The sequence below is a fragment of the Pseudophryne corroboree genome, chromosome 2, assembly GCF_028390025.1.
Source record: "Pseudophryne corroboree isolate aPseCor3 chromosome 2, aPseCor3.hap2, whole genome shotgun sequence".
Lineage (NCBI taxonomy): Eukaryota > Metazoa > Chordata > Amphibia > Anura > Myobatrachidae > Pseudophryne > Pseudophryne corroboree.
The window spans coordinates 757863236-757935324 of record NC_086445.1 but is presented as its reverse complement, the minus strand read 5'-3'; positions in this window follow the sequence as shown (position 1 = coordinate 757935324).

Here is a 72089-nt window from a genome sequence, read left to right as displayed (position 1 = left end):
CCAGATCCAAACACAAAACACAAAAAGTGCCCGCTGCACATCTCTACTTCAAGAGTGCATAATTTCAGCCTTTTAGATTTTAGAGATGAGAGTTATTCAACCACTGGCTATTTGAGATAAACATTGCATACAAGTCACAGGCAGCCTGTATGACACCAACAATGGTACACAAGCTTTGGATTTATCATGTTATAGACAGAACTTGAACTCAATCTGGTTCTCACAGGATACATTATTCATATCTATGAAGCTTCAGTTGTTCTGCAAGTAGAAAGCAAAGTATATAATCTATAAAGACTTTTAGCATATATTATTTATTTTCAATTTTCATCTTTTTTCAACACCACTGCTCAGTTTCCCTTTCTTACACTGATTGAAGTGTACATATAAAAGTGCTCTTCAAAATAGACATAAACAGTGCACAAAATACAGTAGGATCTTATAATTGAAAAAAGCAGTTTCTATTGTCATAAAACTCAATTTATGTTTGGTTTCAAATAGAGATGAGCGAGTTCGGATCTCAGAGATCCAAACCCCACCCCAGAACTCCACGATCCAAGCCGGTAACCGAGTCCTGCTCAGGACTTCACGCTAAACTTGGATCCCAAAACAAGGCAAACATCATCATCCCGCTGTCGGATTCTCGCGGGTTTTGGATTCCATATATGGAGCCGCACATCACTGCCATTTTCACTCCGGACTTGGAGAGTGAGGGAGACAGACCTCTGTCTCTCTGTGGGTGGTGGCGTCGAGTGGGGTTAGTGTTTGGTCTCTGGGGGTATGTTCCAGTGTGCTGTCAGGGGTGCTGTCCTGTGGTGTCCTGTGCAGTTAGGGGTGCTGAACATGGGTGTTGCTGTCCTGTCACTGTGCTGTACAAGGGCACTGTCCTGTATGCTATAAAAAAATAGGGGTGTTGTTAGAATACAAGGGTGCCGGTCCTGTCCTTTATGCTATAAATACAGGGGTGTTGTTAAACTAAAGGTACACTGGCCCTGTCCTGTATGCTGTCAAAATACATGGGTGCTGTGAAATACCGGGGGGCTGTTTCTGTCCTGTATGTTGTAAAAAATAGAGGGATGTTGTATAAATAAAGGTACACTGTCCATGTCTTGTATGCTGTAAAATTACAGGGATTTTGATAAAATACAGGGGTGCTGGCCCTGTCCTGTATGCTGTAAAAATACAGGCGTGTTGTTGTTGTTGTTAAAATACAGGGCTACTGGTCCTTTCCTGTATGCTTTAAATACTAGGGTGTTGTTAAAATAAAGGTACACAGGCTCTGTCCTGTATGCTGTGAAAATACATTGGTGCTGTGAAAATACAGGGGTGCTGGTTCTGTCATGTATGCTGTAAAAAATACAGGGTTGTTGTGTAAATAAAGGAACACTGGCCCTGTCCGGTATGCTGTAAAAATAAAGGGGTGTTGTATAAATAACGGTACACTGGCCTTGTCTTGTATGCAGAAAAAAATACAGGGGTGCTGGCCCTATCCTGTATGCTGTAAAAATAGAGGGGTGCTGGTTTTGTCCTTTATACTGTAAAAATACAGGGGTGATGTTGATAAAATACAAGGATGCTTGCCCTGTCCTGTATGCTATAATTACAGGTGTGTTGCTAAAATAAAGCTACTCTGGCCCTGTCCTGTTTGCTGTAAAAATACAGGGGTGTTCTCAAAATACAGTGGTGCTGGTCCTGTCCTGTATGCTATGAATACAGGGGTGTTGTTAAAATAAAGGTACATTGGCCATGTTCTGTATGCTGTAAAAATACAGGGGTGTTGTTGTTAAAATACAGTGGTTCTGGTCCTGCCTGTATGCTATAAATACAGGGGTGTTGTTAAAATAAAAGGTATACTGGCCCTGCCCTGTATGCTGTAAAGATACAGGGGTACTGTTAATATAATGGGGCACTGTTCTGTTTGCGGTAAAAATAAAGTGGTACTGTCCTATTGAAAAAAGGGGAACAAAAATTTAGAGGAAAAGATAGTGAAAGATCAGGAACCACTTCTAGTTCCTAGTAGTAGTGCTGAAGCTGCTGTTGCCACCAGTCATGACATTAACTATGCAATTCCGTCAACGTCGTCTACTAAGGCTGATGCTCAATGTCATAGAGGGCATGTAAAATCCAAGAAGCCAAAATTAATTACCAAAAAAAAAAGAATTTATCTGATGAGAAACGTGAAATTGGCATTATGCCATTCACAACACAAAGTGGCAAGGAAAGGCTAAGGCCTTGGCCTATGTTCATGACTGGTGGTTCAGCTTCTCATGAAGATGGAAGCCCTCTTCAGTCTCGAAATATTAAAAAATAAAGCTTGTTAAAGCAGAGGAAAATACAACTGTGCATTCAGACCCAGAGATATCACAAATCCCCAAGGAGAGTCCAAGTGTGTCCGTGGTTGTGATTTCTAGGCCTGACCTTCCCAAGACTGTATGGGAAGGGGAGGCTCCTACCACCATTTGCATGCCCTCTGCAAGTGCTAGGAGGAGCACCGCCAGTCCAGTTGCTAATATTGAGATTGAGGATGTCATTGTAGAAGTACACCAGGATGAGGAGGATATTGGTCTAGCTGGCACTGAGGAGGATATTGACAATGAGAATTCTGATGGTGATGTGGTTTGTTTGAATAAGGCACCAGTGGAGACAGTTGTTGTCCATGGGATGAAAAAGCCCTTTGTCATGTCTGATCAAAATGCCAAAAAAAGCCACCGCTTCGCTGTGGAATTATTTCTCCACAAATCCAGACAACAGATGTCAAGCCATTAGTTGCCTTTGTCAATCCATAATAAGTAGGGGTAAAGATGTTAACCACCTAGGAACATCTTCCCTTATATGTCACCTGCAGCGCATTCATCATAAGTCATTGTCAAGTTCAGAAATTTTGGGTAATAGTGTAAGCAGTCCACTGGCACCTAAATCCCTTTTTCCTGTTGTATCCAAGCTCCTGCAATCCACACCACCAACTCCCTCAACATCAATTTCCTCCTCAGTCAGGAACAGAAGAAGTCCTGCAGGCCATGTCACTGGCATGACTGACGAATCCTTTACTATCCGGGATTCCTCTGGAGGATCCTTGAGTGGCAGGTATACTGCTGCCGCTGCTGCTGTTGCTCCTGGGAGTCGCTTGTCATCCCAGAGAGAAAGTTGGAAGACCACTTGTACTACTCTAAGTAAGCAATTGACTGTCCAACAGTTCTTTGCGAGGAAGATGAAATTTGATAGCAATCACCCTGTTACAAAGTGGATTACTGAGACAAAAACAACTATGCTGGTATTAGATGTGCATCCGGTATCTGCCATTAGTGCAGTGGGATTTAGACAGTTGATGGACGTACTGTGTCCCCGGTACCAAATCCCATCTAGATTCCACTTCACTATGCAAGCAATTCCGGGACTATACAGGGACATTAAGAAATGTGTCCTCAGTGTCCTCAAAAATGCGGTTGTACCCAGTGTTCACTTAACCACGGACATGTGGACAAGTGGAGCAGGGCAAACTAAGGACTACATGACTGTGACAGCCCAATGGGTATACAACATAAGGGTAGATGGGAGGGCACAAGTACAGTTTCATCTTGCACATCTTTTTTTCTTTGTATTATGTGCTCTTTGGGGCCTAGTTTTAAAACTGCCATCCTGTCTGCCACTGCAGTGCCACTCCTAGATGGGCCACATGTTTGTGCCGTGCACTTGTGTCGCTTAGCTTAGTCATCCAGTTACCTCGGTGCAACCTTTTGGGCTAAAAACAATATTGTGAGGTGTGAGGTGTACAGAATAGAATGGAATTGAGTATAAATTAATGTTATTGAGGTTAATAATACTGGAAGAACAAAAAAACAACAACAAATTTTTTGATTTTACCTGTTTTTATGTTGTTGTTTTTTAAATAATCCAGATCCAAAACCAAAATCAAAACCCGAAAAGGTGGTTTTGGCAAAACTAATCCAGATCCAAAACACAAATGGAGATCCAGATCCAAAACCCAATCACAAAACCCGAAAAGTGGCCAGAGCACATCTCTAGTTTTAAATAGAGGGGGGTGGCTTCAGTTCTCTGAGAACAGGACCCACCCGAACTTCCAGATCCGATTCTGGATCTCTGGGTTTCCCGCCAGGCTCTGATCCTAAAATGAGGCAAAGTTTCATCATCCCACTGTCAGATTCTCACAGGGTTTTGGATTGAGAGTGCACTGAACGGACATGTCCATCTCAGTGCTGGGTTGTGCGGCATGAGGCGAGGGGCTAGTGGCTGCTGTAGTGCTAGTGTATCAGTCCAGGGGTGCTCTGTCTGTCATCTGGTGTATCTGACAAGGGGTGCGCTGTCCATCTAGGGGTGATCTGTCCATGTATCCAGGGACTCTGCCCTAGTGTTATCTAAAACCCTGTATACTGTGTATACATAGTGGGGCTCGTGTGTACTATCAGTATCAGTCCAGGTGTGCTCTGCCTGTCATCTGGTCTATCTGACAATGGGTGCTCTTTACACCTAAGGGTAATCTATCAATCCGTCCAGGGGCTCCCCCCCCCCTCACTGTAAAATTAAAATAATAAAAGCTAAAAAGCCTAAAATATAATTATAAATATTTTTTTGTTTTTGTTTGTGCTGTACCCTAGTCAAACAATCTTTATTTCATTTTCATATGTACTGAGACACTGTTGGTCAGACCGTAGTGTATTATTATTTCATACTCATACACTTATTGTGCTACACTGTGGGTTATGGTGGTACCACGGTAATATATTTTCATACTTACTGTATACACATATTGGGGGTCATTCCGAGTTAATCGCCAGCTGCCATTACTCACTGCGTAGCGATCAGTGAAAAAAATGGCTAATATGGGCATACGTATGCACCGCAATGCACACGCACGATTTACGGGTACGAAGTCCATTGTGGTTTTGCACTGGTTCTAGCGACGATTCCAATCGCACAGTTTTTAAATCTGCCATCCTGTCTGACACTTCAGTGCCACTCCTAGATGGGCCAGTTGTTTGTGCCGCACACTTGTGTTGCTTAGCTTAGCCATCCAGCTACCCCATTGCACCTCTTTTTCTCTTTTCATGATGTGCTGTTTGGGGCCTAGTTTTTAAAACTACCATCCTGTCTGACACTGCAGTGCCACTCCTAGATGGGCCAGGTGTTTGTGGCGCACACTGGTGTCGCTTAGATTAGCCATCCAGCTACCTCATAGCACCTCTATTTCTTGTTTGCATGATGTGCTGTTTGGGGCCTAATTTTTAAAAATGCCATCCTGTCTGCCACTGCAGTGCCACTCCTAGATGGGCCAGGTGTTTGTGCCACACACTTGCGTTGCTTAGCAAAGTCATCCAGCCAACTTGGTCCAACCTTTTGTCCTAAAAACAATATTGTGAGGTGTGAGGTGTTCAGAATATACTGGAAATTAGTGAAAATGAATGTTATTGAGGTTAATAATACCCAGGGCTGGATCCAGGCCTACTAGCACCCTGAATGAGAAAATGTCAAAGCGCCTCCCCCCCTCCATGTGCGTGCCAAAGGCGCGCAAGCTCCTGAATTAGTGGGTTTGGCCTCACAATTTCATATTATCAAACTATAAATAAACATATTTTCACACCCCCTCTACGCATACAATTAGCAGCCTTACACATAACAGCTGAGATATAAAGGAGAAGAAATCCCCAGTGGTATGCTGATCCCACTCTCCCGGCGCTGTTCAATATATTGTTAGTATAGAAATATTTTTGTTATTTATTTCATGTAAGCAAACAGCAGCGTCTGTTTTGAGACTTGGTTAGGGTCTCTAGCATAAACAAAGTGATATAGATTTGGAAAACATCGCGCTATTAATAGAATAAAATATAATAATATTGATTTTTGTGATATTATTTATCAGGCTGTAAAAGTTGTCAGAAATGAGGTCGGGAGACTTTATATGAATAAAAAAATATATGTATACTTTTTATTTTATACCAAATACTACACCATAAACATAAAACATATATATAAAAAGATTCTATTCTATGCAAGCATCAGATATTTAATAGTCATAGCATAATTCGGGACCTATAAATGAATTAAACTATAATAACAACTCAAGTGAGTGTATTATAAAGTAGATACCACGTGTCCTTTATAGACAATATGTGTCAGATTGTATTTCTTTGCAAGATCCACACGGGTTTAATAGATGGTTCTATAAGCCGGCGTCCCGGCTGTGATGATTAGTTCAGAATACAGTGAAGGTAAGATAGTTACCGCCTGTGGCTGTCAAAGTTATACCTTATAGCGTCCTTCCTTTCCCGGTGGTGAGGCTATCACCGCCCCGGGCGTGTTGTATCGGGTGTCCGTGATATAATAGGAGACAGATTACTCACAGGTGGTTCCTGCCGAAGCAGCCTAACAAATAACAGCCACAGTAGTGTTCCTTACACATAATGTTTCCAGTATAGTGCCACATAATGTCTACAGTAGTGCGATGCCAGATAAACATGACATGCCCCCAGCAGTGCCAGCTGCACATGATATGCCTCCTAGCAGTGCCATTTACACATGATAGGCCCCCCAACAGTGCCAGATAGACATGACATGCCCCCCAGCAGTGCCAGCTACACATGATATGCCACCAGCAGTGCCATCTACACATGATATGCCCCCAGCAGTGCCAGCTACACATGATATGCCCCCCCAGCAGTGCCAGCTGCACATGATTTGCCCCCCTTGCAGTGCTAGATACATTAATGCCCCCACAGTGCCAGATACATATATGCCCCCACAGTGCCAGATACATATATGCCCCCAGAGTGCAAGATACATAAATGCCCCCACAGTGCCAGATACATATATGCCCCCACAGTGCCAGATAAATAAATGCCCCCACAGTGCCAGGTACATAAATGCCCCCACAGTGCCAGATATGCCCTACAGTACCTGCTGTGCCGGCGGTGGTGAGACGGCGACAAGGGAGGGGGAGTGCTGTGGGCCATGGGTGGACTTAAGCTAAACTATTCAGTGCATGCTATGCGCGCTGTGCGCTGGCATCGGCGCTGCTCAGCGCGCACAGAGCAGTTTAGGCTGGCTCCAGGCTCCAATATGGCGGCACCAGTGTGCGGCGCCCATTATGAGTTGCACCCTGTGCAGCCACTCTATTCGAACATGCATGGAGCCAGTCCTGATAATACCGTAGGATCAAAATGAACCCAAATTCTGTGATTTTAGCTGTTTTTTTAGTTTTTTTCAAAAAGCATCCAGATCCAAAACCTAAACCCGAAAGGGTGGTTTTGGCAAAGCCAATCCAGATCCAAAACACTAGCGAGGATCCAGATCCAAAACCAAAACACAAAACACAAAAAGTGCCCGCCGCACATCTCTACTTCAAGAGTGCATAATTTCAGCCTTTTAGATTTCAGAGATGAGAGTTATTCAACCACTGGCTATTTGAGATAAACATTGCATACAAGTCACAGGCAGCTGGTATGACACCAACAATGGTACACAAGCTTTGGATTTATCATGTTATAGACAGAACTTGAACTCAATCTGGTTCTCACAGAATACATTATTCATATCTATGAAGCTTCAGTTGTTCTGCAAGTAGAAAGCAAAGTATATAATCTATAAAGACTTTTAGCATATATTATTTCTTTTAAATGTTCATCTTTTTTCAACACCACTGCTCAGTTTACCTTTATTACACTGATTGAAGTGTACATATAAAAATGTTCTTCAAAATAGACATAAACAGTGCACAAAATACAGTAGGATCTTATCATTGAGAAAAGCAGTTTCTATTGTCATAAAACTCAATTTATGTTTGGTTTTAAATAGAGATGAGCGAGTTCGGATCTCAGAGATCCAAACCCCACCCCGGAACTCCACGATCCAAGCCGGGAACCGAGTCCTGCTCAGGACTTCACGCTAGACTCGGATCCCAGAACAAGGCAAAACGTCATCATCCCGCTGTCGGATTCTCGCGGGTTTTGGATTCCATATATGGAGCCGCACATTGCTGCCATTTTCACTCCGGACTTGGAGAGTGAGGGAGACAGACCTTTGTCTCTCTGTGGGTGGTGGCGTCAGGTGGGGTTAGTGTTTGGTCTTTAGGGGTACGTTCCAGTGTGCTGTTAGGGGTGCTGTCCTGTGGTGTCCTGTGCTGTTAGGGGTGCTGAACATGGGTGTTGCTGTCCTGGCACTGTGCTGTACAAGGGCACTGTCCTGTATGCTGTAAAAAAAAACCAGGGGTGTTGTTAGAATACATGGGTGCTGGTCCTGTCCTTTATGCTATAAATACAGGGGTGTTGTTAAAATAAAGGTACACTGGCCCTGTCCTGTATGCTGTAAAAATACATGGGTGCTTTGAAAATACAGAGGTGGTGGTTCTGTCCTGTATGTTGTAAAAAATAGAGGGATGTTGTAGAAATAAAGGTACACTGTCCATATCTTGTATGCTGTAAAATTACAGGGATTGTGATAAAATGCAGGGGTGCTGGCCCTGTCCTGTATGCTGTAAAAATACAGGAGTGTTGTTTTTAAAATACAGGGGTGCTGGTCCTGTCCTGTATACTTTAAATACAAGGCAGTTTTTAAAATAAAGGTACACTGGGTCTGTCCTGTATGGTGTGAAAATACATTGGTGCTGTGAAAATACAGGGCTGCTGGTTCTTTCCTGTATGCTGTAAAAAATACAAATTTGTTGTGTAAATTAAGGTACACTGGCCTTGTCTTGTATGCAGAAAAAAATACAGGGGTGTTGTTAAAATACAGGGGTGCTGGCCCTATCCTGCATGCTGTAAAAATACTAGTGATGAGCGGGTTCGGTTTCCGAGAAACCGAACCCACCCGAGCTTTACCTTTTTTTACACGGGTCCGAGCAGACTCGGATCCTCCCGCCTTGCTCGGCTAACCAGAGCGCGCCCGAACGTCATCATCCCGCTGTCGGATTCTCGCGAGATTCGGATACTATATAAGCAGCCGCGCGTCGCCGCCATTTTCACACATGCATTGAGATTGATAGGGAGAGGACGTGGCTGGCGTCCTCTCCGTTTATAATTGTAGAAGAGACAGTTGATTGCTTGTTTTATTACTAATTGTGGGGAGGATTGGGGAGCAGCTGTTAGGACTCGGAGTAGAGTGCAGAGTTTTGCTGAGAGTGACCACCAGTTTTTTTTTATCCGTTCTCTGCCTGAAAAAAACGCTCCATACCATATCTGTGCTCAGTGTGCTGCATGATATATCTGTGCTGAGTGCTCACACTGCTTAATTGTGGGGACTGGGGAGCAGCGATAGCAGGAGTACAGTGCACAGTTTTGCTGACAGTGACCACCAGTATACGTTTGTCTGCCTGAAAAACACTCCTGTGGTGGCTTTTTTTTATACTAGTTTAGCAGTCTGCTGACAGTGTCCACCAGGTCCATTATACTGTATATAGCAGTACGGTAGGCCACTGCTGTACCTACCTCTGTGTCGTCAGTCACTCGTCATCCATTAATAATAATAAGTATACTATCCATCCATCTACATTGTATACCTGTGGTGGCTTTTTTTCTTTATACTAGTTTAGCAGTTTGCTGACAGTGTCCACCAGGTCCATTTATTATACTGTATATAGCAGTACGGTAGGCCACTGCTGTACCTACCTCTGTGTCGTCACTCGTCGTCCATAAGTATACTATCCATCCATCTACATTGTATACCTGTGGTGGCTTTTTTTTTATACTAGTAGTACTAGTTTAGCAGTCTGCTGACAGTGTCCACCAGGTCCATTATACTGTATATAGCAGTACGGTAGGCCACTGCTGTACCTACCTCTGTGTCGTCACTCGTCGTCCATAAGTATACTACCATCCATCTACATTGTATACCTGTGGTGGCTTTTTTTTTTATACTAGTAGTACTAGTTTAGCAGTCTGCTGACAGTGTCCACCAGGTCCATTATACTGTATATAGCAGTACGGTAGGCCACTGCTGTACCTACCTCTGTGTCGTCACTCGTTGTTCATAAGTATACTACCATCCATCTACATTGTATACCTGTGGTGGCTTTTTTTTTTATACTAGTAGTACTAGTTTAGCAGTCTGCTGACAGTGTCCACCAGGTCCATTATACTGTATATAGCAGTACGGTAGGCCACTGCTGTACCTACCTCTGTGTCGTCAGTCACTCGTCCATAAGTATACTATCCATCCATCTACATTGTATACCTGTGGTGGCTTTTTTTTATACTAGTAGTACTAGTTTAGCAGTCTGCTGACAGTGTCCACCAGGTCCATTATACTGTATATAGCAGTACGGTAGGCCACTGCTGTACCTACCTCTGTGTCGTCACTCGTCGTCCATAAGTATACTATCCATCCATCTACATTGTATACCTGTGGTGGCTTTTTTTCTTTATACTAGTTTAGCAGTTTGCAGACAGTGTCCACCAGGTCCATTTATTATACTGTATATAGCAGTACGGTAGGCCACTGCTGTACCTACCTCTGTGTCGTCACTCGTCGTCCATAAGTATACTATCCATCCATCTACATTATATACCTGTGGTGGCTTTTTTTCTTTATATTAGTTTAGCAGTTTGCTGACAGTGTCCACCAGGTCCATTTATTATACTGTATATAGCAGTACGGTAGGCCACTGCTGTACCTACCTCTGTGTCGTCAGTCACTCGTCATCCATTAATAATAATAAGTATACTATTATCCATCCATCTACATTGTATACCTGTGGTGCCTTTTAGTTGTGCGCATTAAAATATGGAGAACAAAAATGCGGAGGTTGAAAAAATAGGGAAAGATCAAGATCCACTTCCACCTCGTGCTGAAGCCGCTGCCACTAGTCATGGCCGACATGATGAAATGCCATCAACGTCGTCTGCCAAGGCCGATGCCCAGTGTCATAGTACAGAGCATGTAAAATCCAAAACACAAAAGATCAGTAAAATGACCCAAAAATCAAAATTAAAAGCGTCTGAGGAGAAGCGTAAACTTGCCAATATGCCATTTACGACACGGAGTGGCAAGGATCGGCTGAGGCCCTGGCCTATGTTCATAGCTAGTGGTTCAGCTTCACATGAGGATGGAAGCACTCATACTCTCGCTAGAAAAAAGAAAAGACTTAAGCTGGCAAAAGCACAGCAAAGAACTGTGCGTACTTCGAAATCACAAATCCCCAAGGAGAGTCCAATTGTGTCGGTTGCGATGCCTGACCTTCCCAACACTGGACGGGAAGAGCTTGAGCCTTCCACCATTTGCACGCCCCCTGCAAGTGCTGGAAGGAGCACCCGCAGTCCAGTTCCTGATAGTCAAATTGAAGATGTCAGTGTTGAAGTACACCAGGATGAGGATATGGGTGTTGCTGGCACTGGGGAGGAAATTGACGAGGAGGATTCTGATGGTGAGGTGGTTTGTTTAAGTCAGGCACCCGGGGAGACGCCTGTTGTCCGTGGGAGGAATATGGCCATTGACATGCCTGGTCAAAATACAAAAAAAAATCAGCTCTTCGGTGTGGAATTATTTAAACACAAATGCAGACAACAGGTGTCAAGCCGTGTGTTGTCTTTGTCAAGCTGTAATAAGTAGGGGTAAGGACATTAACCACCTCGGAACATCCTCCCTTATACGTCACCTGCAGCGCATTCATCATAAGTCAGTGACAAGTTCAAAAACTTTGGGCGACAGCGGAAGCAGTCCACTGACCAGTAAATCCCTTCCTCTTGTAACCAAGCTCCTGCAAACCACACCACCAACTCCCTCAGTGTCAATTTCCTCCTTACCCAGGAAAGCCAATAGTCCTGCAGGCCATGTCACTGGCAAGTCTGACGAGTCCTCTCCTGCCTGGGATTCCTCCGATGCATCCTTGAGTGTAACGCCTACTGCTGCTGGCGCTGCTGTTGTTGCTGCTGGGAGTCGATCGTCATCCCAGAGGGGAAGTCGGAAGACCACTTGTACTACTTCCAGTAAGCAATTGACTGTCCAACAGTCCTTTGCGAGGAAGATGAAATATCACAGCAGTCATCCTGCTGCAAAGAGGATAACTGAGGCCTTGGCAGCCTGGGTGGTGAGAAACGTGGTTCCGGTATCCATCGTTTATTCAGAGCCAACTATAGACTTGATTGAGGTACTGTGTCCCCGGTACCAAATACCATCTAGGTTCCATTTCTCTAGGCAGGCGATACCGAAAATGTACACAGACCTCAGAAAAAGACTCACCAGTGTCCTAAAAAATGCAGTTGTACCCAATGTCTACTTAACCACGGACATGTGGACAAGTGGAGCAGGGCAGACTCAGGACTATATGACTGTGACAGCCCACTGGGTAGATGTATTGCCTCCCGCTGCAAGAACAGCAGCGGCGGCACCAGTAGCAGCATCTCGCAAACGCCAAATCGTTCCTAGGCAGGCTACGCTTTGTATCACCGCTTTCCAGAATACGCACACAGCTGAAAACCTCTTACGGCAACTGAGGAAGATCATCGCAGAATTGCTTACCCCAATTGGACTCTCCTGGGGATTTGTGACATCGGACAACGCCAGCAATATTGTGCGTGCATTACATCTGGGCAAATTCCTGCACGTCCCATGTTTTGCACATACCTTGAATTTGGTGGTGCAGAATTATTTAAAAAATGACAGAGGCGTGCAAGAGATGCTGTCGGTGGCCCGAAGAATTGCTGGCCACTTTCGGCATTCAGGCACCGCGTACAGAAGACTGGAGCACCACCAAAAATACCTGAACCTGCCCTGCCATCATCTGAAGCAGGAGGTGGTAACGAGGTGGAATTCAACCCTCTATATGCTTCAGAGGATGGAGGAGCAGCAAAAGGCCATTCAAGCCTATACATCTGGCCACGATATAGGCAAAGGAGGTGGAATGCACCTGTCTCAAGCGCAGTGGAGAATGATTTCAATGTTGTGCAAGGTTCTGCAACCCTTTGAACTTGACACACGTGAAGTCAGTTCAGACACTGCCAGTCTGAGTCAGGTCATTCCCCTCATCAGGCTTTTGTAGAAGAAGCTGGAGACATTGAAGGAGGAGCTAAAACAGAGCGATTCCGCTAGGCATGTGGCACTTGTGGATGGAGCCCTTCATTCGCTTAACCAGGATTCACGGGTGGTCAATCTGTTGAAATCAGAGCACTACATTTTGGCCACCGTGCTCGATCCTAGATTTAAAACCTACGTTGTATCTCTCTTTCCGGCAGACACAAGTCTGCAGGGGTTCAAAGACCTGCTGGTGAGAAAATTGTGAAGTCAAGCGGAACGTGACCCGTCAACAGCTCCTCCTTTACATTCTCCCGCAACTGGGGGTGCGAGAAAAAGGCTAAGAATTCCGAGCCCACCTGTTGGCGGTGATGCAGGGCAGTCTGGAGCGAGTGCTGACATCTGGTCCGGACTGAAGGACCTGCCAACGATTACTGACATGTCGTCTACTGTCACTGCATATGATTCTCTCACCATTGAAAGAATGGTGGAGGATTATATGAGTGACCGCATCCAAGTAGGCACGTCAGACAGTCCGTACGTATACTGGCAGGAAAAAGAGGCAATTTGGAGGCCCTTGCAGAAACTGGCTTTATTCTACCTAAGTTGCCCTCCCTCCAGTGTGTACTCTGAAAGAGTGTTTAGTGCAGCCGCTCACCTTGTCAGCAATCGGCGTACGAGGTTACTTCCAGAAAATGTGGAGAAGATGATGTTCATTAAAATGAATTATAATCAATTCCTCCGTGGAGACATTCACCAGCAGCAATTGCCTCCAGAAAGTACACGGGGACCTGAGATGGTGGATTCCAGTGGGGACGAATTAATAATCTGTGAGGAGGGGGATGTACACAGTGAAAGGGGTGATGAATCGGACGATGAGGAGGAGGTGGACATCTTGCCTCTGTAGAGCCAGTTTGTGCAAGGAGAGATTGATTGCTTCTTTTTTGGTGGGGGCCCAAACCAACCAGTCATTTCAGTCACAGTCGTGTGGCAGACCCTGTCACTGAAATGATGGGTTCGTTAAAGTGTGCATGTCCTGTTTATACAACATAAGGGTGGGTGGGAGGGCCCAAGGACAATTCCATCTTGCACCTCTTTTTTCTTTCATTTTTCTTTGCATCATGTGCTGTTTGGGGAGTATTTTTTTGATGGGCCATCCTGCGTGACACTGCAGTGCCACTCCTGGATGGGCCAGGTGTTTGTGTCGGCCACTTGTGTCGCTTAGCTTAGTCACACAGCGACCTTGGTGCGCCTCTTTTTTTCTTTGCATCATGTGCTGTTTGGGGAGTATTTTTTTGAAGTGCCATCCTGTCTGACACTGCAGTGCCACTCCTAGATGGGCCAGGTGTTTGTGTCGGCCACTTGGGTCGCTTAGCTTAGTCATACGGCTACCTCATTGCGCCTCTTTTTTTCTTTGCATCATGTGCTGTTTGGGGAGTATTTTTTTGAAGGGCCATCCTGCGTGACACTGCAGTGCCACTCCTAGATTGGCCAGGTGTTTGTGTCGGCCACTTGTGTTGCTTAGCTTAGTCACACAGCGACCTTGGTGCGCCTCTTTTTTTCTTTGCATCATGTGCTGTTTGGGGAGTATTTTTTTGAAGGGCCATCCTGCGTGACACTGCAGTGCCACTCCTAGATGGGCCAGGTGTTTGTGTCGGCCACTAGGGTCGCTTAGCTTAGTCACACAGCTACCTCATTGCGCCTCTTTTTTTCTTTGCATCATGTGCTGTTTGGGGAGTATTTTTTTGAAGGGCCAACCTGCGTGACACTGCAGTGCCACTCCTAGATGGGCCAGATGTTTGTGTCTGCCACTTGGGTCGCTTATCTTAGTCACACAGCTACCTCATTGCGCCTCTTTTTTTCTTTGCATCATGTGCTGTTTGGGGAGTATTTTTTTGAAGGGCCATCCTGCGTGACACTGCAGTGCCACTCCTAGATGGGCCAGGTGTTTGTGTCGGCCACTTGTGTCGCTTAGCTTAGTCACACAGCGACCTTGGTGCGCCTCTTTTTTTCTTTGCATCATGTGCTGTTTGGGGAGTATTTTTTTGAAGGGCCAACCTGCGTGACACTGCAGTGCCACTCCTAGATGGGCCAGATGTTTGTGTCGGCCACTTGGGTCGCTTATCTTAGTCACACAGCTACCTCATTGCGCCTCTTTTTTTCTTTGCATCATGTGCTGTTTGGGGAGTATTTTTTTGAAGTGCCATCCTGTCTGACACTGCAGTGCCACTCCTAGATGGGCCAGGTGTTTGTGTCGGCCACTTGGGTCGCTTAGCTTAGTCACACAGCTACCTCATTGTGCCTCTTTTTTTCTTTGCATCATGTGCTGTTTGGGGACAATTTTTTTGAAGGGCCATCCTGTTTGACACTGCAGTGCCACTCCTAGATGGGCCAGGTGTTTGTGTCGGCCACTTGGGTCGCTTAGCTTAGTCACACAGCTACCTCATTGCGCCCCTTTTTTTCTTTGCATCATGTGCTGTTTGGGGACAATTTTTTTGAAGGGCCATCCTGTCTGACACTGCAGTGCCACTTCTAGATGGGCCAGGTGTTTGTGTCGGCCACTTGGGTCGCTTAGCTTAGCCATCCAGCGACCTTGGTGCAAATTTTAGGACTAAAAATAATATTGTGAGATGTGAGGTGTTCAGAATAGACTGAAAATGAGTGGAAATTATGGTTATTGAGGTTAATAATACTATGGGATCAAAATGACCCCCAAATTCTATGATTTAAGCTGTTTTTTAGGGTTTTTTGAAAAAAACACCCGAATCCAAAACACACCCGAATCCGACAAAAACATTTCGGTGAGGTTTTGCCAAAACGCGTCCGAACCCAAAACACGGCCGCGGAACCGAACCCAAAACCAAAACACAAAACCCGAAAAATTTCCGGTGCACATCACTAAAAAATACAGGGGTGATGTTGATAAAATGCAAGGGTGCTTGTCCTGTCCTGTATGCTATAAATACAGGGGTGTTGTTAAAATAAAGCTACACTGGCCCCATCCTCTTTGCTGTAAAAATACAGGGGTGTTGTTAAAATACAGGGGTGCTGGTTCTGTCCTTTATGCTGTAAAAAATACAGTGGTGTTGTATAAATAAAGGTACACTGGCCCTCTCTTGAATGCAGTACAATTAAAGGGATGTTCTTAAAAAACAGGAGTGCTGGCCCTGTCCTGTATGCTGTAAAAATACAGGGGGGTTGCTGTTAAAATACAGTGGTGCTGGTCCTTTCCTGTAAGCTATGAATACAGGGGTGTTGTTAAAATAAAAGTACACTGGCCATGTCCAGTATGCTGTAAAAATACAGGGGTACTGTAAATATAAAGGGGCACTGTTCTGTTTGTGGTAAAAATAAAGTGGCACTGTCCTATTGAAAAAAGGGGAACAAAAATTTAGAGGAAAAGATAGTGAAAGATCAGGAAACACTTCTAGTTCCTAGTAGTAGTGCTGAAGCTACTGGATTAGTGGTTGTGACCTCACAATTTCATTTTATTAAACTATAAAAAAACATATTTTCACACCCCCTCTATGCATACAATTAGCAGCCTAACAAATAACAGCCACAGTAGTGTTCCTTACACATAATGTCTCCAGTATAGTGCCAGATACACATAATGTCTACAGTAGTGCAGTGTCAGATAAACATGACATGCCCCCAGCAGTGCCAGCTGCACATGATAGGCCCCCTAGCAGTGCCAGCTACACATGATATGCCCCCCAACAGTGCCAGGTATACATGACATGCCTCCAGCAGTGTCAGATAGACATGATATGCCTCCCAGCAGTGCCAGCTACACATGATATGACCCCCAGCAGTGCCTGCTGCACATGATATGCTCCCCAGCAGTGCCAGATACATAAATGCCCCAGCAGTGCCAGGTACATATATGCCCCCACAGTGCCAGATACATATATGCCCCCACAGTGCCAGATACATATATGCCCCCAGAGTGCCAGATACATAACTGCCCCCACAGTGCCAGATACATATATGCCCCCACAGTGCCAGATACATAAATGCCCCCACAGTGCCAGGCACATAAATGCCCCCACAGTGTCAGATATGCCCCACAGTACCTGCTGTGCCGGCGGTGGCGAGTCGGCGACAAGGGAGGGGGAGTGCTGTGCCACAGGCAGACCAAAGCTAAACTATTCAGTGCATGCTATGTGCGCTGTGCGCTGGCATCGGCGCTGCGCAGCACGCACAGAGCAGTTTAGGCTGGCTCTAGGCTCTAATATGGCGGCGCCAGAGTGCGGCGCCCATTAAGGGTGGCACCCTGTGCAGCCACTCTATTCGAACATGCATGGAGCCGGTCCTGATAATACCGTAGGATCAAAATTAACCCAAATTCTGTGATTTTAGCTGTTTTTTTAGTTTTTTTCAAAAAGCATCCAGATCCAAAACCTAAACCCGAAAGGGTGGTTTTGGCAAAATCAATCCAGATCCAAAACACTAGCGAGGATCCAGATCCAAAACCAAAACACAAAACACAAAAAGTGCCCGCCGCACATCTCTGCTTCAAGAGTGCATAATTTCAGCCTTTTAGATTTTAGAGATGAGAGTTATTCAACCACTGGCTATTTGAGATAAACATTGCATACAAGTCACAGGCAGCTGGTATGACACCAACAATGGTACACAAGCTTTTGATTTATCATGTTATAGACATAACTTGAACTCAATCTGGTTCTCACAGGATACATTATGAATATCTATGAAGCTTCAGTTGTTCTGCAAGTAGAAAGCAAAGTATATAATCTATAAAGACTTTTAGCATATATTATTTCTTTTCAATTTTCATCTTTTTTCAACACCACTGCTCAGTTTACCTTTATTACACTGATTGAAGTGTACATATAAAAATGTTCTTCAAAATAGACATAAACAAACAGTGCACAAAATACAGTAGGATCTTATCATTGAGAAAAGCAGTTTCTATTGTCATAAAACTCAATTTATGTTTGGTTTTAAATAGAGATGAGCGAGTTCGGATCTCAGAGATCCAAACCCCACCCCGGAACTCCACGATCCAAGCCGGGAACCGAGTCCTGCTCAGGACTTCACGCTAGACTCGGATCCCAGAACAAGGCAAAATATCATCATCCCGCTATCGGATTCTCGTGGGTTTTGGATTCCATATATGGAGCCGCATATTCCTGCCATTTTCACTCCGAACTTGGAGAGTGAGGGAGACAGACCTCTGTCTCTCTGTGGGTGGTGGCGTCGGGTGCAGTTAGTGTTTGGTCTTTAAGGGTACGTTCCAGTGTGCTGTTAGGGGTGCTGTCCTGTGGTGTCCTGTGCTGTTAGGGGTGCTGAACATGGGCGTTGCTGTCCTGGCACTGTGCTGTACAAGGGCATTGTCCTGTATGCTGTAAATAAAAACAGGGGTGTTGTTAGAATACATGGGTGCTGGTCCTGTCCTGTATGCTATAAATACAGGGGTGTTGTTAAAATAAAGGTACACTGGCCCTGTCCTGTATGCTGTAAAAATTCAGGGGTGGTGTTTCTGTCCTTGTATGTTGTAAAAAAAAAAAAAGGGATGTTGTATAAATAAATGTACACTGTCCATGTCTTGTATGCTGTAAATTTAAAGGGATTGTGAAAAAATATTGGGGTGCTGGCCCTGTCCTGTATGCTGTAAAAATACAGGAGTGTTGTTAAAATACAGGGGTGCTGGTCCTGTCCTGTATGCCTTAAATACAATGGTGTTGTTAAAATAAAGGTACACTGGGTCTGTCCTGTATGCTGTGAAAATACATTGGTGCTGTGAAAATACAGGGGTGCTGGTTCTTTCCTGTATGCTGTAAAAAATACAGGGCTGTTGTATAAATAAAGGATACTGGCCCAGGCCTGTATGCTGTAAATAAAAAGGGGTTTTGTATAAATAAAGGTACACTGGCCTTGTCTTGTATGCAGAAAAAAATAAAGGGTGTTGTTAAAATACAGGAGTGCTGGCCCTATCCTGTATGCTGTAAAAATACAGGGGTGATGTTGGTAATATACAAGTGTGCTCGTCCTGTCCTGTATGCAATAAATACAGAGATGTTGTTAAAATGTAGCTACACTGGTCCTGTCCTGTTTGCATTACAATAAAAGGGATGTTCTTAAAAAACAGGGGTGCTGGCCCTGTCCTGTATGCTGTAAAAATACAGGGGTGTTGTTGTTAAAATACAGTTGTGCTGGTCCTGTCCTGTATGCTATGAATACAGGGGTGTTGGTAAAATAAAGGTACACTGGTCATGTCCTGTATGCTGTAAAAATACAGGGGTGTTGTTTTTAAAATACGGTAGTGCTGGTCCTGTCCGGTATGCTGTAAATACAGGGGTGTTATTGTTAAAATACAGTGGTGTTGGTCCTGTCCTGTATGCTATGAATACAGGGGTGTTGTTAAAATAAAAGGTATACTGGCCCTGCCCTGTAAGCTGTAAAAATACAGGGGTACTGTAAATATAAAGGGGCATTGTCCTGTTTGCATTAAAAATCAAGTGGCACTGTCCTGTTGAAAAAAGGGGAACAAAAATTTAGAGGAAAAGATCGTGAAAGATGAGGAACCACTTCTAGTTCCTAGTAGTAGTGCTGAAGCTGCTGTTGCCACCATTCATGACATTGACGATGCAATTCCGTCAACGTCGTCTGCTGAGGCTGATGCTCAATGTCATAGAGGGCATTTAAAATCCAAGAAGCCAAAATTAATTACCAAAAAAAAAGAATTTATCTGATGAGAAACGTGAAAGTGACATTATGCCATTCACAACACAAAGTGGCAAGGAAAGGCTAAGGCCTTGGCCTATGTTCATGACTGGTGGTTCAACTTCTCATGAAGATGGAAGCCCTCCTCCCTCTTGAAAAATTAAAAAAATAAAGCTTGTTAAAGCAGAGGAAAATACAACTGTGCATTCAGACTCAGAGATATCACAAATCCCCAAGAAGAGTCCAAGTGTGTCTGTGGTTGTGATTTCTAGGCCTGACCTTCCCAAGATTGTATGGGAAGAGGAGGCTCCTACCACCATTTGCATGCCCTCTGCAAGTGCTAGGAGGAGCACCACCAGTCCAGTTGCTAATATTGAGATTGAGGATGTCATTGCAGAAGTACACCAGGATGAGGAGGATATTGGTCTAGCTGGCACTGAGGTGGATATTGACAATGAGGATTCTGATGGTGATGTGGTTTGTTTGAATAAGGCACCAGTGTAGACAGTTGTTGTCCATGGGATTAAAAAGCCCATTGTCATGTCTGAGCAGAATGCCAAAAAAAGCCACCGCTTCGGTGTGGAATTATTTCTCCACAAATCCGGACAACAGATGTCAAACCATGTGTTACCTTTGTCAATCCATAATAAGTAGGGGTAAAGATGTTAACCACCTAGGAACATCTTCCCTTACATGTCACCTGCAGCGCATTCATCATGAGTCATTGTCAAGTTCAGAAACTTTGGGTAATAGTGTAAGCAGTCCACTGGCACCTAAATCCCTTTTTCCTGTTGTATCCAAGCTCCTGCAATCCACACCACCAACTCCCTCAACGTCAATTTCCTCCTCAGTCAGGAACAGAAGTAGTCCTGCAGGCCATGTCACTGGCATGACTGACGAATCCTTCCCTAGCCGGGATTCGCCTGGAGGATCCTTGAGTGGCAGGTATACTGCTGCCGCTGCTGCTGTTGCTCCTGGGAGTCGATCGTCATCCCAGAGAGAAAGCCGTAAGACCACTTGTACTACTCTAACTAAACAATTGACTGTCCAACAGTTCTTTGCGAGGAAGATGATATATGATAGCAATCACCCTCTTGCAAAGTGGATTACTGAAACAAAAACAACTATGCTGGTATTAGATGTGCATCCGGTATCCACCATTAGTGCAGTGGGATTTAGACAGTTGATGGACGTACTGTGTCCCCGGTACCAAATCCCATCTAGATTCCACTTCACTAGGCAAGCAATTCCGGGACTGTACAGGGACATTAAGAAATGTGTCCTCAGTGTCCTCAAAAATGCAGTTGTACCCAGTGTTCACTTAACCACGGACATGTGGACAAGTGGAGCAGGGCAAACTAAGAACTACATGACTGTGACAGTCAAACCACTGGGTATACAACATAAGGGTAGATGGGAGGGCACAAGTACAATTCCATCTTGCACATCTTTTTTTCTTTGCATTATGTTCTCTTTGGGGCTTAGTTTTTAAAACTGCCATCCTGTCTGCCACTGCAATGCCACTCCTAGATGGGCCACATGTTTGTGCCGCGCACTTGTCTCGCTTAGCTTAGTCATCCAGTTACCTCAGTGCAACCTTTTGGTCTAAAAACAATATTGTGAGGTGTGAGGTGTCCAGAATAGAATGGAATTGAGTATAAATTAATGTTATTAAGATTAATAACAGTGTAAGAACAAAAAACAACACCATTTTTTTGATTTGACCTGTTTTTATGTTTAAAAAAAATCCAGATCCAAAACCAAAATCAAAACCCGAAAAGGTGGTTTAAGCAAAACTAATCCAGATCCAAAACACGAATGGAGATCCAGATCCAAAACCAAAACACAAACCCCCAAAAAGTGGCCAGAGCACATCTCTAGTTTTAAATAGTTCTCTGAGAACTGGACCCACCCGAACTTCCAGATCCGATTCTGGATCTCTGGGTTTCCCGCCAGGCTCTGATCCTAAAACGAGGCAAAATGTCGTCATCCCACTGTCAGATTCTCACAGGTGTCCATCTCAGTGCTAGGTTGTGCGGCATGAGGCGAGGGGCTAGTGGCTGCTGTAGTGCTATTGTATCAGTCCAGGGGTGCTCTGTCTGTCATCTGGTGTATCTGACAAGGGGTGCTCTGTCCATCTAGGGGTGATCTGTCCATGCATCCAGGCACTCTGCCCTAGTGTTATCTAAAGCCCTGTATACTGTGTATACATAGTGGGGCTCGTGTGTACTATCAGTATCAGTCCAGGTGTGCTCTGTCTGTCATCTGGTCTATCTGACAATGGGTGCTCTTTAAACCTAAGGGTAATCTATCTATCCGTCCAGGGGCTCCCCCCCCACTGTAAAATTAAAATAATGAAAGCTAAAATGCCTAAAATATAATTATAATTTTTTTGTTTTTTGTTTGTGCTGTACCCTAGTCAAACAATCTTTATTTCATTTTCATACATACTGTGAATGCTGATTATTTTACAGGACAAAAGCAATACCTTAATACACTTAAATTCGAGCCGCAGCGGCAGCTGTAAGTAATCCTTACCCTACGTACTTTTTACACAGTTAGCGTACAAGATCCTGTACTGTGTATGCACTTTGGGGGTAATTCCAAGTTGATCGCAGCAGAATTTTTTTTAGCAGTTGGGCAAAACCATGTGCACTGCAGGTGAGGCAGATATAACATTTGCAGAGAGAGTTAGATTTGGGTGTGGTATGTTCAATCTGCAATCTAATTTGCAGTGTAAAAATAAAGCAGCCAGTATTTACCCTGCACAGAAACAAAATAACCCACCCAAATCTAACTCCATCTGCACATGTTATATCTGCCTCCCCTGCAGTGCACATGGTTTTGCCAAACTGCTAAAAAAAATCCTGCTGCGATCAACTTGGAATTACCCCCTTTATGTACACACACCGCAACGGACATACAAAGTACACGCAGTGCATACACACACACAGACAAGCTGATAGCACAATGCAGATACACGTGTGATAGAAATACACCTTAAACCTTTAGCAGATAATGGGACACGGCACCAATTGTATTTCAAAACTATGTTGGGGTCCAACCCACCAACGGTAATTTTACTTAGCAGGGGTTTACAATAATAACACAATACAATAAAAGAAAAAGGCTTCAGTCAATGGTACATACGTTTGTTCGCCTGCGCTTCTCGGTCCGGTCCTCAGTCATCAAGGTAGATGACCTTCAGAGATTGTGTGTGACCGGGCCTGCAGCTAGCTTTTTATACATTTGTCCAAAACCTAACACAATGGAAACTGTAATCTCTTTGTCTATTGGTCACTGGGATGGTTATTTACAGTACAGGAGAGGTCATAGGTCAGTTTGAATAGGTGGGCGATGTCTGGTCCAGGTGCACTTGCAGTTGGTCTCCACTGGGTTCCCGCCGAATATCAGAAGTACAGTAAATACAGTTGATATTAATATTCTACTCCTGTGCATAACTATTTGCAGGAGCGTGTGATCTTCCGCAAACCAACACCGGAATATTGCTCTAAAAATACCCTACAGCTGGATACCAAACACCACCTCCTAACATAATTCTGTCCCCTCCTATCCTGTAAAGGTGAATCCCTTTGTTCTTATACCCTTTAAGCAAGTGTAACTCACTGGTGTGGTACATGTAGACTATGTGTACATTGTGCCCTATGTGGATTAAATATGTAATGTGTTTTTATGGCTTTTCCATGCGATCACAAATACTACCGTAATTACTCATACCATGCGCTAATATGCAGGACTGTGGGAGCGGTCATACGCAACTTGCGAATATGTGCACAGCAGAACAAGTACGCGCACGGAGGCCATCTGTGTGTAGTTTGTACGTGATGTGTGTACTGAAATATTTTCGACTTAGACAGTCCACCCTTTGGCAGTCATAAATAACTGCCACACTTGACTACTAAACAGAAAATATTATCTATACAATATATACAAGTTTGGATGATCGGGGGAGAGTTGTAGGTGGGAAATGTATGGCCTAGTGGGATAGTAGAAAGCATGTATGTATGAATCGATGTCTGAGGGGCATGTATTATCGTGCCATATATGTAGTAAGCTTCGAGGTATTGCGAAGTATACATTAAATCCTTCTCATCCCATATTAAGGGTCTGTAAATGGGCGAACAAACACTACCTAGCTCTTTTCGGCTTCTTATTCCAACAAATGGGGAGCACATTTAGTTGATGATACATGGAGGGGGAACATATGTGAATGCTACTATATGTGGATAACACCTGTCGACTATGTGTGCCGTTAACTGGAGGTTGCAGAGATGAAGAGAAGACACATATATAAAAATACATTCACATAAACATTGGGTAGGGCTGACGTCTTTTCCGGTTGGATGTTTCTGGGTAAAGGGGGAAACAGAGAAAAATGGTGAAAGAAACAGGCCATGAAATTCATTTGCAATCCTTATCATAAATATGTCTCTATGGATGGATCATAAATCAAATCTGCTGCTGTAACAACGCCCTCGCTCCTTAGACTCATCAAATTTGTGCTGTGCTCGCGCCGCGTCAGAATTCGAACACTTAAATATCAAGCCAAAAATTATGATGACACCCAGAATACAAAGGAGAAACTTTCCTACTCTCCTAATCCAGAAAACCATTTGAGTGGGTTTAACCACGAGACCCAGCCGGTCAATTCATTACCCACAGCCGTCAAGGTAAGATTGTGTCTCCTCCAGAACTCCCCCTTCAACTGCAAGATCTCGTCCATCCTTTGATCGATGATCTCTGTGGGGTCGTCAGTGCTGTTCGTAATGTACGTACAGCACTTCACCCCATATTGAGTTGCCAAAGTGACACAATATCCACCCGTCACTGCCGTGACATAATTCAGGACCATCCTGTGCTGGACCAACTCTGTCTTGTAGGCTTGTAACTCCCTGCCCGTGTACCTAAAGGTGTCATCATACATCTCAGTGATATTATCTATCAAGTTCGCAAGCGCATGGATGTACCTAAAATTTATAATTCCTCTGGCATTACGGGTGATGTCTAATGCAAGAACAATTTGAATCCCAGTGGATTCATGGATCAAATCAGAGGCTGAGTGCTCTGTCCTATCTATTATGTGTCTCTTGATGATGTGTTCATAGTGGATATGAGTATAAGGAGTCTGAGCGTTGTGGTGAATGTCTTTAATTTTATCGTGCTCTAAGGTCATGACCTCTGGTAGTACCCTTCCAATGTAACACAATCCCTCAGAGCTCGGATTAAGCCACTTGTACGCTTTCCTCCCACATATGAAATAGGCATCATCTGGGAGAACATAGGGGACAAAATGTAACATCACCATATTGCAAACCTTCCAGGTAAAGAAACCAATCCCTAGTTCTCTCATTTGCTCAGTACAAGTATCGGGCTGGATGATATGGGCACAATACCCCTGCGATACCTTTCCAACCCACATGGTTTTGCTTCCACGTGTATACCGGTACCGAAAATACTTTTCACTGTTGGCTATCTTGCGTACAAGTTCAGAGTCTATAGGAATCCTATCAGCTCTGTGTGAAAAGGTCATTGTCTGGTTATTCCAAGTCACTTCCCAATTTCCTGGTTTTCGGAAATTGGAAATATTAAAACACAACAGGGACCTATCTATGTTGTACTGGTGGAGCTTCAAGCTAGAGGGCTTAGATATATTTAATTTCTTGTCCACCAGTCTCCCATCCCATAATTTGAGTACCTCATCTATTGCTAAAGGGTATGGTACTAATCCTGGCTTACTCTGTCCTGGAGGTACCTGTGAGTACACCCAACATTCTGTCTGGTTTAAGACCTTACCAACTAATGAGTGGTAATCACTCAACGGATGTCGGTCCATGTCGATATTAATATTGGACTGACATCTCTGGATGCACCCATCTTCGACTATGTTCTCGCAATATCTACAAATACAATATTCATCAGACAATAACCCCTCACATTGTCTCCGATCTCCATGACTACCAAAGCGCTTACTGATACCAGCCTTTACTCAAGTGTTGTGCAGCTCCTGAGATCCTACAAATTCGTACTCTCCATCAGAACCCATTCCAGATCCTTGCTTGACCTCTCTGGGACCCTCACCAAAACAAATTGTCCTGAGCAAAAACAGTATTACTAGCAGAACCCGAAACGCAGTCTCTTGTGATAGATCCATTTCGTTAGGGGAAAGGAGGAAAATAAGGAGGAGAAAAGAAAGCAAAATGCAGTGGGGGATGAAAAAAAGAAAATGGTGCGACAACCGTCCTTGATCTTGTTGCTCTCCGCGCTCAGGTGCCGTTCAACAGTTCTGCCTCTCAGCTTTCCCAGAATAGACTTTCTAGTGATAAGAGGTTCTCTTCACCTTGCTCTTTGAAAACACAGTTCTCCGGGTCAGCGACCTTCTTGCAGTGGGACGAGTAGACCCAAGTCTCTCTTTCGGCGACCTTTAATGCTGTTGTGCTGGTTAACAAGACTTGGTACAGTCCTTCCCACCTGTCTATGAGGCAACCTGAGCGTAAGAAATTTCGAATCATCACATTATCCCCAGGCTCAATTCATGACAATTACTGTTCGGTAGGTCAGGAATCACCAGCTTTAGATTTCTGTGTTGATTTCTCAGCTGCCGGCTCATCCTAACCAAATATTTCACAGTTATTTCATTATTGCATTTCAAATCATCCTGGGGGTCTATCATTACATGGGGTTGTCGACCAAAAAGAATTTCAAATGGTGATAAGTTAAGCGGTGACCTCGGAGTGGTTCTGATGCTGTACAACACTAGTGGCAAAGCTTCTGGCCACAACAGTCCAGTTTCAGCCATCACTTTGCTCAGCTTAGTCTTAATAGTGCTATTCATTCTCACCACCTTTGCACTCGCCTGTGGCCGGTACGGAGTATGTTGCTTGCTATTAATTCCCATCAGTTTGCACATGACCTGAAAGACTTCACCTGTAAAGTGGATACCCCTATCACTTTCAATCATTCTAGGGATACTATATCTGCACACAAATTCCTGCACGATTTTATTTGCAGTGAACACAGCAGTATTTGTGGCAGCGGGGAACGCATCTACCCAGTTGGAAAACACATCAGTACATACTAACACATATTTCAAATTCCTACAGGGTGGTAACTGTATGAAGTCGATTTGTATTACCTGAAAAGGTACGTCTGTAGGAGGGATATGGGATGGCTCCATTGGTATTGCCTTACCAATATTCTTATTCAAGCAAGGAAGACATGTCATTGCTCTCTTACCTGCATGAGAAGAGAATCCTGTCGCACTCCAGTAGGCTCTTACCAGTTTGCACATACCCTCTTTACCCAGATGATACAGACCGTGTGTCGCCTCAGCTAGACTTGGAAGATATGCTCTGGGGGCCACTGGCTTACCGTGTCCATCTGTCCAAAGTCCTGAGGACTCCTGACCATACCCCTTTGCCTTCCAGGCAGCCTTTTCCTGTAGGGAACACAAATTTTGCATTTCGATTAACTGTTGTGTGTTATTAGTTGTGTGAAGTAGAACATCTGTGGAAAGTGAAAAGAGTGGAAATAAAAAAAGAAAATGTCAGGTTTGCATTCACCATTAGGCTGTCACACCATCATGTATATCGGTGTCTGTACACAGTCTTCCTTCACCAGTATTCTCATTCTCCACCCTTTGTGCATGACCAGGCACACTGCAGTAATACTGGTGTTATCGTGCTGGTGAGATATACTGGGTTCGGGCAGCACTTTGAAGGACCGAGTAGGCATGTGGTGTTTGAACTGTAATCAGGTCCATGTGTTGTACCCTCCTGTAGGTGAACGTAAGAGATGAAGAGGAAACTTTGAAGAATAATCACACAGAGGTTAGTAACAGATAAGTTTGTAGAGGCACAGAGGATTTTATAAAATTTGACAACTGGATTGGGCACTATGGGGAATGACTTTTCTACTTGGTCTACTCACTTTAAAAAAATTATATGTGTGTTGTATCTCTACTGGGACTATCCCTGCCATCAATCCAGTGTATTGTCCATCCTAAGTTCATAGGGAACCCGGTATCTGTGAGATAATTTCTTCTACCTGTGATCAGGGCCGTTTCTAGACAATTTGGCTCCCGGTGCGAGATTTAAAAATGCGCCCCCCCCCCATTGCTATAAAAAAAAATTGCGTCCCCCCCATATAGCTATAAAAAGAAAAAGTATCGTTCCCGACAAGGGTGTGTGGCCTGATTAAAATGGGCGTGGTCTCATTAAAGTGGGAGTGGTCTCATCTGATATCATCACGCCCACCACAGGGGGGAAAAAATAAAAAAGTCCCCATTTTACACATTACAGCAGCCAAGTGTCCCCAATTTACACAGCGCGGCAGGCTGGTGTCCCCATTTTACAGAGCGCAGCAGACAGGTATCCCCATTTTACACAGTGCGGCAGGCAGATATCCCCATTTTACACAGTACGCAGGCAGGTGCCCCCATTTTGCAAAGTGCGGCAGGCAGGTATCCCCATTTTACACAGTGCGGCAGGCAGGTGCCCCCATTTTACACAGTACGGCAGGCAGGTATCCCCATTTTACACAGTACGGCAGGCAGGTGTCCACATTTTACACAGTACGCAGGCAGGTGTCCCCATTTTACACAGTGCAGCAGGCAGGTATCCCCATTTTACACAGTGCGGCAGGCAGGTATCCCCATTTTACACAGTGCGGCAGGCAGGTATCCCCATTTTACACAGTGCGGCAGGCAGGTATCCCCATTTTACACAGTGCGGCAGGCAGGTATCCCCATTTTACACAGTGCGGCAGGCAGGTGCCCCCATTTTACACCGTGCGGCAGGCAGGTATCCCCATTTTACACAGTGCAGCAGGCAGGTGCCCCCATTATACACAGTGCAGCAGGCAGGTATCCCCATTTTACACAGTGCAGCAGGCAGGTGCCCCCATTTTACACAGTACGCAGGCAGGTATCCCCATTTTACACAGTGCAGCAGGCAGGTATCCCCATTTTACACAGTGCAGCAGGCAGGTATCCCCATTTTACACAGTACGCAGGCAGGTATCCCCATTTTACACAGTGCAGCAGGCAGGTATCCCCATTTTACACAGTGCAGCAGGCAGGTATCCCCATTTTACACAGTGCAGCAGGCAGGTATCCCCATTTTACACAGTACGCAGGCAGGTATCCCCATTTTACACAGTGCAGCAGGCAGGTATCCCCATTTTACACAGTGCAGCAGACAGGTATCCCCATTTTGCACAGTGCAGCAGGCAGGTATCCCCATTTTACACAGTGCGGCAGGCAGGTTCCCAGTGCGGCAGGCAGGTGTCAAGTGGTGGGGGGGAAGGAAGGAGGAGAGAGAGAGAGAGATAGATATACTTACATGTTCCCGCTCTTCGGGTCCCGCCGCCTACGTCCCTCGCGCCGGCCGCCGCCACCTCCTTCCAGGCTTCTCTCCTCCCTCTCCCCGAGCGCTCCTGCTCGGGGGAGCGGAGTTTCGTGGAATGATGCGTTTGCGTCATGACGTCACGACGCAAACGCGTCATTCCACGAAACTCCGCTCCCCCAAGCAGGAGCGCTCGGGGAGAGGGAGGAGAGGGGAAACAACACACAAAGTGCCGCGGCGGGCGCCCCGTGCGGTTGCACGGCTCGCCCGCCGCTAGAAACGGCACTGCCTGTGATGGACATGAATCTAGAACAGTGAAATGTAACATTAGTCTTCGTGGGTGTCTAACATACTTTGTACTTCCTGAGCGGGAGCAGATTATATGTATATCATATCTAACAAAGCTCCTGTTAAGTTAATCAGGGGCCATTTCTGCTAGGAAAAAGAGGCAAAAGTTTAGAGGCCCCATCTTAACCCCAGCAAGTTTTGTCAAAGGGTAATGTTGCATTTATTTTGTTCTTCCTATTAGCCGAATCTGTGTTTTCTATATGGCTTGTGATTCCTTACTATATGTCCCTTGGTCCCATCTATGTGTTTAATAATGTGACTTGTGTTTTCTGTCTAGGGGGTCTATATTGACTATGTGTCCTACTACTCCTACAATCTCTGGCAAAATGCCCTTCCTTCCTACAAGTGAAACATATTATTGACCTTGACTTACCATTAGGGATCTGGGGTTTGGACTGATGGGTCTCTCCTGTATGTGCCTGTATACTTACCGTCCTCAACCTCTCCTCATGTTGTTCTCTGCGCCTAGCAATATTCTTGTGATGTTCAATAGCGCACTCTCTAAGATTAGCTACTGTGACCCCTTTCCAATTTGGCAAAGAAGTCTGCACGCTGACCCTCAATGGCTTACTGAGGCCATCCATTAGCACAGAGACAGCCACCTCCCTGTAATTTGCACTGTAGTGTACCCTATATCCGATACCCCAGTGTATCTAGCCATTATTTGCAATCCCTATGGAAATATTCAGATGTCATTTCCTTTTCTCTGTTTCATGGAGAAAATTTTTCTCCACTTAACAGTAGTGGGGAAATACAACTCTAGTTGCATGTTAATTCGTTCCACGTTCTCCTGATTGTGTGCGGCAGTCATAGGACCATCCGACTCTAATTTACAATCAGTAATACATTTTTGGGTGTCAATATTAGGGGGTAGGCACGCTTTCAAAAGTATCTGCCAATCTTTGTTTGCAGGTTCATAGGCATTACACAGATCCTTTACATACTTCTGACATCTGGCTAAATGCTTCCGGGGATCAGGGAATTCTGAAATGATTGACCGCAGTTCTGACCTGGTCCACAGGCAATACATTACATTATTCCTTGTGAGGATATAACCCTACCATTCCTTTCCTAATCTGCTCACTGTGAGGTGTTAATGTCTCTGTGTAATAAACAGTCTCACACTTACCAATGTCTGTGATCTCACCAGTCCTTTCAGTGGGGGATACTGTTACTGCTCTTACTGGTTGGACAGGGCCCACGTGAATTTCCTGTAAGGTGACTGCCTGGATGAGGGCTGAGAGTGGGATGGATGCATCATTTTCCTCTGACCTATGACCTTGGAGAGAGTTCAAAACAGGATGCAACTTGCAAGGGTAAAGGTTAACACATTGATTCTGCATTTTTCTATAATTTACAGATATACCATTGATTGTAGCCACTTCCTCCCCTTCGACTTGTGTCGGTAATGGTGTGTTCGTGCCCTCATTTCTGCTAGGTTTGGAACTTGCTTTGCGAGTTTGTTCCCTTTGCACCTTCCCCTCTTGTTGCCACAGATTTAAACAATCATTATGTCTGATCCTTTGTTTTCTAGATTTTATCAGACATATTCTAATCTTTACGTTCTGCAGTACCTCTGGCTCAAAGCTGCCCATCCTAGGGAATGATGCCCTATCTTCCACAGTCATACGTACCCATCCAGAACCAGAAAGTCTCTGCGTGTGGACCATATTTCCCACACATAATAACTTCAGCATAATAACTTCAGCCTGAACCATGGCTACCATACGTCTCTTACTTGAGAAAATGGCTCCCATTGTGGGTCCTTTTCCCACCGACACCACCAAAATACACAATGCAAGCAGACGGTGAAAGGTCTCCGAGCGCTCTTCACCCGCTCTCGCCCACGTTGGCCAGTATTATGATACAATGTTGATAGTGGAAGGCAATGTACCCAACTTAGGGCCCCTAACTGGCTTCTATTCACTGGAAGTTTTTAGGAGTGACTTACTGTACCTTTTCCAGTGAATATCTACCGTTGGAGATTTTCCTGAGAGAGACCAGCAAAAACTCCCTATGCACTTATACACAAATCACGCTTGCGTATGCTTTACACGGCACTAATGATACCGCAGTTTTGCGCAAAAAGTTTGCACAAGGGTATCAAGTTGAGTCACGTATCGCACCCACGCGGTCCAATCGCACAGCATATAGGTACTTGTTACCTATCTGCTCTATGACCACTAGAGTCAAATTCACAGGCTGCGACCCTCAGCCGAGCGTAACAAAAAACCTTTCTTCAATACTACACAATGCACAATTCCCTTTTACGCTCCTCTGCAAATCTCCTCACAATTTGCGTACTTTACTGTACCATATTCAGCATGAGCCACCCGCCTCACGCTGCCAAGCCTCCACTTACTTGGTGTACCAACGATGGGATCCCGAATTCACGGGGTTCAATACACTCACTCCTACTTTCAGCTCACACAAATACATAGCATTTTTCTGTACAGAAAATTTCCACTCTTTCTGATTGGCAGCTTTACCCCAGAGGCAGTACAGTTTAGAAAAAAGTCTTATACTAATCTGCTTTTGAAATCGGATATTTATGTGCTATTTGTATTAAGGTATACTATCCCACCTTTTAATTGAACAAACTATCGTGTGATTTGTACTTAGAATCCGCACTCTTACGCAACCTTGCGTAAACACACGACCGTGCGTGCCTTTTATGCCGCATGCGCGGTCCTGAACTTTGTCCGGCCCACGTGTACAAAATGTGCATCCACGATAAAACAAACCACACAATCTCTATAAATGTGAGCAATACAAACTATAATTGCTCACTTAACACAACCCACACTTATTCTGTATAAACCTTTACAACCAGGCCAGAACTGCGTTTTGTGTCTTTATAATTACTCCCTTTACACACTAATTCCAATTTATCTATATAGCAAACCACTGTATCCGATTTCACACAGATCTAAACTGATATAAAAATCTATACCTTGTGGCAACAATATGTGAAAGGGTATGCCCTGTGTACGCTTTTTCGCACCAAAAATTACACTGAGACAATAAACAGCTTTTTTCCTGTATCTCTCCGGGTTCTTTCAGCACCTCTGCATACCAGACAGTGCAGACGCAATCTAACAGCACACAAATAGGGTATTAAAACATCCAAGCAACCAGAAAAAGGTTTAACGTAAAGATGTATTTCCACCCTTTGCTAATAGATTAAAGTCTGCTGTGATCTGCTAGCCCTTGAGTGTGTGAAAAACCAGATCCGGCCCCCAATTGTGAATGCTGATTATTTTGCAGGACAAAAGCAATACCTTAATACACTTAAATTCAAGCCGCTGTGGCAGCTGTAGGTAATCCTTACCCTACGTACTTTTTACACAGTTAGCGTACAAGAGCCCATACTGTGTGCGTACTTTGCGTACACACGCCGCGATGGATGTACAAAGTACACGCAGTGCATACACACACACACACACACACACACACACAGACACGCTGATAGCACAATGCAGATACACGTGTGATAGAAATACACCTTAAACCTTTAGCAGAAAATGGGACATGACACCAATTGTATTTCAAAAACTATGTTGGGGTCCAACCCACCAACGGTTATTTTACTTAGTAGGGGGTTACAATAATAACACAATACAATAAAAGAAAAAGGCTTCAGCCAATGGTACATACGTTTGTTCGCCTGCGCTTCCCGGTCCGGTCCTCAGTCATCAAGGTAGATGACCTTCAGAGATTGTGTGTGACCGGGCCTGCAGCTGGCTTTTTATACATTTGTCCAAAATCTAACACAATGGAAACTGTAATCTCTTTGTCTATTGGTCACTGGGATGGTCATTTACAGTAAAGGAGAGGTCATATGTATGTTTGAGTAGGTGGGCGATGTCTGGTCCTGGTGCACTTGCAGTTGGTCTCCACTGGGTTCCCGCCGAATATCAGGAGTACAGTAAATACAGTTGATATTAATATTCTGCTCCTGCGCATAACTATTTGCAGGAGCGTGTGATCTTCCGCAAACCAACACCGGAATATTGCTCTAAAAATACCCTACAGCTGGATACCAAACACCACCTCCTAACCTAATTCTGTCCCCTCCTATCCTGTAAAGGTGAATCCCTTTGTTCTTATACCCTTTAAGCAAGTGTAACTCGCTGGTGTGGTACATGTAGACTATGTGTACATTGTGCACTATGTGGAATAAATATGTAATGTGTTTTTATGGCTTTTCCATGCGATCACAAATACTACCGTAATTACTCATACCACGCACTAATATGCAGTACCGCGGGAGTGGTCATACGCAACTTGCAAATATGTGCACGCACGGAGGCCATCTGTGTGTAGTTTGTACGTGATGTGTGTACTGAAATATTTTTGAGTTCGACAGTACTGAGACACTGTTGGTCAGACCACAGTATATTATTATTTCATTCTCATACACTTATTGTGCTACACTGTGGTTTAAGGTGGTACCACGGTAATATATTTTCATACTTATACACATATTGGGGGTCATTCCAAGTTGATCGCTAGCTGCCGGTATTTGCTGCGTAGCGATCAGTGAAAAAAATGGCTAATCTGTGCATGCATATGTACCGCAATGCGCACGCGCATCGTACGTGTACAAAGTCCATTGTGGTTTTGCACTGGTTCTAGCGATGATTCCAATCGCACAGCTGAATGCAAGGAGATTGACAGAAAGAGGGCGTTTATGGGTGTCAACTGACCGTTTTCTAGGAGTGTTTGGGAAAATGCAGGCATGGCAGGTCATTTGCTAGGCGGGTATCTGAAATCATTACCGTGTCACTCGTCGCAGCAATCATCGCACAGGATAAGTAACTACAGGGCTGGTCTTGTTTTGCACAAAATGTGTTTGCAGGTGCTCTGCTGCACAGGCATTCACACTCCTGCAAAGCGAAAATACACTCCCTCGTGGGCAGCGACTATGCGTTTCCACGGCTGCTAAAAACTGCTAGCGATCGATCAACTCGGAATGACCCCCATTGTGCAACACTGTTGGGGAACCTAAACCACAGTGTTTGATTACTATTTCTGACTCAAACATGTATTGTGTGACACTGTGGGTGTAGGTGGTATGACAGTAATATATTTTATTTTGTACTCCTACATGTATTGTGCAACACTGTTGGTGAAATTAAAATGCAGTGTTTAATTACTATTTCTGACTCACACATATTGTGTGACACTTTGGGTAAAGGTGGTACAACAGTGATATATTTTATTTCATACTCATACACGGATTGTGTGACACATGGGGAAATTAAACCGCAGTGTTTGATAACTATTTCTGACTCATACACGTATTGTGACGCTGTAGGTGGTTAATGTTTGACAAATTTTGGTGTGTGTGCTGCACCCCACTTTGTTCAGGTTTGCTGATACTTGATAGATATGGAGGATGAATAATTGAGAGGAGAGCAAGAAGCACATACAAGTGCAGCAGCCTCTGCCACCAGTTATGATTATACAAGTTCATCAAAGTCATCTATTAAGGCTGATGTCAAAGGGCATAGAGGGCTTAAGTCAGGGCATGTAAAATCAAAGAAGCAATATAATTTAACAATGGTAAAGAAAAAAACATCACAAGGAAAGTTAGCTGCAGAGAAACATAAAATTGCCAATATGCCATTCACCACATAAAGTGTCAAGGAGAGACTCAGGCCTTGGCCTTTATTTAATGGTACTGCAACTGTTAGTGAGGCATCTTCTTCTGCTTCTTATGATGATACAAGATCTTTTCACTCACCATCCAGAAGAGGTGTAAAAAAAAAATTAAAATAACTAAAGCAGTAGAACAAACTGTGAGTTCAGAACCATCAAACATTCCTGAGGAACGTTTATCGGTGTCCCCGTTAGCTATGTGTGAGTATGATATTTCTCACACTGTCTTCATAGAGAAGCCTCTTTCACCTCCTTCCACCTTTTCTGCACTATCTGCACATGGGGGAACAATACCTGTAAATATGGTAATGAGGGCATAATAGAAATTGAGAATTCATATATGGAAGTGGAACAGGATGAGGGGGATATGTGTATACTACTACTATCTGACACTGAGGATGTTGATGATGTTGTATGTGTAAGTCAGACACCGGTGGCTGCAGTTCTCGCCCATGATAAAAAGAAAGCCATTGTGTTGCCTGGGCATAAGACCAAAAATGCCACCTCTTGGGTGTGGAATTATTTTTCCACAAATCATGACAATGAATGTGAAGGCATCTGCTCCATTTGTGAGGCCAAAGTTAGTATAGGTAGGGATGTGAGCTTCAATCGCTCCTTGCGGAATGCACAGAGAAATCCCATAGGTACCTGAGTCAGCACTTAGTGGCGGCTAAGCTTAGAGCAAAGAATGACTCACAGACCATCCTGGCACTTAAAAATGGTTTGAATGCCCATAGTTATGACCTGGTTTCATTACCAAATCCTTTTACACTTATTATAAATCTCTTTACAACTTTGTAGAACCTGCGGCAGGCCCAAATCTACTGTCCGCAGTAGTCCAGGACTATTTAGATACTTGTAGCATCTCTAAACTATCAGACCTAGCTATTAGTAAACTGAATCCCCCACCTCAGTTGAAGAATTCGAAGCAGCCTAGAAAACCCAGAAACCGTCCAAAGCACCAGGCCCCCGTGGCTTCCCCATGTCGTATTACAAATCCTTCTCAGGTTTACTGGCTCCCCACCTGGTCGCAGTCTTTAATAAAATCATGTTAGGTGAATGCTTCCATGCAGATTCCCTTCCCAATAATCGGTGATTATCGTACTACCCAAACCTGGAAAAGATCTAACTAATTGCATGAGCTATAGGCCGATTTCACTTCTTAGTGCAGACATTAAGCTCTTTGCAAAGCCTCTGGCACTCAGGTTGAATATTTATTTGGTCCAATTGATCGATGCTGATCAAGTAGGGTTTGTCCCAGCTAGGCAGGCCCTCGATAACATGAGGCAGATGATCAATTTGATCTCATATATTAATAACATAAATTCCTGTCAGTTCTTCTATCGCTAGACGCAAAGAAGACCTTTGACCGCCTGTTCTGGCCTTTTATGTTTCATACTTTGCGGTCCTATGGATTCTGCAGTAGTTTCTTGTCTGCAGTACAAACCCTATATCACCATCCTATGGCGTCAGTCTCTATCAATGGAATATTTCCCCCTGCCTTTAGTTTAGGTAATGGCACTAGACAAGGGTGCCCGCTATCGCCTCTGCATTAGGTTATCAGCATTAAGCCATTGGCAGCTCACATTAGGATGAACCCGGACGTCAAAAGGATTTCTGTTCAGGGCTCCTAGTATAAAATTTCTCTTTTCGCAGAAGACGTACTGTTGTCCTTGTCTTCCCCTCAGACTTTGCTTCCTAACTCCCAGGCCGAACTCTCTCTTTTCGGAAGTGTGTCGGGACACAAGGTTAATAGTACTAAATCTGAGGTGCTAGCATTCCGTCTCCCCACCGATACTATGAAACTCATAGAATCAAATTTTGGGTACATCTAGTGGCCGAAGTCCATCAAATACTTAGTGATCCAGATTAAGAAGCATTACGACCAGTTATTCAAGGCCAATTTTTTTCTGCTATGGCACAATATTAAAAAAAGACCTACACATAGCCAAGTGGGACCCTCTGTATATTTCTTGGACTGGTAGAATTAATACTGTTAAGATGATTATTCTGCCTAGGCTACTTTATTTGTTCCAAACTGTTCCCATTGTGGTTTTAACTTCCTATCTCCATTCTGTACAATCTATGTGTGGTATATTTATATGGTCCAACAAGAAACCCAGACTTCGGAGGGCTTGTCTCTCCAAACCAACAGCTACCGGTTAGGACTCCCCATCTTCGAATGGTATTTTCAGGCTACACAATTGAGCCATATCGTAGCTTTGCATATGCCTGGGAGTTGTAGGAAGTGGGTGTCCTTGGAAAGCAACCTAATTAACCACTCCTCTGTTAGCTTCCTTCCATGGCTTCCCCAGCATCTGAGACCAGCCTCGGTACATGAAGTTTCCTGTTTCCACTCTGTTCTTAAGGTATGGGACAGTTTGAAAAATAAACTCCACTTGGCACCTTATCCTTCCCCTTTAACCCCTCTATGGCATCATCCTCATTTCTCTAAGGGATGTGTGTCTTCCTACATGCACCCATGAGTTGCAGCAGGCATAAGTAGGTTTTTACACATATCTGGAGAGTCTGCTCCACAAACTTTTTAGCTTTACGAGAGAAATACGGTATACAGTAGACTAGATACTTTGACTATTAGCAGATCACCAGCTTTGTACACTCCTTAAGTAATGGGCCCTATACACTTGTCTCCCCACCGCTGAGCTGCCCGATGGCTGATATGGCCGGCAGGCGACCGGGTGATGGGGAGGGGTGAAGTTTCTTCACTTCCCCGTCACCTGGCTCCATAGCAGTGCATGCTAATATGGATGAGATTGTCCATATTGGCCTGCATGCATAAGCAACGGGGCAACAACAATGAACGAGTGCAGGGACGCGCATCGTTCATCGTTGGTTCCATATAAGGAGACGCGCGTCGCCACCATTTTCACTCCAGCAATAGAGAGTGTAGAGAGAGGATGTGTCTCCGTCCTCAGTGCTCAATGTCCTGCATCATTTCAGTTTAGTGTCTAGTGCTGCATCAGTCCAGTCACAGTGGTTTTGTCCTCTGCTGCCATATGTCCAGTGCTGCTTTATAAGTCCAGTCCAGTGGTGCTGTGTTGTGCAGCATCACTTCAATGGTGGTGTATTGTGCTGCATCAGTCCAGTCACAGTGGTGGTGTCCTCTGCTTTCATATGTCCAGTGGTGCTGTATAAGTCCAGTCCATTGCAGTGGTACTATGTTGTCCTGCATCAGTCCAGTGGTGGTGTCCCTGTGCTGCCGTATATGTCCAGTGGTACTGCTGTATATGTCCAGTGATACTGTCGTAAATGTTCATTGATACTGCCGTATATGTCCAGCGGCACTGCCATATAAATCCAGTAATCCTGCCATATAATTCCAGTGATCCTGCTGTATAATTCCAGTGGTACTGGCGTATAAGTCCAGTCCAGTGATACTGCCATATATGTCTAGTGATACTGCTGTATATGTCCATTGATACTGCTGTATATGTCTAGCGGTACTGCCGTATAAATCCAGTGATCCTGCCGTATAATTCCAGTGATCCTGCCGTATAATTCCAGTGGTACTGGTGCATTAAGTCCAGTGATCCTGACATATAAATCCAGTGATCCTGCCATCTAATTCCAGTGATACCGGCATATAAGTCCAGTGATCCTGCTGTATAATTCTAGTGATCCTGCTATATAATTCTAGTGGTACTAGCATATAAATCCAGTGATCCTACAGTATGATTCCAGTGGTACTGGTGTATAAGTCCAGTGATCCTGCCATATAATTCCAGTGATCCTGCCATATAATTCCAGTGATACTGCCGTATATATATATATATATATATATATATATATATATATATCCTGTTGAAAAGTGGATTACTGAGGCCATAACAACTATGCTGGTGTTAGACGTGTATCCGGTATCCGCCATTAGTGCAGTGGAAACCCTAGATGGGCCAGGTGTTTGTGCCACAAACTTGTATCGCTTAGCTTAGTCATACAGCTACCTCATTGCCCTCTTTTACTTCTTGGCATGATGTGCTGTTTGGGTACTATTTCTTTTTAAGTGACATCCTGTCTGACACTGCAATGCCACTGTAAGATGGACCAATTGTTTGTGTTGCTTAGCTTAGTCATACAGCTACTTCATTGCACCTCTTTTTCATCTTTGCATGATGTGCTGTTTGGGGCCTTTTTTTATACCTACCCTCCTGTCTGACACTGCAGTGCCACTCCTAGATGGGCCAGGTGTTTGTGCCGCACACTTGTGTCGCTTAGCTTAGTATATACAGCCACCTCTGTCCAACCTTTTGGACTAAAAACTTATATTGTGAGGTGTAAGGTGTTCAGAATAGACTGGAAATGAGTGGAAATGAATGTTATTGAGGTTAATAATACCGAAGGATCAAAATTACCCCCAAATTCTGTGATTTTAACCGTTTTTATGTTTTTTCCCCCAAAAATCATCCAGATCCAAAACCAAAACACGAACGTGACTACATTTTTAGAAGTTTGGGGCCCATGGTACCTACATTTTTACCTGCCCTGTTTATTCGGTTTTGATTTCATCGTCTTTTTATTCATGCTAGTCTGGCCTCTCTACCTACTTCTTTAATGTACCCTTTTCTTTGCAGCATGGTCTATAGCATTATTGTTCCCTCCCCCTCCACCACCTTACACTCCTTACTTTTCTCACCCAACTCCCCCCCTCCCTCACCCACCTGTGTAATCTTTTTACAGTTGCCTTTATTATCGTTTTTCTCTTGCAAAATATAAAAATGATTTGTTAATATCTTTGTCAGTTGTGCTGTACTTCAATGTGTAGCATTTTTTTATTCATATACTTGTACTCTGTTGATATGTACATTGTTTTTGTTTATGCTGTCCACTTTTGCTCTCCACTTTTCCAAATAAAGAGATTAAAATAAAATAAAAAACAAAATAGCATAAACTACTAAAAGTAGCTTCTCATATTAAAAACACAATAATTATGCATCATAGGTGACCAGTGGCGTAAGTTTGTCCCAGTTGCCTTGAGGCAAGAAAAATATTGGTGCCCCCCATATATATATACTGTATATATATATATATATATATATATATATATATTTATTTATTTGCTCCTACATAGCAACCTGCAGAGATTCTAACTACATGAATCTACTACTAAACCATTGCATTAGGCAGATCTATGTAGGGGTCCAGCCACACACTACATAGCTCTGCTCAGTCACTCACAATGCTGATCATTTCTCTGACAATTAATTTGCAAGTGTCATACCCAGGATTAGAACCCACAACCTATTACACTGGAAGCATGCACCTTACTGATGGAGATATCTGCTATTGCATAGGAAGTATGAGAATTATAACTATATGAAGTTACTTGTAATTGTCAGAGAAATAACTTCATATTGGTGGTCATTCCAAATTGTTCGCTTGGTAATTTTTTTTGCATCGCAGAGATTTTCCGCTTATTGCGCATGCGCAATGTTCGCACTGAGACTGTGCCAGGTAAATTTGCTATGAAGATTGGTATTTTACTCACGGCATTACAAGGTATTTTCTTCGTTCTGGTGATCGTAATGTGATTGACAAGAAGTATGTGTTTCTGGGCGGAAACTGGACGTTTTATGGGAGTGTGTGAGAAAACGCTACCGTTTCTGGGAAATACGCGGGAGTGGCTGGAGAAACGGAGGAGTGTCTGGGCGAACGCTGGGTGTGTTTGTGATGTCAAACCAGGAACGACAAGCACTGAACTGATCGCACTGGAAGAGTAAGTCTCGAGCTACTCAGAAACTGCAAAGAAATTTCTATTCGCAATTTTGAGAACCTTTCGTTCGCAATTTTGATAAGCTAAGATTCACTCCCAGTAGGCGGCGGCTTAGCGTGTGCAATGCTGCTAAAAGCAGCTTGCGAGCGAACAACTCGGAATGAGGGCCATAGTTAAAATTCTCATGCTTCCTTTATAGGAGCAAATAGCTTCATCAGTAAGGTGTCTGCTTCCTGTGTATCTGTAATAAAGAGGGTGTGATTTGTAAGGTGTAGTGACTAGTGGTGAAGTCAGCTACGGAAGAGGTACCGGCTGCTGTCAATTAACTTAATTGATTAATGTAGCTGAACACATGGAACAGGAGGAGAGGTGCCCCCCTTCAAAGCAGGAGCCCGGCGGCAGCTGACTCCGTTGTCTCCCAGAGTTCTGCTTCTGTAGGTGACCCTCCTGGGTACAATCCAATGGCAATCAATCTAATTGTTCCTCCATTGATGGGCCTCAGTTGGTATCACTATAATATGCTCACTGCACATTTACTGCTGCTTCTAATTCAATCTGTAGCCCAATTGTACTGCATATATACTCCCTCTGGCTGTGTATACTCCAGGAGCACTGGATAATGCAAGAGAGCCAGCTTTCCCGAGCGTCCTCGGGTAGCTATCTGTTAGCCACTCGGTGTATGTCCTGGATTACTGCATCGGCATGGGGCTTAAGTGGGCTGTATAAAGGCTTCTGAAATGGATCCAAAGTGGTAACTTGAATCTAAGAACGAAGTCCTAAATGTGTTTCATCATGCTCATGTGAATTTTCAATAGGAATATCCCCGTTCATCCGCCATTGGTTTTTAACCCTGAACCGACATTCAGTTAATTATAGACACCTGTTATTAAATGATCCATCTCACCTAAATACCATGGTGACATAATATAAATTTTTTTTTTTGAAAACATCAGTATAATATGGCAATAAATAAAAATATAAAAATGAGTGTATGTAAGGGAATATACCTTAAAATAAAACACATTTAAGACTTGAACATCACTGATTATTATAACACACATTCTGTTATAAAAATATAAACAGATGATTACTGCGTTTGGTGGAATTTACTTTATATATAGATTTATAGTATTTAACAGGTTAATTCTGTGTACCAAATTCTTAATTGTGGCTGTGCGTCCTCAAAGGATAAATGAGTACCAGGAAGCCCGTGCTTAGTAATAAAACATTTATTATAATAGCCAATTTATGCACATAATTCAAACAAAGCAATAGTTAAAATATTTGGGAGAAAAGAGATACACAATATCTCATTTTTCTTCACACAAGCATATGTGCAGATTATAAATGTATCAATATGTTGCTAATATGCTTTTATGATACAAGAGCCAATCCTTTCTACAAACTCCAAAGGGACTTCTTAAAAATTTCTCCAAACAAGTATGAACAACAATTGCAGTATATGTTATTGCACAGCGATGCTTTGTTGTTAATATAGCAGCCACAGTAATTTCATTCAAAATGTAGCCAAATGTTATAGGCGTGAACCAACCTGCATACAGTATAATCCAAATAATCCATATATTTTAATTACCTCTGGAGATATGTTAAATGGAAAAAGCAAAAAGATCATATTAGAAATAAATTTCAGTGAATTAACTGAGTCCCTCGGGAATGAGGGTCCTCAATCTGTGGATCCAGAAATTGTCTGTAATACATAACTTCCATGCATATTTCCCTATAGATTGTAAGCTTGCGAGCAGGGCCTTCCTACCTCTAGGAGTTTTTGTTATTACCCAGTTTTGTTATATCATTGTTATTTCCAATTGTAATGTGTAACAGAATTTGCTGTGCTATATAAGAAACTGTTAATAATAATAAATAAATAAATAAATAATAATACCTATCACCCTCTCTGGGTGTCAGATTTATTAATTCTATTTCCATGAGTTTAATCCCTATAGGATCTTTCCGGTGATGTCCCAGAAAGTGCCTAGATACTCCATGGGCACAGTATCCCTTAAGGATATTCCTCCTGTGTTCCAGGAATTTAATCTTTAGGCATCTGGTAGTTCTGCCTACATACATACCATTGCAACTACATTGTAAGATGTATATCACATGTATAGGGGGATATTCAATTGTTTGAAAAGTCGGTTGGGTGTCTGTTTTTTTCCTGTCTATTACATAGGAAAAACAGACACCCAACTGCCATTTCAAACAATTGAATACCCCCCATAGAGTTGCAATAGATAAATGTTTTGATATCAAATGGCTCTGTACCATTCTTTGAGGTGAATTAATGTACCTTATTTCTAATAAAGGAACAAGTAATGCAGGATTTAGAACCACATTCATAGCACCCTTTTACCTTACTAGGTAACAAATAAGAAGAACTAGTGTTAGAAGGAATAAACGCTTTCCTTTTATCTGCAAAAAAAAAAGGGTGTTAGCCAATGTTTTACATTTTCTGGTTTCTTAAAAATTATATTTGGTTTATTGGAAATACAGGTATTGGGGAGGGGATCAGTTTGAAGGATAGCATGATTTTTCATAATTATGCTTTTCATTTTCCCTGCTGCTCTATTATATTTAGAGACAAAGTATGACTGATCTAGATTAACCGTGGATCTTTTCTCCTCTAAATCAAGAGATCCTCCCAAGTTAAATTATTTTCTTCCTTGATTGATAAATCCAATAAGTTGTCCGGGTAACCCATATTTCTGAATGATTCCATAAGTTCATTGACTTTCTTCTCAAAAATAGCCTCCTTAGTACAATTTCTATGGATATTTCTCAATTGTCCTTGTAGAATGTTATTAACCCAAGGCCTATGGTGCTAGCTATCATACTGCAAAAAATTGAAATTATCTACCGGTACTTCTTTTCTATAGGTTTGAGAAATGATTTTGTTGTTCTCTATGGAGAGGGATATATCAAGGAAGAAATATGTTGTTTTTCTATGTTACTTTTGAATTTTAAATTATATTCATTAGTGTCCAAAAGTACAGTGAAGTGTGAGAAAATGTGTTCATCATCAGAAACTAAAAATAAATCATCTATATACCTGCCATAGAAGACGAGGTCCTTGCCCAAGTCCCGCCCCCATATGTGTGCATCTGTGAATGCTCTCATATATATTTTGGCAAACCTCATCCCCATGGCCTTCCCAAGTGTCTGTAAATAAACATTATCAAAAAGAAAATAGTTATGTGCCAAATTAAAAGAAATAGAATCCAATATAAATCTACGCAACTCCTCTGACATCCCATCTGAATTGCTCAGACAGCATTCAACTGCTGTCAGACCTATCTCATGGGGTATGTTGGAATATAACGCTTGCACATCACTTGTCACAAACTAGTATGTCTCTTTCCATTTTAGTATTGAAAATGGCTTTAGAAACGTGGTAGGATCCTTAATATGAGAACGTAGAGAGGCTGCGTAGGGTTGTAAAAAGTAATCAACAAAATGTGAAAGGTTAGCAGTGAGAGACCCAACATCAAAAATAATAGGTTGCCCTGGGGGTGTATCAAGTGTTTTATGTATTTTTGGGAGGTGATAATAGGTTGGTGTGATCAGATATGTGGGAATAAGAAAACATGATTCCTTCATTGTTATACCAGAGATTTCTCAACTAATTCCCTAAGCTGAATCAAATATAAACTGATAGGATCAACTCTCAGTTTCTAATAAACCATTGTATCAAGTATTTGTCTTTTAGCTTCCTTCACATAGTCCTCAGTATTTTTCAAAACTATTCCCTACAGAAGGAGCCACTCTAATTGTTGCTCTGTCTGTGCCTGGAGGCTCCCGCCAAGGCATGCCCTTCACAGTGTCTGGGCTACAGGCATGTCTATGACACGCATGCATCCCATTAACTACAATTCGGGCATCTCTGTGCACTCCCATAGCGGGGCTAGACTCCAGATCGCCTATTCCTGCTGGGAGTGCAAGTTTACGATGGAGCCGCACTATATGAGTGCGGCTCCATCTGTAGCTCCCTTTTCGTTGATGGATCCAAGCACCTGCAATCCCCACCACCAGCACCCTCATCATCAATTTCCAACTCAATCAGGATTGGAAGTAGTCTTGTATCCAATTTCATAGGCATGACTGACTCCTCTCCTATCTGGGATTCTTCCAGATTATCCTTGAGTGCTACGCCTACTGATGCTGCTGTTGCTGCTACTGGGAGTCGATCTTCATCCCAGAAGGGGACCAGGAAGGCTACTTGTAGTTTAACAAAACAATTGACTGTTCAATAATCCTTTGCAAGGAAGATGAATTATGACAGCAGGCACCCAGTTGCAAAGCGGATTACTGAGGCCTTAACAACTATGCTGGTGTTAGACGTGCATCCAGTGTTCACCATTAGTGCAGTTGGATTTAGACAGTTGATTGATATACTATGTCCCTGTAGATTCCACTTCACTAGACTAGCAATTCCCAGCCTGTATATGAACATAAAAAAGTGTTATTTGTGTCCTCAGAAATGCCGTTGTACCCACTGTCCACTTAACCACAGATATGTGGACAAGTGGAACAGGACAAACTAAATACAATATGACTGTGAGAGCCCACTGGGTAGATGTATTGCTTTCCACAGCACCAAAAGCAGCAATAGGAGGATCTCACAAATGCCAGCTCATTCAGAGGCAGGCTATACTGTGTATCACTGGTTTCAGTAAGAGGCACACTGATGATAACCTCTTAGAAAAACTCAGGGAAATTATTTCACAATGGCTTACCCCACTTGGACTCTCCTCAGGATTTGTGATATCTGACAATGCCACCAATATTATGAGATCATTACATCTGGACAAATTCCAACATATCCCAAAATGACAGGCGCATGCAGGAGATGCTGTCGGTGGTCTGAAAAATTTTGGGACATTTTTCGACCTTCGGCAACTGCATGTCGAAGACTGGAGTACTAGCAAACACCCTTAAATTTTCCCTAGGATCATCTGAAGCAAGAGGTAGTAAAGGGATGGAATTCTATACTTTATATGCTTCAGTGGATGGAGGAGCAGCAACAGGCTATTCAAGCCTACACATCCACCTATGACCTAGGGAAAGGAGCGGGAATGCACCGGAGTCAACCACAGTGAAGAATAAGTTCTGCCCATTGCAAGGTTCTCAGGCCCTCCAAAGTTGCCACATGTGACGTTAGTTCAGACACTGCCAGCTTGAGTCAGGTCATTCCCCTCATCATGCTTTTGCAAAAGCGGCTAGAGAAAGTGAAGGAGGAGCTGAAACAAAGGGATTCCGCTAAGCGTATCGGACTTGTAGATCAAGCCCTTTATTTACTTTGCCAGGATTCACATATTGGGATCAAAGTTTCCTCTGTTTGATGACTGATGTACAAGTGAGATTGTAGAGGCACATATTTTATCACAGCGCAGTAGACAGGGAAGCTCTGGTGCTGCCTTTGTGTATACATTTTGTTTTTATATTCTGTATATAGTCCCAGATTGCGTGCAAACCAGCACACCATGTATATAGCTGCATTTAAAGCTTTATGTATAGCAGAATTTTAAACTTACTGTATCCTCTGAGGAGGACTAGATACAGTATGTAGCTTAAGGTTAAGAGAAGGGGCACAATTACATACACAAACCCAAACACCATTGAATTTACCAAAGCTAAGGTATAAACTTGTGATGTGATAAAATTGTGTGTATAACTGCCAATGTCCAGAACACTTACTATGTCCTAGACAACATGTTACATATTTATAGTTGGAAATCCACTACATGCTGAACTTCTGACTGTGCATTTGAGCCCTACTCTTATTACTGTACAAGGGAAGGGATATAACCAAACCTTTTTTTGTGTACAAGCATAGATCTGTCTCTCTGTGTATCATAGATATCCAGCATTCATAATATTTTATACAATGAATTCTGTCTGGAAAAACTCCATTATCATTTGTTTTTGGAGTTGTCATGTCAGTAATTCTATTTATATGTTAGCACACTGCCTTATCTCTTCCTATTCATGCCTTTAATTTAATGGTCTCTCTTCAATGATCCAAAGGAGGTACAAACATTATTGGGCCGTTGAATACATCTCTGCTAACATTGAAAGCAGATACTACTTTTCTTTAATTATCTCAAACTATTTTTTTCTATCTTCTCAGTCTTTTCCTTTTCTATGCCTATGCAAGGGGGACACATATAATTCCTCTCCACTATTCTCTTTCAAACATTTCACTTTTCTCATTTCATGATTTCATGAATGAGGATTCAAGGAAATTAAACATACAGTATGTGCTGTAATGAACATAGAAAAGGGGGTTGTTATAACACTTGTTATTTTCTATTTATTATAAAGCCTCTCATCTGATCTTGGAAATGATAAAGTGTTGGGCCAAGTCAGTACTTTGTGGGAGACCACATGGAAATACCAGGTGTTGTAGTTTGTCTTACACCCGGATATCCTAGAGTCTAATATTGAAGGCAGATTCACAATCTATATTATCCTTCCCCTTTTTTGAAAAGGCCAACATTGGAACCCATGTGACCCAGTCTTGTATTTCAACTATTCTACTTGACTATTCTTCATTGATACATAAATTTGGAATCAGACATTACATGCAATAACTTTAACACAAATAATTAAAGTTATTACATGCAATAACTTTAACACAAAGAATTTGTCTACATATACCCTTATAAACACATATCACGTAGGGTAAGACATATCCTGCTGAATTTTTACTCTCAATTGAAATAGAAATACCATAAACAGAATCCACAGAGCTGGAGATCTGCTTCTCAGTGGAACGTAGACTCCCCCATGCAACAAAAGGGTGACAACACTATTTTTTGAGAGTCTGTAATAATTGATTTGTCTTGAATATTCTCACCTGGTCAATAGGTAGAAATACCTACTTTTCATACCTGTACAATACAGGTTGCTTTGGGTATCTATTAATATACTTTTTACTCCCCCTTATAATTCTATAATAGATTTTCGATGCAACATTAAAAGTCATATTTTATTGTATTGCAGTGCATTTCTTTTTATGTTTTCTGTATCATATTTCTATGTGTAGAACATCATTATCTAGAATCATGATTTGATGAAATTTCCTTGTAAAATGTAATCTATAACTAAGAGTACACCTGGAAGAGTCTTTTTTTTGTCTTTCTTTCTCCTGAAATATGTTTTGGGAATAATCTGAATTATTGGTGAAAAGATTTTTGGAAAGAGGCCCTAGAGGACAAAATATCACGGAAGCACAAATTAGATCTTTTGGAAAGAAGAGAAAGGAATTATTGAGAGAAAAACCATGCCTGAAAGAAGAAACAAATAAAAACAGACCATTCATAACACAATTTAATATGGATAATAGAGCCATAAAACTATTTCTGGGAAAACATTGGGGTAACCTACAGAAAAATTTGATTCTTGGTCCCCACCTCCCAGAGAGACCAACCAATTTATAGAAAAGCATTAATCTTTAAAAGTATTTTGACACCTAGTGAATTACAGAACACAAATAAAATCTCACAATCCGTAAGATCAGACCTTTTTCAAAGGAAAATAGATAGCTACTCATTTAACAAGTGTAGTTGCTGTAGATACAGTACATGGAAAAAATCTGTGATGAAGAAAACAAAATACAGGTTGAGTATCCCTTATCCAAAATGCTTGGGACCAGAGGTATTTTGGATATCGGATTTTTCCGTATTTTGGAATAATTGCATATCCTAATGAGATATCATGGTGATGGGACCTAAATCTAAGCACAGAATGCATTTATGATTCATATACCCCTTATACACACAGCCTGAAGGTCATTTTAGCCAATATTTTTTATAACTTTGTACATTAAACAAAGTGTGTGTACATTCACACAATTCATTTATGTTTCATATACACCTTATACACACAGCCTGAAGGCCATTTAATACAATATTTTTAATAACTTTGTGTTTTAAACAAAGTTTGTGTACATTAAGTCATCAAAAAACAAAGATTTCACTATCTCACTCTCACTCAAAAAAGTCCGTATTTCGGAATATTCCGTATTTCGGAATATTTGGATATGGGATACTCAACCTGTATATAGATTAAAAGATTTGCATACTGTACTTGCAATTACAGTTGTGCAATCTGTCATATAAGTTGTGGTTGCAACCTTTATTATGTAGGTAAGACAAAAAGAACCCTTAAACTATAAATACAAGAACACCTGAGAATATAAAAAATAAAATGTTGACACATAGTTTACCAAGACATTTTTTGGAGCACCACAATTCAGATATAAGTAGTCTAAAGTTTACTATCCTAAAACATATAGGCCCTCATTCCGAGTTGTTCGCTCGCAAGGCGATTTTAGCAGAGTTACACACGCTAAGCCGCCGCCTACTGGGAGTGAATCTTAGCTTCTTAAAATTGCGAACGATGTATTCGCAATATTGCGATTACAAACTACTTAGCAGTTTCAGAGTAGCTTCAGACTTACTCGGCATCTGCGATCAGTTCACTGCTTGTCGTTCCTGGTTTGACGTCATAAACACACCCAGCGTTCGCCCAGACACTCCTCCGTTTCTCCAGCCACTCCCGCGTTTTTTCCGGAAACGGTAGCGTTTTTATCCACACGCCCATAAAACGCCGTGTTTCCGCCCAGTAACACCCATTTCCTGTCAATCACACTACGATCGCCGGAGCGAAGAAAAAGCCGTGAGTAAAAAAACTATCTTCATAGCAAAATTACTTGGCGCAGTCGCAGTGCGAACATTGCGCATGCGTACTAAGCAGAAAAACGCTGCGATGCGAAGAAAATTACAGAGCGAACAACTCGGAATGAGGGCCATAAAGGAAAACAAAAGGGGAGGAAGTCGTGATGTTCAGCTTTCCAAAAGAGAATCATTCTGGATATATGCTTTAAATATATTAACACCTAAATGCTTAAATGAAGGATTGGATATAACTTCTTTTCTGTAATCACTTGGATTAGAAGTTCCTTAGATTGTTTGTTGAAAAAATTGTATGCTGGGTAATATGAGGTCACAAACAATAATAATAAGCTATATATGTGATCACCATGTATAAAGAGTATGTAGCATCTGAAATGAGGGTTGTATAACACCTATTAAGATTCTACTATAGTAATAATAATAATGAAATCTATTTTTGTATCTGGAGGTCACAATGGTTAATACTCATATGTGTATGTATATTATTACTTGTATTGTACTGTAGTATTAGCAAACGTATTTATGTATATATGTAGGCTCTGTGCATAGTTCCACTGGGATGCAGTCAATTTGCCGGCAGTTGGGATTCCGGTGTTCAGGATAATGATGAAATCCCAACAACTGACAATGCCGCCAGCCTGAATCTTGCACACCAGGGCTATTCCAGCTCATGGGTGCTCACAATGCCCATACAGTGGGTATAGATCCTGTGGCGAGTGAGTGGGCCACTGACCCCGCATCATACGAGCACGCAAGGGGACTCTTAGTGCTCACCTCACTGCCAGCATTCTTGCGGGTGGGATGCTGCTGTCGGGATATGGACAGCTGGCATACCATCCACCGATAATACATACCAAATGTCAGATCTGTAGTTATGTCTGTCTCCGGAGTTGGCACTAGTGGGTCAGTGGTGGTGTGGTGGAGAAACCAAAGAGGCTGTAGAAGATTCCTGCGCATGTGCACAATGATGTTTATTAAATGCACACAAACATGTACAGTAACTGGAGCAGATGAAAACTTGAGATGGATGGTACAAGAAATGCTGACAATGAATGGGACATGAATCCACGAAATCTTGAATATCAGTTTTCATATGAGGCCAGCAGTAGGATTGAGACAAGAACTTATAAGTCTTTAGGACCCCAGGATGTCCGGTAAACTTAGAAATATGAGCCCAAGACAGCAGATTCGGGCGGAGCTCATGAGAAACAAACATGTGCCAGGAGACGGAACAGGAGACACTTCTGTGGAAGCAAAAACTACAGGATCGAGGACTGGACGAGATTCTTGTTTAGAATATTCCTCCATGGAACTCATGGAGCGTGACAAGGCATCCGCCTTAACATTCTGAGAACCAGGGCGGAACTGTAATTTGAAATTAAAATGAGAGAAGAATAACGCCCACCTTGCTTGACGAGGATTTAAACACTGTGCTGCTTTCAAATACAGAAGATTCTTATGGTCGGTGAAGATGGTAATAGGAAACTTTGCACCTTCCAAAAGATACCTCCACTCTTCAAGGGCCAGTTTTCTTGCCAGGAGCTCCTGCTCACCGATGGCGTAGTATATCTCAGAAGGTAGGAATCTACGGGAGAAAAACCCACAAGGGTGAGTCTTACCATCATCGCTGGTTTGGGACAACACTGCACCAACACCAACTGTCAAGGCGTCCACTTCCAACTCGAAGGGTCTGTTGATATCTGGTTTCTGTAACACAGGAGCTGAAATGAAGGCTTGTTTAATTTTTTGAAAAGCAGCGAGAGCTTCTTCTGACCATTAGGAAGGATTTGCTCCCTTCTGAGTAAGGCAAGTGATTGGGGCTATCAGAGTAGAGAATCCTCTAATGAACTTTCTGTAATAGTTGGCGAAGCCAATAAAACGTTGAACAGACTTGAGTGTAGTGGGAAGAGACCAGTTCTCTATCGCTTCCAATTTAACAGGATCCATTTGAAGATCTGAACCAGAAATTATATACCCAAGGAAGGGCATCGAGGGATCTTCAAAGGTACACTTAGACAACTTCCCATAAAGATGATTCTGTTATAGATGTAGAAGGACCTCTTTTACTTGTTGACAATGAGAAACTGAATATTCGAGAAAATCAGAATGTCGTCAAGATAAACTATCACGTATTTATACAGAACATCTCAAAATATTTGACAAAGTTCTGAAACACAGCTGGGATCATTGCTTAATCCGAAGGGCATTACGAGATATTCATAATGGCCATTGCAGGTGTTAAAAGTGGTCTTCCACTCATCGCCACTCCGGATTCTAATGAGATTATACGCCCCATGGAGATCCAACTTAGTAAAGATACTGGCTCCTTCAATTCTGTCAAACAATTCCGTGATTAATGGTAAGGGGTAGCTGTTTTTGATGGTAATTTCATTTAATGCCCTGTAGTCAATGCAGGGATGTAATCCTCCGTCTTTTTCTTTTATGAAGAAAAACCCTGCCCCTGCTGGAGATGAAGAAGGATGGATGAATCCTTTCTGTAGATTCTCCTTTCTATATTCACTCATGGCATGAGTTTCAGGAATGGAAAGAAGATACGTTCATCCTCTAGAAGGCATTCAGGCCGATGGGACAATCCCACTTCCGATGGGGAGGCAGAACGTCGGCGGCCTTTTCACTGAAGACGTCAGTAAAATCTTTGTAGGCCTCAGTAATTTCACACTGGGGTTTCAACCCCGAAGATCTCATGGGACGAGCTTGAGCTAAACATGGATTGGAAACAGGAGGAACTCCATGCTGTGAGTTGTAGTATGGACCAGTCGATTTGTGGGTTATGAAGTTGAAGCCAAGGCATACCCAACATAATCTTGTAGGTGGCTTTAGGAATGACCAAAAGTTCAATGAACTCAGAATGAAGAAAGCCCACTCCTAGGACCACGGGCTTAGTTTGCTGACTGATGGAACCCTCAGCAATACAGCTACCGTCCACAGCAGTAAGATAGACTGGGCGAGACAACCTTGAGATACAGTAGGAAGATGGATCTTATCAACTGCAGCCTGTGTAATAAAGTTCCCAGCAGCACCACAATCAATTAAAGATGAGAAGGCATATGGGGGGTCATTCCGAGTTGTTCGCTCTGTAAATTTTTTCGCATCGCAGCGATTTTCCGCTTAGTGCGCATGCGCAATGTCCGCACTGCGACTGCGCCAAGTAAATTTGCTATGCAGTTAGGAATTTTACTCACGGTTTTTTCTTCGTTCTGGTGATCGTAATGTGATTGACAGGAAGTGGGTGTTTCTGGGCGGAAACTGGCCGTTTTATGGGTGTGTGTGAAAAAACGCTACCGTTTCTGGGAAAAACGCGGGAGTGGCTGGAGAAACGGAGGAGTGTCTGGGCGAATGCTGGGTGTGTTTGTGACGTCAAACCAGGAACGACAAGCACTGAACTGATCACAGATGCCGAGTAAGTCTCGAGCTACTCAGAAACTGCACAGAGATGTATTTTCGCAATTTTGCTAATCTTTCGTTAGCAATTTTGATAAGCTAAGATTCACTCCCAGTAGGCGGCGGCTTAGCGTGTGCAATGCTGCTAAAAGTAGCTTGCGAGCGAACAACTCGGAATGACCCCCATAATCCACTCTGTGTCTCCAAAGTTACCGGTAAGATGAGTTCTCAAGAAGAAGGAGCTTTGGATAAGGTTTTGCAAGTTAGGACCTGGCATTTCCCGGAAAAGTAGGACAGGAATCAATCATGTGACCAGCGGCAGCACAGTATAGACACAGTCTTTCCCGTAATCTTCTTGACCGCTCCTCAGCAGTTAAGCGGGACCTATTCACTTGCATAGGCTCATCTGAAGTAGGGGATAAAGACTGTACTTGAGGAATAACTTGGTGCTTGCGAGGATCACCATGTGAACATTCTCTTATTCGTTCGCGTAAATGCAGATCCAACTTTACACACAAGGAAATTAAAGATTCTAATTGCTCTGGGAGATCGTGGGTGGCCATCTCATCTTTTATACGATCAAAGAGACCATGCCAGAATGCAGCAACCAACGCTTGATTGTTCCACTCTACCTCTGAAGCCAATGTCTGGAACTGGATGACATACTGTGCCATGGTGCATGTTCCCTGGCGAAATCTGGTTGGATGTCAGAGGTAGCAGATGTTTTACGTCCAGGCTCATCGAAGATATGTTTGAATGCAGTTACAAATTCTGTGTAGTTGTTTAGAAGTTAATCTGCTTGCTCACATAACGGAGAAACCCAATTCAAGGCAGGACCAGTCAGGAGAGACACAATGTACGCAACTTTGGTTCTGGGTGTCGGGAAATTGTGCAGCAGTAATTTGAAGTGAACTTCACACTGGTTCAGGAATCCACAACAATTTTTAGGATTGCCATCAAATTTACTCAGCATTGGAAGATGGAGACGAGATCCTAAAACAGTAGCAGCTGGAGAACCTGAAACTGTGGAACTGGAAACTGGAACTGGAGTCGGTGATACAGCTGGAACAATAGAACTTGGCAAAGACTGTTGTAAGGCATCAAATAGGGAAGATATCCCTTGCTAAAACTGTATGATCTGCTGTTGTGAAGCCTCTGTACCATCGAGTCGTGACACTAAGTTCTGCAGAGCCCCTGCCCCCACACTCTGACCACCATCCGAGTCCATGGACCTTGAACAAACAGTCAGATCTGTAGTTATGTCTGTCCCCGGAGGGGGCACTAGTGGGTCAGTGGTGGTGCGGTGGAGAAACCGAGGAGGCTGTAGAAGATTCCTGCGCATGTGCGCAATGATGTTTATTAAATGCACACAAACATGTACAGTAACTGGAGCAGATGATAACTTGAGATGAATGGTACAAGAAATGCTGACAATGATGTATAAACAGTCACAGGTATTAAACTGGTCTGGAAACCAGTAAGGTATTTAGGCAGTGAAATACAGGCAATGAACTGGCCTGGAAACCAGTATGGAAATCAGATAGTGATAACTCCAACAGTTGGTCTGGGAACCAGCAACGATTACTTCAGTTTGTTATGCAAAAGTCCACAACCAAGCAAGGTTAAGCAGGAGACATTTATTGCACATTTAGAATGGTTGTATTAAGTGCCAGATGCCATAACAGAATGCAGAATGCAGGTTAACCATACACAGGTGAAGGTGATGAATAGCACCTGAAGAAAGTCTCTTACTGCAAGAAGGGTGGAGGCTGACTGTGGCAGAAGTTGAAGTGTTCCATGAGGATACTGGAACCGGGAGACCACTGAAGATACCAGGAATAGGAGATCACTGGAAACAGGAGATTGGAGACTGGAAACGGGAGATTGGAAACTGGAAAGTGGAGATTGGAAACTGGAACTAGGAGACACAATGCAGCAATGAGATGTATTGTCCAAGGTGATGAGACTGAGCCGATGCTCTGGACTTATACCCCGTGGTCAGCAGTCATTGGATACTTAGATCATGTGATTAAACACAGCGCAGGATTGGGTGCTCTCAGGTCAGCTGACCGCAAGTGTCATGGCGGCGCCCATGCTGTGCAGATGGGCGGTACACAGGAGGGCACCCACAGGATGGACCCCAGGGGCACACCATGACAGTGGACACTGCTCTCCACAGACAGGGTGCCCACACAGCAGCAAACTGGGCCTGCGACCTCCGGAGGCCAGCACACCAACGCGCCGGTAAGTGAGACACCACTAAATGCTGATTCCTGACACCAAACCCATTCCACTATAGAAAGCCAATGAACCCTTTTTTGTTACACATTGGTTATATATCTTCATTAATATGGAATGTTTAACATTAGTGATTATATCTAATAATAATAATAATAATTTTATTTATATAGCGCTCTTTCTCCAACAGGACTCAAGGCGCTTTACAGATATCAAAAACAATGCACACAATACAGAGGATTTGAGTAATACAACAATAGACAAGCAACACAGACATAAAAGAAAACCTTAAGCACACAGAAAGCATAATGCAGGATTGGTGGAGGCATTTTGGGTAATAACTTCCAAGGGTTGTGTATTCCACCCTCACAAGGTACCAGGTGCGGCAGCCATCTTGGGCGCTCAGCGTAGGATTACCCAGGGTGGAATAGTCCACCCCTAGAAGAGATGACACAAAATGGGGGTGATTTCAGAGTCCTACAGTTCAGAGTAGGGTTCCATCAAAACCATTAGGCCTATGTATTTTTCATCCCATCCACAAGTGTACCATATGGGGCAGCCATGTTGGGCGCGCTTTGAAGGTTACACTGTGGGAGGTGAGCAATAAAAGGGCCAAGTTCATATATGGGAAGACTGATGCTTATGTAGTAGTATGATGTACCCTGCATGTAGGGCACAATGGAAAGGTGTGCAATCAGTGGAGGTAAACATTACAGGAAAAACACATGGTGGGGTGGAAGCGAACAATGAAGAGAGAGAAAAAAAAAACACAATAGCAGGTAACTAGTGGCAGAAGTAGGATTGGGATAACATTTTGGTCAGATCTTAATACGGGTGGGTAGGAGAATGTGGGGGGCATACTCAGAAGCAATGGGGATGTCCCTGCTGAGCCTGGTCTTGGTGCTGTGCCCCCACAGTTCCCTGTTCATCTTGATGGTTAGGCCCAGGGGCAGACTTGAACTATATTTGTTAAAACACCTGTTGGCATGTATTTGTGGAGGAGTAGAAAGAGAAAAAATCCTGTTTAAATTTGCAGTTCAAAATCTATTGTAAACTATGCAATGAAATATATATGAAATATGTGTGAAAAATACATAATTAGTTTGTACAATAATGGTCATCTGTAGTACCCTAAATAATCAAATAGTAAAACATTGTTCACGTTATCATGACGTGTTGCCGATGGGCATGTGCGCATCCGGTAACTGCTGCCCATGCATGCCTGTCTGTAAGTACTTAGTACGAGCGGCGGTATGGGTGGTGAATTGTGGGAGAGCGCACATGCTCAGTAGAGCGCGGGTGACACGGCCCATGGAGTGCAATGCGTTGCATGACAGAGGATGCATGTGTGGCCAGGAAAGATCCGCATGTGCCCGCCATGGGTCAAACCAGCGGCTTGGTACAAGTGGAATGCGCCAGGAAGTAATGTGCGTTACACTGACAGTAAGGCCACAGGACTATAATGGGGAACTGATGTTTCTATGTGAGGAACGCACCATGAAGTAAAGAGCGTTCCATATGCAGCAAATAAATGCTGTTTAAATAAGAGATCAGTATGTTCTCATGTTAAGGACAGTGCGGAGCTGAAGATGGATTCCGAACGTACGTTATACAAAATTCAACGACAGAAAACCTATGAGGGAAACAAATCTTAAGGTCCACACTTCATTGGAATCTGGTAAACCCCCATCTTGATTCATTTGCATATGGTTGTGAAAATATTACATCTACTCCAAATAGACTTTAATACAAGACAGTCTGACTAAGCCCATTTGGTAAACCTCTATTCACATCTCGAAGTGTTATTTGCTCATCATTTATATTGACTCATTGTATTCCATTACATTATACGGAACATACTACACTATTTTGGAATTATTTTTGTTTTGTTTGTATATGGATATCGGGTTCATGAAATACACATGAAGCTTCATGAAAGAACATCTGTGAGGGAAGTATTATCTGTTTATTCATTCTAGCGCATATCAGCTGATCTTAAATCGAGAACTTAATAACAAATCTAGAATTAACTGCAGTATCTACAGGAGAAGAATTTTCTAAGTAACTATAGGGTGATACACTTGAACACTTATTATTAATATGTGGGTGTATAATGAATATATGGACATATCAGTGTGTAGACATCAATCTACTACAGTATGCATAGTACTTTTATATATATTTGATTATCCTAGTTTATGCAATAAGCTCTCTATGTAATTAAATGTGTTTTAGTTCAGATCTTGTGTTTCAACTAGCCATATCACGATACCTTATCTGTCTATCTATCTATCCAGTGTTTATAATGGCACTCGTTGTCATAAAGCATCCATCGGGGTGCTTTCCTCCAATACTTAAATGCAAAGCCGACTCTCTGGGATGGATTGCTGCTCCTCTCCTCTATGTTTTAAGAACCAAGCGGCACTCCTCGGATTTAATCAGCCATAAAAGCGTGTATTCAAATCATATCAAAGTACAAACATAGTTTAAAACACCTGTTTTTTAAACTATGTTTGTACTTTGATATGATTTGAATACACGCTTTTATGGCTGATTAAATCCGAGGAGTGCTGCCTGGTTCTTAAAACATAGAGGAGAGGAGCAGCAATCCATCCCAGAGAGCCGGCTTTGCGTATCTATCTATCTATCTATCTATCTATCTATCTATCTATCTATCTATCTATCTATCTATATGAAAGCCCTCACTCACTGACTCACTGACTGACTCACTCATCACTAAGGGGGAGATGTATTAAGCAGTGATACAAGTGGAGAAATGAGCCAGTTGAGAAGTTGCCTATGGCAGCCAATCAGCTGTTCTGTATACATTTACAGTATGCAAATTATAAATGTTACATCAATGCTGATTGGTTGCCATGGGCAACTTCTCCACTGGCTCACTTCTACACTTTTATCACTGCTTAGTACATGTCCCCCCTAATTCTCTTACCGATATGTTAGGAAGCTGAAATTTAACAAAGGTATTCTTCAAATGGGAAAAAGGAAAACTACGTAATTAGAATTTTAATAAATCTCCTTTAAGGAGATGGAAAGGGGGTTGACATAATGATGTCATTACCAATGTGTGGCTTGTGTTGCGTTAATGATAACACTCACTCTGGACAGTCAGATCAAAATTTGCATTGCACCTCCAGTGTACAGAATTTCATAAACTACAAAAATGGTCCTGTCACTTTTTACCGTATCTCTCACTCACTGACTGACTGATTCATCACTGATTCTTCTTACTTCCCGATATGTCAGGAAGCTGAAATTTAACATTAGCATTCTTCAGGTGGGAAGTAGGAAAACTACCTAATCAGAATTTAAATAAACCTCCCTTAAAGGGATTAAAACGGGGTTGACATAATGACATCATTAATCATCATTAATGATGTGAAGAATGGGTAGAACAGCTAGTATATGTATATATTTTTTGTTAAAGAAACCCCTGAAGAAGTTGTGATTGACGAAATGCATTGGGTGACTATCGTTGATTCATATTGGAGTGACTCAAGTCTAATTGAATTCCTCAGAAAGGGGCTATTAACAGGCTGAAATCCATGAAAAGGATTTACCATGCTTATGATTCAATGTGAATTTTTTATGTGGATTGATATTATTTATGTGTGTTACATTTTATAAATGTTTTTTTTTTCCAAAAACAATGTTATTGAGAAGTAGTAAAAAAAAAAACACAGAAGCATCAATAATAATGTAACAAACATATATGTATAACAGCAAAATCCGTGTTACCTGTACATAATAATAGTCAGGCAAATCAAGAATTACTAAATAAATGTGCAGGGCATTATTCAAAGATATGTGACATCTTCGTTTTCAATTTTCCTCAAGAAAAACAATGAAAGCGACACAATGAGGAAGGAACACAAAACCAAAACAGAGAAACCAGAGGACAGAAAACCCAGGGAAGAAAAGAGAGAAAGAGAAGAAAAGAAAGTAGAAGAAGGGAGTGGAAGAGGCAGGAAAGAGGAAGGCCAGTCATCATGCCACAGGATCTGAGTGGAAAAGGGCGAGATCTACACAGAACCCGACAAAATACAGGAAAATTAAACTCATAAATGTTCTGTAATCAATCATAGTTAAGACAGAGTACGGAGCATATACCAGGAAGTATTTTCAAAAACCTGCATTATTGATTCAGATTGTGAGTTTGGTAAATAATCTAAATAAAGACCCCAGCATTTATGAAATGTAGTCACTCCATTTTCAATATCTGTCACGGCTAGGTGTCTGTCAAAATATAGAGTAGAAAGCAATTTTTGAGAAGCAGTGCTCAGCATAGGGGATTGTTTAAAATCCCCTTTCTAGCCACAGTAACCAGAATTGTGAGAAATGGAATAGGGAGAGAATAGGGAGACACGAGGGACCAATTAGTGAAATCTGCTAATACAAAGGGTTCCCAGGTGAAAGGTAGCGAAAGCCTTATAATTTGCTTAATAAAAGAATGAAGTTTAAACCAAAATCGCTGAATATTTGGGCAAAACCAAACATTTGGAGGAATTCAAAAGTCTGAAAAGTCTGTTGGGTGTTTGTTTTTTCCTACAGTATCTAATAGATAGGAAAAAACAGACACCCAACCGACTTTTTAAACATTTGAATTTCCCACATTGTGTGCAAATGTGGCTGACTGAGTGTTGCACTTTGGGTATAGACCAAACTCTTCCACCACAACATGTTTCCTTTGAGCGTGTGAAAATTAGGCCCTATTTCAAAAATGGATTATGCATTTCCTGCATTCTCGCTGATCGGAGGTATTTTAAGGATGAGGGCACTAAACAAAGAGACGTCAGGTTAACCAAAGTTAGGGAAGTCATGAGCCTGTGAGTTCCAAAATACGGACCACAATTTACCAATATTACCGGGGAGTAAATCGCCATGGATAAATTTTATCTTAAAAGTGAAAAGGGATGATAAAGTGAACAGGAGATTTAAGGTTGAGATGTGCGGTGGGCACTTTTCGTGTTTTGTGTTTTGGTTTTGGTTCTGGTTCCATCAATCGTGTTTGGATCTGGATTGGTTTTGCCAAAACCACCCTTTCGGGTTTTGGTTTTGGATGATTTAAAAAAAAAAAACAGCTAAAATCTCAGAATTTTGAGGTAATTTTGATGCTACGGTATTATTAACCTCAATAACATTCGTTTCCACTTATTTCCAGTCTATTCTGAACACCTCACAATATTGTTGTTAGGCGTAAAAGTTGCACCTTAGTAGCTGTATGACTAAGTTAAGCGACACAAGTGTGCGGCACAAACAACTGGCCCATCTAGGAGTGGCACTGCAGTGGCAGACATGATGGCAGATTTAAAAATCGGCCCCAAACAGCACATCATGCAAAGAAGAGAAAGAGGTGCAATGAGATAGCTGTATGACTAAGCTAAGCGACACAAGTGTGCGGCACAAACACCTGGCCCATCTAGGAGTGGAACTGCAGTTGCAGACAGGATGGCACTTAAAAAACTAGTCCCCAAATAGCACATCATGCAAAGAAGTAAAAGAGGTGCAATGAGGTAGCTGTATGGCTAAGCTAAGTGACACAAGTGTGTGGCACAAACACCTGGCCCATCTAGGAGTACAACTGCAGTTTCAGACAGGATGGCACTTAAAAAAAACTAGGCTCCAAACAGCACAGCATACAAAGAAGAAAAAGAGGTGCAATGAGGTAGCCCAGTGGTTCTCAAACTCGGTCCTCAGGACCCCACAGAGTGCATGTTTTGCAGGTAACCCAGCAGGTGCACAGGTGTAATAATTACTCACTGACACATTTTAAAAGGTCCACAGGTGGAGCTAATTATGTCACTTGTGATTCTGTGAGGAGACCTGAAAAACATGCACCGTGTGGGGTCCTGAGGACCGAGTTTGAGAACCTGTGAGTGGCACTGACGTTGCAGACAGGATGGCACTTAAAAAAACTAGGCCCCAAATAGCACATCATGCAAAGAAGTAAAAGAGGTTCAATGAGGTGGCTGTACAGCTAAGCTAAGCGACACAAGTGTGCAGCACAAACAACATGGGATGTGCTGGAATTGTAATACATGCACAATATTGGTGGCACAGGAGAGCGTACCCTTAAACCAAACACACACACAGCAAAGCCTGTAAAATTAATTTGGCTAGTAATAACCCTTTTATTTGAAGCTATTATAATAATATGCAGCACAGGCGAGTGTACCCCTACACCACACAGGGCAAACCCTGTAAAAATGATTTGGATAATAATATAAGAAATGTATATTACCCTTTTCTTTGGAGTAAATAATATACAGCACAGGACACCACCACTGGACTGATGCAGCACAAGACAACACCACTGGACTGAATTTATACAGCAGTACCCCTAAACTTAAACGGCAGTGTCAGACAGGACAGCACTTTAAAAAAAATAGTCCCCAAATAGCACATCATGCAAAGAAGAAAAAGAGGTGCAAGATGGAATTTTCCTTGGGTCCTCCCACCCACCCTTATGTTGTATAAACAGGATATGCACTCTTTAACAAACCCATCATTTCAGCGACAGGGTCTGCCACACAACTGTGGCTGAAATTACTGGTTTGTTTGGGCCCCCACCAAAAAAGAAGCAATCAATCTCTACTTGCACAAACTGGCTCTACAGAAGCAAGATGTCAACCTCATCCTCATCCTTCAATTCCTCACCCCTTTCAGTGTGTACATCCTCCTCCTCATAGAGTATTAATTCGTCCCCACTGGAATCCACCATCACAGGTTCCTGTGTACTTTCTGGAGGCAATTTCTGGTAAAGGTCTTCCCGAAGGAATTTATAATTCATTATGATGAACATCATCTTCTCCACATTTTGTGGAAGTAACCTCCTACGCCGATCGCTGACAAGGTGATCGGCTGCACTAAACACTCTTTCGGATTACACACTGGAGGGGGGAGGGCAACTTAGGGAAAATAAAGCCAGCTTGTGCAAGGGCATCCAACTTGCCTATTTTTCCTGCCAGTATACGTATGGACTTTCTGACATGCCTACTTGGATGCTGTCACTGTGACAGAATCATATGCAGTGACAATAGAGATGTCAGTAATTGTTGGCAGGTACTTCACTCCGGACCAGATGTCAGCACTCACTCCTGACTGCCCTTCATCACCGCCAGCAGGTAGGCTAGAAAATCTTATCCTTTTCCTCGCAGCCAGAGTTGCGGGAAGAAATGAAGGAGAAGATGTTGACTGGTAACGTTCCGCTTGCGTTGACAATTTTCTCACCAGCAGGTCCTTGAACCTCTGCATACTTGTGTCTGCCAGAAAGAGAGATACAACGTAGGCTTTAAACCTAGGATCGAGCATGGTGGCCAAAATGTAGTGCTCTGATTTCAACAGATTGACCACCCTTGAATCCTGGTTAAGTGAATGAAGGGCTCCATCCACAAGTCCCACATACTTTGCAGAATCGCTCCATCTTATCTCCTCCTTCAATTTCTCCAGCTGCTTCTTCAAAAGCCTGATGAGGGGAATGACCTGACTCAAGCTGGCAGTGTCTGAACTGACTTCACGTGTGGCAAGTTCGATGGGTTGGAGAACCTTGCACAAGATGGAAATCATTCTCCACTGCGCTTGAGTCAGGTGCATTCCAACTACTTTGCCTATATCTTAGGTGGATGTATAGGCTCGATTGGCCTTTTGCTGCTCCTCCATCCTCTGAAGCATATAGAGTGTTGAATTCCACCTCGTTACCACCTCTTGCTTCAGGTGATGGCAGGGCAGGTTCAGGAGTGTTTGATTGCGCTCCAGTCTTTGGCATGCAGTGACTGAATGCCGAAAGTGGCCTGCAATTTTTCAGGCAACCGACAGCATCTCCTGCATGCCCCTGTCTTTTTTTAAAAAATTCTGCACCACCAAATTAATTGTATGTGCAAAACATGGGACGTGCTGGAATTTGCCCAGATGTAATGCACACACAATATTGGTGGCATTGTCCGATATCACAAATTCCCAGGAGAGTCTAATTGGGGTAAGCCATTGTGCGATGATGTCCCTAAGTTTCCGTAAGAGGTTGTCAGTGGGGAACCTCTTGTGGAAAGCGGTGATACATAGCATAGCCTGCCTAGGAATGAGTTGGCATTTGTGAGATGCTGTTACTGGTGCTGCTGCTGTTGTTACTGCGGGAGGCCATACATCTACCCAGTGGGCTGTCACAGTCATATAGTCCTTAGTCTGCCCTGTTCCACTTGTCCACATGTCTGTGGTTAAGTGGACAGTGGGTACAACTGCATTTTTTAGGACACTGAGGACACTTTTTCTGACGTCTCTGTACATTCTCGGTATCACCTGCCTAGTGAAGTGGAACCTAGATGGGAATTGGTAGCGGGGACACACTACCTCAAACAATTCTCTAAGTCCTACTGAACTAATGTCAGATACCGGATGCACGTCTAACACCAACATAGCTGTCAAGGCCTCAGTTATCCGCTTTGCAAAAGGATGACTGCTGTCATATTTCATCTTCCTCACAAAGGACTGTTGGACAGTCAATTGCTTAGATGAAATAGTACAAGTGGTCTTCTGACTTTCTCTCTGGGATGACGATTGACTCCCAGCAGCAACAACAGCAGTGGCAGCAACATGAGGCGTACCACTCAAGGATCCTCCAGAGGAATCCCAGTTAGGAGAGGACTCCTCAGTCTTGCCAATGACATGGCCTGCAGGACTACTGATGTTCCTGACTGAGGAGGAAGTTGACGTTGAGGGAGTTGGTGGTGTGGCTTGCAGGTGCTTGGGTACAAGAGGAAGAAGGGATTTAGGTGTCAGTGGACTGCTTACGCTCTTACCCAAAGTTTCACAACTTGACACTGACTTCTGATGAATGCCCAGCAGGTGATGTATAAGGGAGGATGTTCCAAGGTGGTTAATGTCCTTATCCCTACTTTTTACAGATTGACAGAGGCAACACATAGCTTGACATCTGTTGTCCAGATTCGTGGAGAAATTATTCCACACCGAAGAGGTGGCTTTTTTGGTATTTTGCCAAGGCATCACAATGGGCTTATTCATCCCACGGACAACAACTGTCTCCCCCGATGCCTGATTTAAACAATCCACATCACCATCAGAATCCTCCTCGTCATCTTCCTCCTCAGCGCCAGCAACACCCATATCCTCATCCTGGTGTATCTCAACAGTGACATCTTTAATTTTAATATCAGAAACTGGACTGTGGGTGCTCCTTCCAGAACTGGCAGAGGGCGTACAAATGGTGGAAGGAGCCACCTCTTCCCGTCCAGTGCTGGGAAGGTCAGGCATCGCAACCGCCGACACACTTGGACTCTCCTTGGGGATTTGTGATACCATCTTAAAACGCACAGTTATTTGCTGTGCTTTTGCCAGCTTAACTCTTTTCATTTTTCTAGCAGTAGTATGAGGGCTTCCATTGTCATGTGAAGCTGAACAACTAGTCATAAACATAGGCCAGGGCCTTAGCCTTTCCTTGCCAATCCGTGTTGTAAATGGCATATTTACGTTTCTCCTCAGACCATTTAAATTTATTTTTTTAGGTCATTTTACTGATTATTTGCTTTTTGAATTTGACATGCCCTCTACTATGACATTGGGCATCGGCCTTGGCAGATGATGTTGATGGCATTTTATCGTCTGTGTCATGACTAGTGGCAGCAGCTGCAGCACTAGGAGGAAGTAGTTCTTGATCTTTCCCTATTTTATCCTCCAAATTTTTGTTCTCCATTATTTTTCTGGAGTTATATAACAATATGCGGTACAGGAGAGCATACCTCTACACCACAAAGGGCAAACCATGCGAAAATTATTTGTATTAAATATTAATAACCCCTTTATTTGGAGTAAATAATATACAGCACAGGACAGCACTACTGAACTTATATGGCAGCACCACTGGACTGGACTTATATGGCAGTACCACTGGACATATATGGCAGTATCACTAGACTGGACTTATACACCAGTACCACTGGAATTATATGGCAGGATCACTGGTGTTATACAGCAGGATCACTGGACTTATACGCCAGTACCACTGGAATTATACAGCAGGTTCACTGGATTTATACGCCAGTACCACTGTAATTATACGGCAGGATCACTGGATTTATACGGCAGTATCACTGGAATTATACGACAGGATCACTGGAATTATACGACAGGATTACTGGATTTATACGACAGTACCACTGGAATTATACGGCAGGATCACTGGAGTTATATGGCAGTACCACTGAATTTATACTCCAGTACCACTGGAATTATATGGCAGGATCACTGGAATTATACGGCAGTACCACTGGATTTATATGGCAGTACCATTGGACAGATACAGCAGTATCACTGGACTGGATTTATACGCCAGTACCACTGAAATTATACAGCAGGATCACTGGAATTATACAGCAGTACCACTGGATTTATATGGCAGTACCACTGGACTCATATGGCAGTATCACTGGACTGGATTTATACGCCAGTACCACTGAAATTATACGGCAGGATCACTGGAATTATACGGCAGGATCACTGAATTTATACGGCAGGATCACTGGAATTATATGGCAGGATCACTGGATTTATATGCCAGTACCACTGGAATTATACAGCAGGATCACTGGATTTATACGTCAGTACCACTAGAATTATACAGCAGGATCAATGGACTTATACGGCAGGATTACTGGAATTATACAGCAGGATCACTGGATTTATACGGCAGGATCACTGGAATTATACAGCAGGATCACTAGATTTATACGGTAGGATCACTGAAATTATTCAGCAGGATCACTGGAATTATACGGCAGGATCACTGGATTTATACAATAGTACCACTGGAATTATACGACAGGATCACTGGATTTATACGGCAGTACCACAGGATTTATACACCAGTACCACTGGAATTATACGGCAGGATCACTGGAATTATACGGCAGTACCACTGGATTAATATGGCAGTACCACTGAACAGATACGGCAGTATCACTGGACTTGATTTATACGCCAGTACCAATGGAATTATACGGCAAGATCACTGGAATTATACTGCAGTACCACTGGACTTATATGGCAGTACCACTGGATTTATACGGCGGTATCACTGGACTGCACTTATACGCCAGTAGCACTGGAATTATATGGCAAGATCACTGGAATTATACGGTAGGATCACTGGAATTATACGGCAGGATTACTGGAATTATACGGCAGGATCACTGGATTTATATGCCAGTACCACTGGAATTATACGGCAGGATCACTGGATTTATACATCAGTACCACTAGAATTATATGGCAGGATGACTGGAATTATACGGTGGATCACTGGATTTATACGGCTGTTTCGCTGGACATACTGTATACGGCAGTATCAATGGACATATACAGCAGTATCACTGGACATATACAGCAGTACCACTGGACATATACAGCAGCACAGGGACACCACCACTGGACTGATACTGATGCAGGACAACACAGCACCACTGCAATGGACTGGATTTACACAACAGCATTGGACATATGGCAGCAGAGGACACACCACTGTGACTGAACTGATGCAGCACAATACACCACCACTGAACTGATGCAGCACAACACAGCACCACTGGACTTGATTTATACAGCAGCACTGGACATATGGCAGCAGAGGACACCACCACTGTGACTGGATTGATGCAGCACAAGACACTAACACTGAACTGATGCAGGACACTGAGGACGGAGACATGTCCTCTCTTTACACTCTCCAATACCAGAGTGAAAATGGCGGTGACGAGCGGCGATTTATATGGAATCCAAACTCCGCGAGAATCAGACAGTGGGATGATGATGTTTTACCTCGTTCTGTGGTTTTGTGAAAAGCCGTACCTGACTCGGATTCGGGCTCTGGTGGTGACTTTCAGGCAAGTTCGGTTCTCTGAGAACTGGACCCGCTCATCTCTAATTCAAGGGGTGAGTAATGACAGGCAAACCTCCGGTGATAGAGGGAAATTTACTAAAAGCGAAACGTCTAGATTGGACATATAGGAAAAACTGAGAATGTGGAAGATCGTATTTTGAAGATAGTTGTTGGATGGAATAAATTGCCCCCCCCCCCGCGTTGAAGATTTCCCGGATAGCAGAAATTCTCTTTCCAGGTGTGGTAATGAGCTATCGAAAGAGAGGGTAAAAAGTCTGGGTTGCCCCAAAGCAGTATAAATTGTGACAATAAGGGGTCTGATTTCATACACTTATTAATAGACAACCATGCTTTCTAAGTATCCTTGAACAAAACATTTGTCATGATACCTTTCGGAATCTTAGCACGGCATAAATGCAAAAGAGCTGCAGGGGAGTAGGGTGAAAAAAGCACTTCTGCTAAATTGGTAAAATGAGACAAACGTAAGCACCAGTCGGAGACGTAACGAAACGCTGCAGCTTTGGAAAATTTAGAAATATCAGGGAAGCTTAAGCCACCTCTATTCTTGGGGTGAATCATTCTCATCTTAGATATTCTGGGTTTCTTTCCTTTCCACAAAAAAGTTAAAAAGGCCTTCATACATCTAATCTCATCTGGTTTAGAAAGAGCAGAATAATCTGGAGGGGATATGTAAGTTTTGGAAATAATATGTTTTTAATCACAGCTAACCTGCCCAGTAAAGACAATGGCAAATTCACCCAAAGTAACATAGATCGGGTCACTTTATCAATGAATGGGGGGAAATTTGCAGCATACATCTTAGGTACGGAAGGAGTAAGGAATATACCTAAATATTTCAGATTGGCCATGTTAACCTGAAAAGTAACATTAATAATAGAGCATTGCAGAAGCAGGTCAGGGCAAGTAATTGGGAGAACTTCAGATTTTTGTAAATTAGTTTTACTGTTTTCCAGCAAAGGAGCTAAAACTGTCAATTTCAACCAAGATAGCTGGGATAGATAGGGAAGGATTGGACACAAACAACAGCATATCCAAAAGTGACAGCTTTACCCCCTGATTACCAATAGAAATTCCAGTGAAATGAGGAAGCTAAAGTAAACAATGATGGTGAGAGGGGCAGCCTTGCCGGGTGCCCCTATGAATAGTAAACGGATCAGAAACAAAGTTGCTAGCTATTATTCTAGAGGAGGAAGAAGTGTAAAGCACATGGAGAAGAGTGATAACTGAGGAAGGGAAGTCAAAACAAGATAAGGTTTCAAAGAGGTGATCTCACACTATCAGTGACATCTAATGATAAGAGAACATTAAGATTGTCCTCGTGCATATCCTCATAACTCTGTAAAACAGAGAGAACCTTCCAGAGATTGGAAACTGAGTTTCTGCCCTAGACAAGTTCAGTCTGGTCAAAATGTACCAATGTTGGTACAATATGTTTAAAACGTTCTGCTAATTTTTTTTTATAATCTACTGTACATTGAGGAGTGAGATCGGAAGATATGACCCGGGCAGTGTGGGATCCCTTCCCGGTTTAGGGAGAACCTTCAGCACAGCATCATTAAAATAAGGAGATGGGATATGACCATCCAGAATTTTATTGAAAAAAGCCGTAAGAGGTGGTATAATGGAAGACCATAGAATTCTGTAGAATTCACCAGTAAGACTGTCAGGGCTGGGGGATTATCTGGGTTTAAGACCTTTATTCACAGTGCTCACTTGCTCCTCTGTGATAGGAGCAGTGAGTGTAGAACTATAGGTATTGGATATTTGGGGAAGCGAAACACAGTCCCAGAAAGTCTGTTTATTAGCAACATGGATCGAATCCTGGGCATATAGGGCTGAGTAGAAGTGAAACAAGACATTCAAAATATCCAAACCATAATACACTAACTGCGCCTCACTATCACGCAGAGCCAAAATGGCAGAACTAGGTCTATCCCTTGTAACAAGTGAGTAAGAAGTTTACCATTTTTATTTCCATGAATATGAAAAACATATTTATTACAACGGACCCTGCGGCCACCCAATTGTTGGACCAGAGCTTTGTACTGTATACGTTTTTCATCATATCATTTTTTCTTGAGGGGAGTAGGGGAGTGATGAAGGTCCTGATAGCTTCCGTTAAGACAAACTGAGCCTTGCGGATAGTCTCCGACTGGTGCTATTTGTTATGAGTTGTATAGGAAAGTATATCACCCCGAAAAACTGCTTTAGCTGTCTGCAAAAACAAAACAGGGTTACTGGAGTGTTCAGTTTTATTAAAAGCACAATTATTCCAAATGTTTGTAAGGAACCTTTCAATTTGGCAGAGGATGTTAAATGCCCTGGGAAACGCCATGAGCGAAAGCTACCAGAGGAAATAGATGGTTTAATTGTGAACCAAATCAACTAATGATCTGTGAGGCATAATGGTTTAATAGCAGACGAATGTGTTCTACAAATGTTGGAATCAGATATCAAAAAATAATCAATACAGGAATATGACTTGAGAGGAGCAGAAAAAAAGGTGTATTCCTTTTCTGTGGGATGATGTAAACACCAAATGCAGTCAAATGCAAGTGTGCTAATGTATTGAACACCCAGTTTTTTAGTCTAAAAATAACAGAGGCCTGCATTTGACTGTCCATGGACCTAGAAGCAACTATGTTAAAGTCGCCAGCAAGCACAATGCACATTTCCTGATAAGAATACAATAAATTAATAATGGTCAGGAAAAAGGATTTCTCATAAGAATTGGGTGCATACTTTATATATTACAAAGGACATATTGAGAACCAAATAAATCAACTACTAACCGTATATAATGACCTCCAGGATCCACCAAATGAGGGTCCACTATGATAGGCAAAGACTTTATTGCCAGTATAGCCACGCCTCTGGAGAGTAAGAGGAGAAAGCCAGGATTTTCTGTTGGAGCATGGATAGTTTAACGTGCTCTGAAGCAGTGAGTTGAGTCTCCTGCAGAAATGTGAAATCTGCTATCATTAAATTAATATACAGTATGTGAGAAGCTTATGTTTGTTTGGCAGGGGAGTTAATGCCCTGTACATTCCAGGAGCAAAATGTAATATGAGGCATATTAAGTAAATAAGATAATTAAGCCAGTAATGAGGTAGTCAGGTGGGAGACCCACAAAGATAGATTGGGAGGTACCATAATACAAAATATTGCGATCAATAAAAGCATGTGACAAAGACCTTGAAAAAATAGACGATAGGAAACAGAGAGAGAGAAGAGCGAAAAGGAGAAGAAGAAAGAACTAGAAAAGAGAAGAAGCATAAGAAGAGAAGACAGATGCAGTACACATAGCATGCATCATACTGCTATACCAAACAAAGAAGTACTGTACAACAGACCTGGATAATGTTAGGCACATATAAACTCCAAGAAAGAGAAGAGATTGGCCAATATGACAAATATTAATGGAACCTAACAGAAACTTTAAAGATTCAATGGGGAAAAGTCCTTGCCATCTAAGATGTGTAAATGTGCAGGGAATAAGAGGACAAATTTTGTTTGAGAATGGATCAATCTGGAGCAGACCATAGCCATATCCTTTCGAGCCTGAGAAACCTCCGCTTAGTAGTCTTGGAATAGTAAAAGATAACAGATAGCACCTATCCTTGTGTATCTATGCCTATTTCCCTATAGATTGTAAGTTTGCAAGCAGGGCCTTCCTACCTCTATGACTGTTTGTTATTACCCAGTTTTGTTATATCATTGTTATTTCCAATTGTAAAGTGCAACGGTATTTGCTACGCTATATAAGAAACTATTAATAAATTAAATAAATAAAAGACAATGGGGGTCATTCCGAGTTGTTCGCTCATAATTTTTTTCTTGCAACGGAGCGATTAGTCGCTAATGCGCATGTGCAATGTCCTCAGTGCGACTGCGCCAAGTAAATTTGCTTTGCAGTTAGGTATTTTACTCACGGCATTACGAGGTTTTTTCTTCGTTCTGGTGATCGTAATGTGATTGACAGGAAGTGGGTGTTTCTGGGTGGAAACTGGCCGTTTTATGGGGGTGTGCGAAAAAACGCTACCGTTGGGAAAAACGCGGGAGTGGCTGGAGAAATGGAGGAGTGTCTGGCCGAACGCTGGGTGTGTTTGTGACGTCAAACCAGGAACGACAAGCACTGAACTGATCGCAGTTGCCGAGTAAGTGTGGAGCTACTCAGAAACTGCTAAGAAGTGTCTATTCGCAATTTTGCTAATCTTTCGTTCGCAATTTTACTATGCTAAGATTCACTCCCAGTAGGCGGCGGCTTAGCGTGTGCAAAGCTGCTAAAAGCAGCTTGCGAGCAAACAACTCAGAATGAGGGCCAATGTGAATTCCAATCGATGCAGCCCATTTTCTGGGCAGCCGTCCATAGCACCATCTTATGAGCAGAGTTAAAGCAACAAAATATAACAGTATGGATGGTGTAATGGTTCGCAATACTGCCTCACAGCACTGAGGTCATGGGTTCGATTCGCACCATGGCTCTAACTGTGCGGAGTTTGTATATTTTCCCCGTACTTGTGTGGGTTTTCTCCGGGTACTCCGGTTTCCTCCCACAATCCAAAAATATACTAGTAGGTTTTTTGGTTCTAAACAAAATTAACCCTACCATGAATGTGTGCATGTACATGTGATAGGGAATATATATTGTAAGCTCCACTGGGGCAGGGACTGATGTGAATGGCCAAATATTCTCTGTGCGCTAAATAAATAACTGGTAATAGTAGTAATAATAATAATAGTAATAATAATAACAGTCCTTGGACGAGGAGAATCTCTGGGAGGGCCCAAGCAGTGTGCTCGTTCAATAACAAAATGAGGAATAGCATCCAAGATCCCCAAGAGTTTTGGTAGCGTAGATTGCAAGAATTGATCCAATTCATAGAATTTGATGGCATATAAGAACAATTTGGCCCATCTAGTCTGCCCTTTTTTTTGATCCTTTAGGTAATCTCAACCCTTTTTGAACCTTAATTCTTTGTAAGGATATTTATATGCCTATCCCAAGCATGTTTGAATTGCTCTACAGTATTAGCCTCTACCACCTCTGATGGGAGGCTATT